We start from the raw sequence: 72,089 nt of genomic DNA on the forward strand, positions 1-72,089 counted from the left end.
TACTGAGAGAAACATTCTGTTTGCCAACCATACTTTTAATGCTCAATGGAACTCACTAGAATTTTAGCACTCTCTTTCTCTCTCTGAGACTACAACCATAAAATATGATTAGTGAATGTTAATCTCTGGAACACTTGTTGGCTTCTGCCATTATCAGACTATTTTTAAGAATATAAAAATTCAGAAGACCAAAATTATTTTGCTCATGCATATTTTGTTCATATGTTGGCACGTACATATAAGAAACTTGCATTCAAATCTTCCACATAAAATTCCTCATTGGTTCCCCTCTGCACTCCTGTTAAACATTTCTATTTATGCACTTCAGTTGGCATATACAATGCCTTCTAACTTCCATCAACTACTTTCTATGAATCTTAGTGCTTTCTTTTCCTGACCAGAAATTATTCCAACCTTTTGTAACAAAGAATTTTAATTTTAATAATATGTTGATTTATCTGTTTGTTGTTGTTCAGGATGGCAATTGTTGTACTTAAGAGTTGTAATTCCAAACTTTAGAAAGGGCAGACTATGACTTGGTAACACACTTGGAATACTGCGTCCAGTTTTGGATGCAGTATTTCCACGATGTAAAAAAGATGTTGAGATGCTCGATAGAGTACAGAGAAGAGCAACAAAGATGATTCAGGGACTGGAGGCTAAAACATATAAAGAACAGTTGCTGGAATTGGATATGTCTAATTTAATGAAAAAAGGATTAGGGGTAACATGATAGCAGTGTACAATATCTCAGAGGTTGCCACAAAGATGAGGGAGTCCAGCAATTCTCCAAAGCAACTGAGGGCAGGACAAGAAGCAATGGATAGAAACTAATCAAGGAGAGAAGCAACCTAGAACTAAGGAAAAATTTCCTGACAGGTAGAACAATTAATCAGTGGAACAATTTGCCTCTAGAGATTGGGAATGCTCCAACACTGCAAGTTTTTAAGAAGCAATTGGACAACCATTTGTCTGAAAAGATATAGGGTTTCCTGCTTGAGCAGAGGGTTGGACTAGAAGACCACCAAGGTCCCTTCCAACTGTGTTATTTTGTTATAACACTAATTTAAAACATCCTTAAATTCCACCCCAAAAGTGTTGTCAATTTGCTTAATTTTATTTTCTCAACATTTTCAAGCTGCAGAACTTTGGATTAATGCCATAAAGAAATGGGTAAAACTAGCATCAAAGTTTATTAAAAAAATAAAAGTTCCTTACACTCCTTAGTAACTAGAAAAAGATTACTTCTTACTCCTTTTGGAATCTATTACTGTACATGTGCTCTCTGGTAGCTCTAGATCAGACTGTAAATCTTACATTTGTTCTTTACCTTTGACAGCCAGCGCTAAGATGAAAACATCTTGGTTCCATGTGCTTAGAAAGGCATCTTTTTTGGATATTAAATGTTTGATTTATCATCCAGTGGCAAAATAGACTCATTACTGTTGGAGGCAGGGGTAGGCATGGAGGAATATTATCCATACCAGATTTCTGCCTTCATCTGGTTGAGAGCAAAAGAAACAGTTAAAGTTTTAAAACACACACACATACACAGAGAGAAAGAAATATATACTATTAACCTTTTTCTAACCCTATTTTTCACATGCTATGTAATTAAGAACAGTTTTCAATATGAAAAAAAAAACTCTTCAAAGACACTCAGTGGTGAATTTTCTTATCCTCTCAAAATAGATTTTTAAGAATTTTCCTACTAGGAAATTCTGTCTGATGCATAAAACAATGGAATTTTCTGCCTGAATAGAAATGTAATTCATCCAAAACTCAAGGCTCTGTTTCTATCCCACAGTTTGGTGTATGTGGTCCACAGCCATATGTATTTCATGGATTTCTAATGAGATGCCTCCCAAAATCAATAGTTCTAAAACTGTTTTTAATATAGCTGCAGCTAAGTGTTCTACTAGGAACATATGAAAAAAAAGGGGTTCTTTCTATCTGTTTTCCAGTACTGTGCACATGGATGAGCCAGGGATAAACTCAAAGTATTTTAAAATGCTTATATCAAAGACAACATTTTTGCTTTTAACCGAAGCACGCATGCAACCATGTAAAAATCAGTTTGTGACACTTTTTTTGTTCTCTTTCATATGGGTTAACCATTTGTTTTTTTGTATTGAGATTTTCAGTCTGAGCTGATCAAATGTAGGTTGTTGATATAACTGACCTCTTAGCCACGAGAAATTCAGGTTGCAGATATAAGTCCCTTAGTAATATTATTCACACTAGTATTAATAGTATTATAAAGTCTTATTAAAATACTTTCAAGCAACCTTCAAGCATCTGTCAAGGCAATTTACAGGATAAAAGAATGCAAACAGTTTAGAACCTAACTACAGTAGTCTATAGCTTCCTTTTACAATACACTTCTATAGAAGTGCACATCTGCAACTCTTTAAAACAGCCCTGTCTTTTCCTAGGATTGCAAAACAATTCTGGAAGGCAACTATGCAATTCCAGTAAAGGATCTACCATAATACACCCCAAAGCACCCTTTTTGGAATCATATTCAAAGTTCTGAATGTATTTTATTTACTTATCGCATTCATGACATTACTTTATCTCATTTTTAAACCATCCATCTCCAACACTTTTATGTTGTGGTTTATTCTTTTCCTTTTTACACATCCAGTGCACCTGTGTCACAACACACTGTACCACACCACACTACATACACTTTTCAAATGTTAGGTCCTCCTAATTGTTCTATCCCCCTACAATAAGTAACTTGGATAAAAAAGTTTTAATTAGTGCTAGCTGTACAAGAAACTTGAGAAGTATATACAGCGTGTATGAAACTATTATTATATTAATTCACCAAATGCTGAAATATTTTATAGAAAAAACAATATTGGACTGACTCCTCAGTGGAACTGCAACCTTTTGTAGCCACAATTATTTCAAGTGTTTTCAACACTGTTCCAAATACACAAATTGCCCCAAATAAAAAGCCTCTACAATTGAACCCAGTGTGTCATTTACATGCTCAGACCATACATCTTACCTACTTAAATTGACTAGTGCAATTTCTTTCTCTCTCTGAAATATTGAATATCCATGTTGATTATCCAGTGCTGGCTTTGTACTCTCTATCTTTGTTTCTGGAAGCCTTAAGTAAAAGCAACTGGCAAATTATTTCCTTATTCATTTATAGCGAGTGGCATAGTTAAAATCAATAATTAGAATGTTAAGTAAGAATAGAAACAGCAGATATGCTTCTGATCTATTTTCAGTACAGCATTGCAAAAATAATCCAAGTAACATTTTGACTCAGTATTCAATACAGGCTCCCTGTGTGTGAAGTTATTGGTGAAATTAATTATCCTGGTCCTAAGGGGAAAGAATTGGTCACTTGGCACCTGCTGAATAATCAGTTGCTGAATCATGTTACCTGTTGTCCTTTTGTCTATCTAAAGGCAATTTAGTGAGAAAATAACAAGGAAATAGGAGAGAAAGTGGGTAAGAATGTTCAATATTAAATCTGATTAGTATCAATTGCCCTACTATTGCTTTCTTCCAGAATCATTTTCAAATTTCCTGTCTAGCCTATGACTCTAGGATATCCTGGGGTCTGCCTTCTAAATTCTAGCTAGATCTGAGCCTGTTCAGCAAAAGGTAGGGAAGTAGGATAACCTAGATAAAGTGAGTCCATGTGTTTTTTTTACACCACAGCAACATACACTATCCACAGAATTAATAGTACAAGTATCAATCATAACTACATCCCTACATCCCTAAAATGGATGTGATAATCGCAAAAGAATTAGTAATGTGCACTTGGTAATAGGATAGCAATAGCACTTAGACTTATATACCGCTTCACAGTGCTTTACAGCCCTCTCTAACAGTTTACAGAGTTAGCATATTGCCCCCAACAATCTGAGTCCTCATTTTATCGACCTCAGAAGGGTGGAACCTTGATAAGAAGCATATTGTAGATTTTTTTTTGTAATTTTATTTTGACTAGTTTTACAAATAATTCAAGGTGGCAAGAATATCCAACACACTTTCCTGCTCTTATTTTGCCCGCAACAACAACCCTGTGATGTGGGTTGGACTGAGATAGAGTGACTAGCCAGACACTTTGAGTGGCAAACTAGTCACCCCGCTAGTTTTCATACCTAAGGCAGGATTTGAATTCATGGTCTCCCACTTTCTAGCCTAGTACCTTAACCACTAGACCAAACTGACACGTTTGTATCATCTATTCATCACTCAACTGTCTCTATGCTTGAGTTGCTGGAGCTTGCCTCAAATGCATTTTGGTTTAACATGTCACACTGAGCTGCAGCTTCCCTTTATCACAGCTTATTAAAAAGCTATAATACCCTGGTTCACAAAGAATTATGAACTATAAATCATAATTACAAACCACAGTGGCTGGGTTCATACAGTTTGCTAGGTGAATAGCAGACTAAAAAAAAATCACAAATTCCATGAAATAGTCAACTTCTATCTTAGTAAGATACATGCTTAACTTTATTCTTGCTGATCAGAGAGACAGTGATCTGTGTACTATAGTTCAAAAAAACTTATGCCATAACAAATGTCCTAGTTACACTTTATAAAGGGTTTAAGTGCACTAGGAGCTGGGGACCCATTAAATTGATCCACCATTACTGATTGATAGTGATTTTTTCCATTACCAGAACTTATAATTCTGTTAACCCTGGATAATATATCAAATTCAGAAATGATCTGGACAGTTGAAAGAATTTAAGTTTTCCTCTGCTGAATATATGATTTGTCTAAGGAATAGCAAAGGGTCCTGGTGTGATTGGGCATATGGCCAACATTAGTGACAGCAAAGAAACCATATATTGGTGAGATGATTGAGATAATCCCTTGTCCAGTTCTGATGAATGAATGAGTGGCTGATGGTCAATTGGTATTATCTGAGGATTTGTATTTGTTGCTTGAAGAGAGAAAGCCAGAACTGGCTTCATGGCACCAGCAATTCATCTTGTACGGAAGCCTGCAATTTCTAAATAATATCCTTGCATTTTAGATTATCTTTTTTTCAGAAATCCTTCCCATGATTCATTATACCTTTCCTGCAGACTCACATTCACATAATCTTTCTAACTGAACTCCCCTTCAATATTATACTTAGCAAATAGTCAGGAAGATTCAACAGATGTCCTTTCTATTGTTTTGATGGAGTTATTTTTCTTGCTCAAAGGCAAACCATGAGACAAGAGCATTATCTGTCTCACAAATAGAGATTTGTATCAGTCTCTGTAATTAATCAGATCCGGATGATTACCAGCTACCGGAGTAACAAAGATTGCTCTATGCTCTGTTGATATTATAAGAACAGAGTTTAAATGAGTGACTCTTCAAACTCAGCTGCATTTGTGTTCCATATTAATAATGAGCCCAATTGACTGAAAACAGAAGGGAAAAAAAACAATTAAGTGTCATTACAAGAGTGCAGTCAAAGACCCACTTAGAAAAATCTCTCAGAAGATATTAGATTTCATAGAGTTTATATCAGAATGAAGGAGCTGTAGTTCGGTGTGTCCCCCAGTCTCCAAGTAATTCTTTACATGTTTATTCAAAAAAAAAAAGACTACAGAGTTTAGTTGGCTTTCTATCAAGTGAGTGAATCCAGAATTGCAATTTCATTTAATAAAATATAATCTCTTTTGCTCAAAAAAAAGAAAAAAGAAGACAAAATAGAAAAAAGTTTGATATCTGTTAATTAGTAACACTGGTGTATACCATAAATCTACTTAGGTAAAAATTATGATCATTGCTTCAACAATTGCAATATAATGCATATTCAATTTCTTTCTTACTATTATGCTGAGTCAGGCAGTCAGGCACAGAGACACCCTCACAAACTCAACATGTGAATATTGCAAGCTTGATATGGGTTTGATTTAGCATGATCCAACATGGATCTGAGGAATGTCATCTACAATGCCATAGTAAAAATGTAATAGGCCTTTGATGTTCTCCCTAAAAAAACTCTTTCACAGCTGTCATAATTTAAAAAAAAACCCTTTCTCCATCATTACGAATGCAGAGCAAGCCTTAAAAATGTTATAGAGTGATAATTATCTTTACAAAATTATTTAATTATAATGTTAACCAAATTAAATATAAAGAATAGAAAGCCCATGTCTGAATTATTTAAAGAGAAACATCAAAATATACAGTAGTAGTAAATTGCATGCCCTACTTTATTGGAAAAGCTAACAGATAAGTTACTCTCAGCCTCAAGAAATACTTGTTACTTTTCTAAATCTCTGCAAGTCACACTTTATTTGCATAGAGAGCCTAGGCAATGTTCTTGAAGGACAAGAGCAAGAACTTCTACCAAGATGATAAAAAGAAGCACATCTAATCTGTTCATTGCCTTAGTGGTGACTCTTCCTCCTGTCTTCAAGGCTATCTATGCCTCTACATTATGACATGACTCCAACCAAACAAAATCCTAGGGCAATGTTTTCCAAATTTGGCAACTTTAAGATGTGTGGACTTCAACTCCCAACTAGCCATATCCTACCTAGGCAATACTTTTTTATTGCAGGGATGGCAATAGTCAGTAGTAAGAAGTCATTTGCAGTGTTGCTGCCATGTAAGTTCTGTTACTGCCATTTATTCTTTCCTGTTACTGCCATTTATTCTTTCCTGTTGTTAAGATGTATACAAGTCATAGCTATTCCAGTGACACAAGCATCTGAAGTGCAAACTTCCATATTCACAGGCTTCTTATTTTCTTCATGCACCAATTTTTGGTTAATGAGGTTTGTCCCATGTGGGGAGTTGTCAAGGAAGAAGAGCCAAGAGGATCGATTATATCTATCCCAAAGTGCTTGCCACAAAGTGCCAGAAGGCATAATGGAGACCTGGGATTGGTAGCACTGGACATAAGAGATGTTTCTAGTCAAGGACCTGTATTAATCAGAACAGCATTTGATTTTCAAAAGCTACTGAAGTGCTTCAGGCAAGAACTGTTCCTGTCCAGAACAGTACTGTATTTGTAAAAGCATATTGTTCAACTGTGTCCAAACAGAAACCCAACCAAAATGATTATAAATCTACATTAATTCCTTATGTTTTTCACAGCACAGGGAATTTAGAAAACCACACAGAAAAGTAAACTCATATTCCTTGTGTGATAGTTACTGTCAAATTCAGGTCAGATGTGGAAAACAAAAATATTTAACATCCTCCCAACTTCTGGTGACCTCTTTGTCCAACCCAGAACACTTTGTTAGAGAGCAGTGAATGTAGAACAATGTTTTCCGGAAGATAATGATAGCGAAGATAATAATTTACTGCAGCACAACATACCGTTTGTTGTGAATGATAGTTTCAGTAAACTGATGGGTAAAATATTTCTACAAGAAAAAGAACTAGGAAATGTTAACACTGATCCACAAAAATCAATCACCTTATCCACTACATTGAAAAAAAAAGAGAAGCACCATCAAAAAACAATTATCACATTGTTCTAGTGATTGAAAAACAAAATAAAATAAAAAAATATGAATACAGATCACAGATCTGACAAAGCTGACAAGCTTCCTTATTGTTTGTCACTTTTGAAGATTAAGATTCCTAGGGTACAATTAGGACTCAATGTCTGCGTGTCAACTGTAAAAGATGCAAATACTAAAAAAAGTATTTTGAAGACAAATGAAAAATATCTCTGCAATTTGGACAGAGCCTAATAGTTAATTATCAGTGATTATTTAGTCAAATATCTTGTTTGAGCTCCAATAGTACCCAACACTGCTGCAATTACCATATATACTAATGTCCTAATCAAGGAAGATGCAAAAATCAAACTAAAATTAATTAAATTAAATAGTTGAAAGAAACATAACTTGATCTCGACTTGTTGGTGGGCTTGTGGATGTATGAAAATTAAAGCTACTACCAAAGCATCATATCAACAGAATGCCCAATTAAAAAACAACATCAACAACTAAGATACTGAAAACAAAGTATTGGAAATAAGGCTTAGAAGGGAAAAAGAGAAGTAGTGTTTTATCTAATCACTTTCTTTTCAACAAATACATTGGAATATTTCACTGTCTTTCTTTATAATCTGTGAAGGGTTACATGACAGGTATACCTAAAATCTCTCTTTAAATTGAAGACATTTAAAGCTATACATAAATAATAGAGGTAAAGTTTTTATCCTTATTGATACATTAAAATATAATTAGTAATCAAAGCATACATCTTTAAAGTGATAAATAAATGAAAAGTGATATGATATCAGATTGTATTTACATATACTTACATATGTTATCTGTCTGTCTATCTATCTATCTATCTATCTATCTATCTATCTATCTATCTATCTATCTATCTATCTATCTATCTCACCTATCTGTCTCAAATACATCATATATATGTATATATTATATACATATTTTCAAATCAGAATTTTGGAAGAGACTATATAAGCTATTGAACATAACTACCTGATGTTATATCCATGCATATATAGGCATTTATTTAAATTTAAATTTAGTTATTTAAAATATGGCTTAGAGGACCCTATTATAAATTGCTGCTACATCTGTGCCATTCTCCTCTGTACTTGCAGCAGATGTGAAAAAAAGCAGTGCACAATATTCATCAAAGTGACAGGAGATACTGAATGATCTTCTCACATGGAAGAGTTCTATGCATATTCCTTAATATATACAGTATGCAAAGGTTTTTCTTCATAATTATATAATATGACATAATTATATACAGTAAATGTTCTGAAAGTTATAAGTAATTTGTGCATTCTTTAGGGTCCTTTTAGTACTCTTTGGGTGCATGAGGTGAGTCTTTTACATCTATGCTTTCTAAGGAAACAGCCATCAGAAGCATTTATATAAGGATAATAATATGCATCTGTTTTTCATCTTTTCTCTTAATTACATGTTAAGATCATGACAGTTTATGACATTTTTGATGAAGAAAAAGGTGCTTGTGTACCATAACATTCTGATCAACACCTGGACTACTGCAATGCATAATAAATTACACCCATAATAAAGTCTATGCATTAGCTGTCTGCAGGTTCCAGGCCTAATTTCCAAATCCCAGGTGATGAAGCCTGGGATACATCTTTGAAACACCATATCCCCAGGGGTTTCTTAGACCTTGATTTGGTTTACATTTTGATGAAGACCTAGATGTTCCCTTAGGCTTCCTGTCTGGAAGTTAGGTAACAGTATTATTGTACTAATAAAGGAGAATATTAGTAGCTCAGGGTTGACATGAGGGGTCCTTGGTGCTCCCTGAGCTTGCTTATTTTCTTGCCAATGTTTCCTTATTCAAACTAGGTAACATCATCAGTGCTAGTAAGGAGTGCTGTTTGCTGTCAGTTTAGTGGCTGTAGTTGAGTAATGAAACATCTGCAAGAAAAGAAGCAAACTCAGAGAGTACCAAGGACCCCTCAAGACTATTATTGTGATTTTAAAAAAAAATGTTTGGAGTTAAATTTGTCATAGTTGGCATTCTTTTATTATTTTACTATATTGCTTTGTTTTTGTTTGGTTTAATTCTATGTGCACTATCCAGACTCATAATGGTGAGCTGTGTGACATTACAAATGAACAAATGAATGAATTCTTTGTCACAGTTGCATCTGCACATCCAGATAAAAATTGAGACAAGATGGAAGCCTTTCTCTGAGGTAAATTCCACTTTATGGAATATTTTTGCCCATTCAAGGAATTGAAAACAATTCTATTTCAATGGGCTTGGGGCTCACCTAATTGTCTGCTTTAAAAGAGTTTTGTTTCTATTCTTCTTTACATTTTTATTGAGATGTGGATTCTTTTGTGTGTCTGTGTTTTATTGAATTTCACCCATAAAATAAAATGCAGTACTTTATAGTAGGTTTACCTACTATTATGGAAAACATAATTTCTCTAAATAATATTTTATAGGACAATGTGAATAATTGCACTGATGTTATGTAGAAGGATTTATTACCGTATTTGTCCATGGGCTTTCTTATACATTATTTTATTAATAATGCTATTTTTAAATGAAAACATTAACATGAAGGAAAATTACTTCATAGTTATAACTCGGAATGTTATTCTTTTTAATTAGTTCTCTATTATTGAAATGACCGGCACTCATGAACAAAGCAGACAAAGCCTTAAGGGCAGCATGATTTAGATTTACTACAACATTTCATTTTGCGTTGGTGATAGGCTGTAAAACATATATATATATATATATATATATATATATATATATATATATATATATATATATATATATATATATATATATATATATATATATATATATATATATATATATATATATATATATATATATATATATATATATATATATATATATATATATATATATATATATATATATATATATATATCCTTTTCAGCTTCACCTCCATGTATTTTCAGATATTTACTAAATCATCTTGCTCAGTTTGAGTTCAAGGAAATTCATTGTATTTAATTATCTGACACCAAACATCAACAAGTAATTATCCAATGGCCTATTCATCTCTTGAGCTTTCATTTGTCTTCTGTTATTGAGGAAACACAAGTTCATATTCTCAACTGCAAACATTCCAAGCTCTTATAGAAAATAGAGACTTGCAATAGGAATTTGAGAAAAAAATTGATTCTATATGCCTTCTTTTCAATTGACTGCAAAGGAAAACTTGTGATCTATTTATGTGTGTCAATTTTTTTCCCCTGTCACTCTGCAGGCCTTTTCAACAAACTATTGGAGACTGGTGGTATACAGATTTATTTGGGGTTTGGTTTCCTCAGCTGCCTTGGTGGCAAAGATTTATTTTAGTAACGCTTACAATTATAAATCATCACACTTATTTCCATTCTTCTCAGAGCTGTTAACACAAAGTTAAACTTGCCTTTCTATTTTGTTAAAAAATATATTTATGGACATGAATATCCTAAAAATCCAGTGGTCATTTTGATCTGAATACATATCTTATTGAAGTTTACTACTAAATAATAAACTAAAAGATGATAAAATTACATTTTATAACTTTTGATGTACAAGAGTCGGAGCTAAATCAGAATAATAATAATGAAATTACATATACTGAGCCTATTTTTCATACTTATTTTCAAAAGTATTTTGCTTCTTTTTCAGACCATTGCAAAAATAATGTTTGTAATATAATTTAGTCTTAACAGAGGAAATAAATATCCCCAGTTCAACACGCAATGGGTCATGGACAGGAAGTAAGAAAGATGTTGGTTAACAAAAATGATGTTTGCAGCACTAGATACAAACTTATAATGCTGCAAAGTATACACTATGATGTATAGTGTTTGTATGTGTTATTGTATGAAGTGTGCCTATACCGTAATACAAATTATGAATAAGTGTGAAAGGACCATAAAAATCAAAATTTTTATGAATAACTAGTATTATTATATGATCAAAGTTATTTCTTTCTTAGGTGAATTGCTCTGTAATCTATTGGATTCTTTTTCAGTTAAAGTAACTGAACATTTTCCCATTTTGCTTTTGTAAGGTGCACAAATGTGTTAAAGAACAACAGTTGAATCAGCTGCACACCAAGAACTGGTGGAAAAAAAGTTAACGCATCTATTTTGAGAATTTAATAATTCCTACAAGCAGAACAAGAAATTAAAATATTGCACCCCTAGGAAAAAGAGTTAATAATATTCCTGTAACAATACAGCTTCACCTGCCACCTCTCTTTAATAATACAGAAATAATACATGAAATTTCTTATTTCCAACTTTATGTCAGCTTTAGAATTTAGATGATTTCTTTTATTAATTCCCAATCTTGCAATTACCTAAAAGACTCCTTGAAAATATATGGGGGGGGGAAGCTACTTTAGTTTCAGAAGGAAAGACCCCAACATGCAATGCCTCTCCTCTAAAAATAGTTTTTGTCTCACAGCTCTCTATGGGTATGTTTTAAACTTCTAGTTCTTTGGCAGTAAACCAGGGACGTGCAGTCAGGGGAGGCAGGGGAGACAGAGCCTCACCGCTCTCATCATGAAAATAAAAAAAAAGGGAAAAGGGAAAAGGTGCTGAGGATCCTTCTGCACACGTGGGCCGAGAATGGGACCACATGTGCAGGAGGCTCCTCTAGCCTCAACCTCCCTCCTGCACACGTGGTCCCATTCCCAACCTTCCTGAGTCAACATGAAAGGGACCGCGGAGCTGAGCCGCGCACTCTGTGGTCCCCTTCATGTTGACTCAGGAGTCAGGAAGGAGGAGAATGGGACCACATCAGTGGTGGGTTCCTGCTGGATCGCACCGGATCGCGCGCGCTCCCTTTCAGCGCTCCACCTGGCTTGTGCGCTCCCTTTCAGCGCTCCACCTGGCTTGCGCGCTCCCTTTCAGCACTCCACCTGGCTCTCGCGCTCCCTTCCGGCGCTGAAACCGGAAGTACAGTCTTGCCCCGCCCCTGGCGAAGCAACGACGCCTGTCTGCGCTCCACCAGCTCGGCTGGGAACGGAGATGTTTCCTCAGCGGAGCGGAGCGCCTGAAAAGACTTTTCAGGTGCTCCGCTCCGCTGAGGAAACATCTCCGTTCCCAGCCGAGCTGGTGGAGCGCAGACAGGCGTCGTTGCTTCGCCAGGGCCGGGCAAAACTGTACTTCCGGTTTCAGCGCCGGAAGGGAGCGCGAGAGCCAGGTGGAGCGCTGAAAGGGAGCGCGCAAGCCAGGTGGAGCGCTGAAAGGGAGCGCACAAGCCAGGTGGAGCGCTGAAAGGGAGCGCGCAAGCCAGGTGGAGCGCTGAAAGGGAGCGCGCAAGCCAGGTGGAGCGCTGAAAGGGAGCGCGCGCGATCCGGTGCGATCCGGGAGGAACCCACCACTGGACCACATGTGCAGGAGGCTGAGGCAGCTTCAGCCTCCTCCACACATGGTCCCATTCCCCGCCTTCCTTAGTCAACATGAAGGGGACCGCGGCTTGCGCTAATGATGTCACCAGCCTCACCAGCCATAAACCTCACCGCACGTCACTGCAGTAAACCAAATACTCACAGTAAACCAGGTTGTGGTGGAGAGAGAATGGGATAGGATATCTGCCCCTTTAGAAAAGTAAGCCCCATCAACCTTTGTTCTTCTCCAATGTTCATTCAGCAATCATTCAGCCAGACTGTGGAATGATGCCTGAATAGTATTTTCTTTTTTTGCTTTCCTGTCTAACCTTTTTTCTCTTCCTGTTTTCTTTCATTTTAAATTGTAGGCAGGAGAGAGGGACTCTTTTTATTGATTTGTTAGCCTTTCCTGCTTAAAAGAGTGTAATGTTACAAAGAAATAATAAACAAATTAACCCTTTAATAGATAAAGTATTTTATGGAATATATAATGTTTTAAAAGGTCTATTAAATACTAATACATGCATATTTACATTGATTGGAAAATACATAAGTATATAAACTACAGTCTTGGCTAGGAAAAGAAACAAGTGTCACTACTTGGGCTCTTGGTCATTCATCACCCCTTTATCTCTAAGGCAAGGTTAACCTCAGAATAAATTTATTGGATAATTGGGATGCTCCCCGCTACAACAACCTTATTTGCTATTTCATCACTGAACTCAAAATTGTGTATGTCAAAATAAAACATTTCTCCTTATCCTGTGGACTTACGAAGTTCACTCTGCAAAACAAATTACACAAATGTTGTTTATTTCACCCTGACAGCTGCCAGACATCTGCTGTTTGCTAAAGATATCTTGGCAATTAGTCCTTTCCTCAACTCCTTGACCCCATTTGTTGTGTAGATGTGTGTGTATGTATGTATGTATGTATGTATGTATTTATGTGTGTGTGTGTGTGTGTGTATGTATGTATGTATGTATGTATGTATGTACGTACGTACGTATCATGTTTGAGCACATCCTTCCAGTGTTACCATTATTTCTATCATTATCTTATTTTGTGGTGTCTCTAAGTGTATAGCTCATGATCTCCATGAAAAGATGTGTCAATGGTTTGATCCAGATAGGATATTTCTATGTTCTCATGTAGCTAATATATTTAGATCTTGATGATTGGAATAAAATACTAAAATATTTTAATATTTCATTAGGACCTAAATCCACCAATGAAAGCCTTTCATTAAGATAAATATGCACAAGACAATTTACTCTTAAATATTCCCCACTATTTACTGACTTGTTGATGTGGTAATGGAGCTACTTCATTTCTCAACATCAGGTCTATGTTGCCTGTCAGCCTGGATATTCACTGACTCCACATTTCATCTCTTTCCAAATCTCAGTGTAAACATTTCCTTGCTCTTTTAATGTAATTGGTGTTAGAATATAGCTGTAGATATTCTAGGTCTTTGGGGAACATTTTGAAGATGTAGTCTGAAAGAACAAACATTGCATTGTTTTATGGATATTAAGGCTTTTACAAGAAATTTGAAAATATTGGGTTATAAATTAGCCATGGATATCTAAAAAGGAACAGAACCATTACAATTATTACAATGCAGTAATGTAGAAAATTATAGCAATTTTAAAGCTTCCAGGTGGTATGCTTTGGGGAGTTAAAACTTGCTGCTAACGAAAAGCAACATTATAAAATTAATAGAGTTACTTAAAATTGTACATATTGATACATATTATAAAATTATCTTCTCTGTTCTTTCTAGTCATAAACCAACATGTATATGTTTAAACTAATTTTATATACATTTATTCTTAAAGGAAATTAAAAAGGTCAATAAACTATTGAATTTAGTCAGTTATATATTCTATTCACGTCTAAATTACAAAGATCTACAAAAATTTAGTTCAAAAATCAATATTTTAATTGTGTTTTAATAGGTCACCGTAATGTGTCTCTACACATATTTTGTGTACATAGTTCTTGTGTGTATAACTAGTTATATGCAGAGCATTAAAATCAGGAAAATGGGTTAAAATGTAGGTCCACGACATCCTGTCCACGACATCAGTCCTTTGAAACTCTTTTCAGGCACACTGGTTTTGCTTGTTATTTTCAAAAATGTAGTGCATATTTATAGAGGGAAGGAGAGAAAAATTGTATAGTCAATTGTAATTCCATTTCTCGTCTTTTTGTATTCAGAGGTTTTTTGTTTCAAATCATTTTAGTATCACTTTCATATTTAGCTATTCCATTGTTAATTTTAACTGCAAATTATTTATAAATAGCACTGTACATAATACACATCCTTGGAACATCCTACATCATACCATTTTATATACCCTTCTCTGCTTTCTTGACATGGTTTCCTAAAATCCAGCTGGTGAGAAAAATCAGTACCAGTTTTCTGTTATTATAGCAATAGCAATAGCACTTATATACCACTTTACACTGCTTTATAGCCCTCTCTAAGCAATTTACAGAGTCAGCATATTGCCCCCAACAATTTGGATCCTCATTTTACTCACCTCAGAAGGATGGAAGGCTGAGGCAACCTTGAGCCTGGTGACATTTGAAGTGCCAAATTGCCAGCAGCCGGCAGTCAGCAGAAGTAGCCTGTAGTAACGCACTCTAACCAATGCACTACCATGGCTCATTATCCTTACTTACTCATGTAACAGTATTAAGGGTTACAGGTGATCCAGGCATGTTAATTCATTTAAGCTTTTGTGTTTCAGTGACCATAGATTGATGTTTTTATATTGTTTTATGTCGCTTTGTTTTCAATGGATTCATCTTGTTTTAGCTATTGTATCCTGCTCTCTGGTGTTTAGTAATAAGTAAGCATGAAGTTTCTTTCACATCCTATCAAGTTGGATGCAAAATAATTTTCGTCACCTAAATATTCAGTAGAATTGCCAATGAAATTGTCAGTGAAATTGCCTCCTTTTAAACTTGATTCCTTGCTGCGTAAGTAAAGGAGGATGGTGGAGATAGTGTATCAACACATGGATAAAACAATATCTACTCCAGAATGACTGATGCTATGAATGAATTATGCTGATTATATAACACAATGAAGTTTTTAATTCTTCTCTGCCAGTTTACACATAGATATATGTATTGTGAAAGAAGCTAAGAATAGGTTTTATTATGAACTTAGCTTTTCAAAATCTTCCTCAGTTTCACTCAGAATGTTATCATCATTATAATAGAATTACGTATGTGTGAATGATGCAGACCACATGTTGGACATAAAAACTAAAACAAAAAAACCCCAAGGAATTTTAAAGAAAAGTGTTCTTTTTTAATTCATTTATGACTAGAGGCTGTGAATAAAAAATCCATTTTATTATTAAAAAAATTAACCTGAAATTAATGAGCTACACATGTAATTCTTGTCTGTTTTGCATTTATAGCAGTACAAACTTGTCGTTTACAAGCTTTTTAGAGATAGGTTACATGCCAAGAAATATTCTTGGTAAAGTATAGTTCAAATCTGGCATGTTGAGTTCAAGAAAATAGAACTAGCCTGATGTTTTTGGTACTCATTTGCTAATATTATCATTTGACAGAAGTGAATGCTCTATTTTTGCAAATAATAGAATTTAATCCATATTGTCATGATGGTATATAATATTGTGACATTTATTCCATTATGAGGAAGCCATGGAAATTATGTGAATATCTGCCTTTTGTTCTATATCTTCTAAAATTGATTTTATTTACTGAATAATAACGTGCATAGCTTCTCACATTTCTATTAAATGCTGGAGGAGAACAGTGGAAGTAATTCCTTGTATGGAATTGGAAAGTAAGGACAAGCAGGGAGACTCACTGCTTTACTTTATATGTGAACTTGAGCAAAGAGATCTATAAATGTGGATCTATTTCTTTAGGATCAACTTGAAACTGGCATTGTTTCATATTTGATAAAATTACACCATTTTTGAATTACCAAAACATTTTTATTAGTTTTAGAAGAATAGTAGACAACAAATATAAGAAGTTATGATTTCTCACTGAACATAAAGTGATCTTCTAACAAAGTTGCTGTTGGATTCTAATCAAACTGACACAAATTTGGGACTATTTTTCTAGCCTAGAAAATGTCTTAGGCTACAAATGAGTTCAGTCTTATTGAGTCTCTGTGCAAGTGCAGTTTGTCAGCTTGATATTTTCAGAAAACTGTACCTCAAAATTTCCATTTTAATTTCATTTATATTTAAGACAAATTGTCCAGCCAGAAAAGGCTAGACAAGATTTCAAGAACTACACCACGATTGCTGTTGCCCACATATTTTTATAGGTAATAGTATAATGGAAAGTTGCTGACCATTTTCCAGAAAGTCCCTGAATAATAGAAAGTAACATTTTTGCATTGCATTTCTAATCAAGATTAGTTATTTTACTGATAAATACATACAGATTTGATCAGTTTAGAATTCTCTAATAAAAGAATCCAGATGTAATGTCTTACATCACCCTCCTGATAGAAACAACATTCAGAATATATTTTGACTATTGTGTCTAGGAATTTATCTTTGGTAGGCGGCAATTTGTTACACAACCAATCTGTAACCTTTTCTATACATTGCTAAAAACTATTGCTAACTATACTATTTGCAGTGTAACGTTTTAAGTTCAGAATAGTCAACAGATTCTACATCTTTTTTTCAAACTTCCCATAATGCTAGTGAGTTTGCAGAATTAGTAACCTGACACTTGTTTCTTCATTATAAATTTCTGCCAACTTGCTAACTTACAATGATATTGTTTGAGAAATTGATTCTTGATCATGTCTGCTAAGAGCTTGGATGAAATGGATCAGTCCAAATGTTTTACGAATTTGAAAGGTAGAAAAGGAAGGTATAGACTGCTTCCTCACTTCCTAATGTTGTGACGAAAAGACTTCTGGAGAAGATGGTGGATTGAAGACAGTTCCATGAAAAGTGGAGCCAATGTTTGCAGCCACAAGTAGGAAATCAACAAGCAGTTTGATTCCTTCTTCTCTGGACCAAGAGAGTACAAGATATCACTAGCTTCATGATACTCAGTCAGCGAGTTCTGACTGGAACAGCCTATAAGTCTGATAAAATAAGTAAATATAAATGAATCTGTTCACTATCTGAATCAAATATTTTGAGATCACAGTTTTACCATATTGGGGTTTTAATATAATATGGTTTAGCTTCACTCTTATTCCTCCAAAATTGACCATCCAGGATTTATTTTCTTGGCTGATAGGGATTACATTTACACCAGTTGAGACTATTTGCCTCACAAAAAATTAGCTTAACATTAATATTTTTTTAAAAAAAATATTTTTAGATATTTGTGACCAACCAGAAGTAAATGTCTTTAGACTACCCTATCTTTTAACAATTATAAAGTTATCAAATCCATAACTATAATCCAGAAATTTATAAACCTTCCCTTGATTGGTGAAGCTGTTCATTTCCTACACCTGTCTAGTCCTGTCTCTCCCTGTTTATCTTCAGTTTTTTGTATCTTACTAGAATACTTAAAATTAGCATTCCAACCCTTTGGTAAGGGAAAATGCAGATAGTCAAATCTTCTCTAAAGTAATTGTTGCTTGCTTATATTTCAAATAGTCACAGATTATATGAACAAGAAGATAGATTATAGCACAACCTGTCAGGAAAAACAGAGTTTTACACATTTAAACCTGTTGCATTTACTGTGAACTAATGTGTTTGCATGGAAACGATATGCTGTATGGCATTCCTGACTTCATTTCTCAATAATTCACTAATACCTTAAACTGATGCCAAAATGTGCAATTGTATTTTATATTTAAAATATAAAATATGCGCTTGTGACGTCCCGGCTAGACTACTGCAACGCTCTCTACATGGGGCTCCCCTTGAGATACACCCGAAGACTGCAGTTGGTTTAGAATGCGGCCGCGCGGGCAGTTTCGGGAGTCGTTAGATACTCCCACATAACACCTCTCCTGTGCGGGCTGCACTGGCTGCCTGTGGCTTTTCGGGTGCGTTTCAAGGTGTTGATTATCATCTTCAAAGCGCTCCATGGCACAGGACCTAGTTATTTGCGGGATCGTATCCTGCCTCACACATCCCTTCGGCTGATTCGCTCACACAGAGAGGGACTCCTCTGGATGCCGTCCACTAGGCTGTGCCAGCGGGCGACGCCCAGAGGAAGGGCCTTCTCTGATGGGCCCGACCCTCTGGAATGACCTTCCCCCTGATATTAGAACAACCATGGACCTCTGCTCCTTCCGCCAGAAGCTCAAAACCCACCTATTTCAGCTAGCCGGCCTGGCCTAACTTAAGCTTTCCCACCTCAGTTTGTATTTTTAAATTTTACGGTTTGGTTTTAAGGTTAGGTTTTTAATTTTTATAAACTTGTACAGGGGTCTGTTTAATCCGATTTTAATTATATTTATTATCGATTGTATGGTTTTAATTTTGTACCTGTACACCGCCCCGAGTCCCTTCGGGGAGAGGGGGCGGTCTAGAAGTCTAATAAACTAAACTAAACTAAACTAAACTGTTATGTTATATTTGAATGTAGAAAAATGCTTCCCCCAATTCTCAAGAAGTGCAGCTGTCTACAAGAGAACATGTCCACTTCAAAATAAGAAACAGATTCTGCATAGACATATGTTTCAAATAATTTGTGGATAGCGTGCATTCAGAAATAGTTTATACTGCACATCTGTAACAGTGCTACATTTTAGAAGACACATTTTTTCTTATTAAAGCTTAATGTTATTTATAATTTTGCTGAGGGGAAAAATCCTTGAATTTTTTTTCTACTTTGGTAAAATAATAAAACCTCTTTGTGCAATTCAATCCAGATTTTTGTCTGATCAATTTTCCTGGTTTTGTGATTTCTACACTTTCAAGATAGAACAAAAGAGTCAAGAGAAAGGTGCCAATGACAGAAGCAAACAATTTTTTGCTCTTAATTCAGCATAGCAGTTTCTATTTCAGTTGCTTTGGTAAATTCAGAAACTTTAATCAATTGGCAAAGAAACAGAGCTGAAAGGCTGAGTCATGAAATTAGAATATCACGAAATTTCATAAATCTAATTTGCACAACTTTGGATTACTCAGAACTTGCAATGTTATCAAGCATTATAGTATGGGTCACATCAAAGGTCCAGCTCAGTCTGACTGCATATAAGTGCAAAGCAAGTATTCTAGACCAAACTAACATTTCAGAGTTCAATCTTCCTACTGGGCTCTTCCATTTTTTGTAAACTACCACTGAGTTCATACTAAAATTGTGAAGTATATGTGTTGGGAAAGAAACAAAACTTAAGTCATATGTGTCACCCACAGAGTCTGGAATCCAAATGCTTCTGAATTGTAGTTCTCCTGTCACCTATCCTTGAGTTGGAAGAAAACTGTTTTAGCATGAAATTTTATTGCTAATAGATTTTATCTACCTTGAGAGTGCCCTTGTTATGTCAGAATAAGAAGAGCACTATTTAAAAACTTGTGTAGCGAAGGACAATTTCAGCTTGATTCCTTCATAGGCTTCATTTGGGCAGCTTGCCTGTTGAGAAAATGGATGATATGTAGCACATAATCATTCTTAAAGCACTGGTTTACTATTACCGCTTAATATCAGAAACATATATTCCCCAATAATCCTGTGGAAATCAGATTTGATTTAAAGATTCAAAGAGGTCATAATTCATTTTTGAATGGAACTTGAATGGGACTTGAGATCTGAAGGCAAACTGATTTCATCTGAGCCACTTTAAGATTCAATTTGGAAAATTTTCTCATAGCCTATAATAGGGAAACATCAAAATACCTGCATGTTTTGAATGTGCTTTGGAAGAAGGTTTTTTTTGGGGGGGGCAGTTGAAAATGAGATGAAAATAGTAGATGGTAGAGCCTTTAGATGACATTAAAACTGCCAAGATTCAGTTCACTATCTTCAAGGGTGTCAGTACAATAAATATTTTATTTATACCCACTGTACCGCTTTTAGAACATCTATAGCAAGAATGAGAAAATAACACAGTGGTTTAATCTAGGGGGGAAAATCAACAAGCAACTATAAAGTGCTTATTTAAAAATAAGCTTGACCACTGATTGGACTTTGCTGCTTCTTATCTCAAAGTTTGTTGGGATGCTAGGTTGAACAAAGCACAACACAGCTCTTCCTGGGAAGTCCTCCACCATCGCAATGCATGCTCACATTTTCAGTGTTCAGTGAACTGGTAGTAAAATTATGTGAAACCCATCTCTGGAGGGGGGGGATTCTGTGTGCACAAGACCCAAATCCTGAGAAAAAAAATGCACACAAAGCCAGTATTAAGAAGTCAGCAATAAACAGCAAAACCAACCTTTGCAAAAATATTGAAGAAACAGTGGATTACCTAGTTAGCTGCTGTAAGACGATCATACAATACAATACAATAGTAGAGTTGGAAGGGACCTTGGAGGTCTTCTAGTCCAACCCCCTGCCTAGGCAGGAAACCCTATACCGTTTCAGACAAATAGCTATCCAACATCTTCTTAAAGACTTCCAGTGTTGGGGCATTCACAACTTCTGGAGGCAAGCTGTTCCACTGATTAATTGTTCTCACTGTCAGGAAATTTCTCCTCAGTTCTAAGTTGCTTCTCTCCTTGATTAGTTTCCACCCATTGCTTCTTGTTCTACCCTCAGGTGCTTTGGAGAATAGTTTGACTCCCTCTTCTTTGTGGCAAACTCTGAGATATTGGAATAATGCTATCATGTCTCCCCTAGTCCTTCTTTCTCTTAAGCTAAACATACCCAGTTCCTGCAACCGTTCTTCATATGTTTTAGTCTCCAGTCCCCTAATCATCTTTGTTGCTCTTCTCTGCACTCTTTCTAGAGTCTCCACATCTTTTTTACATCGTGGCGACCAGAACTGAATGCAGTATTCCAAGTGTGGCCTTACCAAGGCATTATAAAGTGGTATTAACACTTCACGTGATCTTGATTCTATCCCTCTGTTGATGCAGCCTAGAACTGTGTTGGCTTTTTTGGCAGCTGCTGCACACTGCTGGCTCATATTTAAATGGTTGTCCACTAGGACTCCAAGATCCCTTTCACAGTTACTACTACTGAGTAAGCTATCACCTATACTGTACCTGTGCATTCCGTTTTTGTTGCCTAAATGTAGAACCTTACTCTTTTCACCATTGAATTTCATTTTATTAGATAGTGCCCAATGTTCAAGTTTGTCAAGATCCTTCTGTATCTTAAGCCTATCTTCTGGAGTGTTGGCTATTCCTGCCAGCTTGGTATCATCTGCAAATTTGATGAGTTCCCCATTTATTCCCTCATCCAAATCATTGATGAAGATGTTGAAGAGTACTGGGCCTAAAACAGAGCCTTGGGGTACTCCACTGCATACTTCCCTCCATGTAGATGCAGTTCCATTGAGAACTACACGTTGAGTGCGGTTGGTCAGCCAGTTACCAATCCATCTGGTGGTGATGCTGTCTAACCCACATTCTTCTACTTTATCTAGTAGTAGGTTATGGTCTACCTTATCAAAAGCCTTACTGAAGTCCAAGTAAACTATATCAACGGCATTCCTCTGGTCCACTAATTTTGTCACATTATCAAAGAATGCAATAAGATTAGTCTGGCATGATCTGTTTTTGACAAATCCATGTTGGCTTTTGGCTATTACTTTGTTTGCTTCTAGGTGTTCGCAAATTCGTTGCTTGATTATTTTTTCCAGAATCTTTCCTGGTATTGAGGTTAGGCTGATAGGTCTGTAGTTTCCTGGATCTAATTTTTTCCCTTTTTTGAAGATGGGAACCACATCAGCTCTTTTCCAGTCCTCTGGTAGTTCCCCGGTGTTCCAGGATCTCTGAAAGATATAATTCAGTGGTTCTGAGATCTCGTCTGCTAGTTCCTTCAGAACTCTGGGGTGTAATCCATCCGGTCCTGGTGATTTGAACTCATCTAGGGTAGACAGGTGCTCACTTACCATTTTCTTCCCTATTTCAATTTGTGTTCCTAATTTTGTGGTGCTGCTTTTGATAGGTTGGACTGTTTTATCCCTTTGTGTAAAGACAGATGCAAAACATGAGTTAAATAGTTCTGCTTTCTCCCTGTTGCTTGTCACCTTCTTGCCACTTTCTCCTAGCAATGGACCAATTGTTTCCTTAACTTTTTTCTTGTTTTTAACATGTTGGAAGAAGCTTTTTTTGTTAATTTTTACTTTTGTGGCAAGCCTTTCTTCATTGTGAGCCTTAGCTTTCCTCACTTCATCTTTACAGGCTCGGGCTATTTGCTGATATTCTGCCTTAGTTATGTCCCCCTCCTTCCACTTTTTATACTTACTTTTTTGTCTTTCAGTTTGTCAGATAGTTGTTTATGCAGCCATGCTGGTTTCTTTTGGGAGCTGTTGTTTTTCTTCTTCATTGGTATTGTGTTAGACTGGGCTTTTCTAATCTCATTTTTCAAAATTTCCCAAGCTTCTTGAGTTGTTTTCCCCTCGAGGATTCTCATCCATGGAATTTTTCCCAAGCTCTCTCTAAGTTTATTGAAATTAGCTTTCTTAAAGTCCAAGACTCTAGTTTGACTTTGTTCTACTACTTGTGTTTGGATAATGTTGAATTCCAATATTGCATGGTCACTTGCCCCCAGGGTTCCTATGACTTCAACACCTTCTATCATTTCCTCTCTGTTAGTGAGAATTAAGTCCAGTATGGCTGATCCCCTTGTTTCCTTCTCTACTTTTTGGAAAACAAAGTTGTCTGCTAGGTTTGTTAGGAACCTGTTGGATCTTCCACTTGGTGCAGAGTTTGTTTCCCAGTTGATGTCAGGGTAGTTAAAATCTCCCATTACTATTGTGGTGTGCTTCCTACATACCTTAGTTAGCTGACTAGCAAAGAGTTCATCTTCTTCCTCTGCTTGGTTGGGTGGCCTGTAGTATAGACTATGGCAATGTCATTTCCCCCACAACCTTTAATATTGACCCAAATGCATTCAAGATAGTTCTCATTATTGTTGTGCTCTATTTCTGTAGAGACATAGTTATTTCTTATATATAGTGCAACTCCACCTCCTCTTTTATTTGGTCTATTTCTTTTAAATAATTTAAATCCTTCTAGCTGTATGTTCCATTTGTCAGTTTCATCCCACCAAGTTTCTGTAATGGCAATAATATCATATCTGCCCTCTTTTACTTGAATTTCTAATTCTCCCTGTTTATTCCTCATGCTCTGTGCATTGGTATATAGACATTTGAGTCCATTTTGATTGACCTTGTGTTTACTGTCTACATAACCTGACAGTAAACACAAATACAAACTGACTACAAATGATGGCATGACATGGTAGAAACAAATAGTGCATCTGACTATTTACAAGAAATACTATTTGCCTACAAGCAAGAACTTATGGGACCATAAAATAGACAAGGTGATAAAAACCAAAGAAGCTAAATGGCTCTGGGACTTTAGAATTTAAACGCACAAGCACCTGCCATGTAACAACCTAAACTTAACAGTTGTTGATAAGAAAGACAAAAAAAATGTCTGGTTGGTGGATGTGGCAGTATCTGAAGACATCTGAATAGAAGAAAAAGAATTGGAGAAAATCACAAAGTACAACAACCCATAAATAGAAGTAGAATGATTGTAGGATCGTCTAGAACACCACTTGAACATCAACTGACAAAATCACATTAGTCAATTGTAAAAGTCAGCTTTATTTGGAACAATTCGCATCCTGTGACTATACTTTTTCAGAAACATCAAGCAACAACATCTGCCTATCCCAGGTTCTTGGGAATAACTTGATAGGTGAATAAAAATGTCAAATCTAGTCTAAATACCTGGGCTATGTGACAAACCATAATAATAATAATAAACAACAGTTCACTGGCTTAAGGTAATAATGCCACTTAACTCTCTCTTGCCCTCCAATGTTCTCCATATATGGACATAATGTCTACATTATCTGCAGTAATTCCACAAACAGCAGAAAAATAACCAAATAGGCAAAGCATTTTAAAAGGCTGTGAAATGCTTCAAAGGATATGAAGCTCTTCAAGCTCCCTGATTTGACTTGTTCCTTCAGAGAGAAAGTCACTGTTCTTACTTTTAATGATTCAAGTAAAGCTTCCTCCAAGGAGATCATCCAGAGCCCAATTCTGCACAGCTTATAAATGCTACTTTGTTCTTTCCTATGAACACAATCCCAAACAAAGATTATTTCCATTTTTCAATAAACACATTTTTTTTTCTTAATGAGAAAGAACAGGTGGTTTAGGGTTGAAGAGAGTATCTTCGGGAACCCAAGTGTCACACTGGGATACAGTTAGCTTTCAAGAATTAAATAAGAAGTTTCCTGCTTCACAACTGAACATCTCTAAAAACACATAACCCATCTGTTTTATTGAATATGCCAAATTCCTGGCAGAAAGAAAATGTAAAGGAGCAAATTTGTATTTTTGGAAATATATATTTTTTCTATCTGACGAAAAAAATGGATGTGAAAGTGTGATTCAGAAGTTTACTCCGCTCATGAAAACAAGCATCATGGTCACTGCCTGTGTTCTATCCATCATGTTCTAAATTGTCCAATCTTCCCTACCATCTCCACTTTGGAGGAAAATGCTGAACACGGCAGCCAATGTGCATGCTTTGCTACAATTCTCTGGAATAAGGAAATGCAAACATTGCCAGCTGGGAGGACTGCAAGGCTGAGAGTCAGGCACCAGAAATTTTGACTTGGCAAGCTCAAGGGTCTTTGTTTTTCAACCAACACAGACACACTTCCAGCTTAACTACATGCAAATATTGGCTGTTTATCTCTCCTAATATAACAAGGAGAAGAAGAGAAGAAAACATTTTAAATAGAAAGCCACCATTATTAATTATACTTTGTAGAATAAAATGGTTGTGTGTGTGCACATCGTACCAAAGCTGTCACTTAGAAATAACTGTCAAGACAAAATTGCCACAGAATAATTTTATTTCAAATTCACCAACATGATAATTGTCATCTAATTCAATTTGGATATTGCCTGTCCTCTTAAACATACCATTATAAACTTTTATTAAGATATAATTGAAGGTTAACTGTAATTTTCATCACTGCATGAACAAATTGTACTTTTGACAACAAAATTGTATTAGAAGTCGCAAAACTCTGACAATGGGATGTGTTAACATTGTAATGGATATAATAGGACTGCATTTCAAGAACCAGTCTGTGTATTAGAAATTATTACACAGATATCTGAAAAAAATTCTACAAGATTGTAGAGTTCTCCATTCTTTTTTTACTATCAGATCTTTCTTCTGATTAAGAAGTTCAGTTAAAGAATGGCAATACCTGATTCTATGACTTTTAGTCTATTCTCTGTCTTTGTAAAAGAAATGGGTTGGATTTATTTTCATACTAAGGTTCACTGGTTAGACAATAACTTTCCAATTTTAGTGATACAACCTTCAGCTGTTGCCCAAGAAAACTCTATCTCAAATTGCAGCTTAAAGTGCGGCTGGATATAAATTTACTATATTTTGTCCAGATGTATAATCCTGTTAAGAACCTCCATCCAACCCCAAAGGAGAGGTGCCAAAGAGGCAGCATAACCACAAACAGTACTCTTTATATTCACTAAGACTCACTTAACTTTATTTAACCTTCTTTGTATATTATTTAATTTAAACATATTAATTGAGGCATTACCTTGCTGAAAAGCAAAGTGTTGACCATTGGCATTAACTGTATTTTCCAAAAGTGACCTGATCACACATAAATCCAAGAAGGATTCTTAGAAAATAGAGAGTGTACTATTGTTTGAAAGTTGGTTTCCCTGTACCAAAAAAAAAAAAAAAAAAGAACAATAGAAAATGAAGTTATTAGAAAGCACTTAGGAGAGTAGCGGGTACAATAGAGACTAATGCTGTGAGGTGTTTCTTATTCAAAAACAAAAATAAGTCTTGGATTGAGCAGAAATGGACTCAAAGCACATGTCTGTAACTCTGTAAACCAAGGATGGCTTTTCCCAGATTCCTATTATGATTTCATGATCCTAGGAAAAGACATAACTGCTTTAAGGAGCTTCAGGATAGTGGCCACATCTACCATAATAGCTCTTTGGTATTTCATCAAGATGTCAAATGTTGCTACTGGTACCCTTCAAAAATAGAAATTCCTATTACAGTCCCCTGCTCTGAATGTTCACATCAGAGAAATTAATGGATCTTCATTTCTGAAAGCCTTGCCTGCAGATATCTTCCCAAACTTTTCAGTACCAAAAGGAAACTTTAATTTTCTATGACACTAAAAATAATGGAAAATCTGGCATCTAGGTTATAAAATTCATGCATTTGTTTACATTATTTTTTTACATTATATTGCATTTAAAAGGAAAGATGGCCAGAAAACTTTAGATTTATAACAATAAGTAACTGCAAAAGCATTCTAAAGCTACTAATACATAAATAAATACTATAAATAAGGATGCGATAAAGTTTAATGAAATTAGTAATGCATATTAAATTATTTGATGCTTGAAAATAGTTTCAGAAAAACTATATTGTTGTCATTTGTGAAGAAAGCAGCTGCTGCTATGTAGTCTTAAGAGGTTTCATAGTTTTTGCCCACTAAGATGACCTACTTCTTAAGAAGCACCCATTTTCTCATGACCACATCACAAGAAGCTTTTTTAAAACACTCCTAGAGCAACCTATAGTATAATACAAACCAAGGCATGATACAAACACACACACTTTCCCTTTCTACTGACACAGTGGTTTTCAAACTTTTTGGTCTCAGGACCTTTTTGCATTCTTAAAAACAATTGAGGATCACAACGACCTTTGATTTATGTGGGTTATGTCTATTAATATTTACTCTGGTGTGAATTAAAAGTGAAGAATTTTAAATTATTTCTTCATTTCTTTATTTGATTTCACAGACTCCCTGAAACAGTTTTACCACCTCCCAGGATCCCAGATGACATTCTGAGCCCCACTGTACTAGGAAACTGATCATAGATATCTACTGTAGATACTTAATAACTAATTTGTCATATTTAATTTAGCTTACTCCCTCCAAATTTTCCCCAAATGCTCATTGTGGAAAGCTATTTACATGTTCTTACAAATAGAGGTATTCCCGAAAGATTCTCCAACCAAGAGATAGCTAATTGTGAAAATTCACATATTATAGAGAACCACATTTTGGCTGTGGACACGATGCTAATAAAAAGCAGATTACCTGCTGTGAGAAGTTTTCCCATTCATTGCACCGTAAGCCAGCTGTATCAAACATTAATCATAGGTTTCTAGCTGAAAACTGAAAGTTATAAAACATACTTAATTACATTAATTGGAGGTTCTGGGCAGAGTAGCAGCATAATATAAGACATAGTTTATCCTGATTAGCTTCTGTTCAACATTATAAAGGGAAGAAACTTCTCAAGGCAGTACTGCTGTATTTGCAAACTTTTGAAACTTATTCTACGTTGTTTGGCAGTGGTTCTCAGACCAATTCCCCAACAAATAAGCCCTGTTTTAATATAAAACACCTCTATCAATCTTAGCTTGTTGAGAAGAGGAGTGTAATTGATAATCGTAAGAACGAGGTCTTGAAATAAGTTAATCAGAAACCTGTTTTGATTAAACGGTAACATGTGGCATTAATTACAAGTTTCATTTTAGCCATATTAATCTTAATTTTAATGCAATAACACCATCATACATTCTCTTGTTATTAATGGAAGTTTTATTAAACAAAAATGGGCAGACCACAAAGAGCTCTAGTTAATAGCACATGTTGTTGTCACTTATATTAGAGAAGCCAATTACTTTTTGATTATAAAATAGTATCATGGGAAAGATGAGTATATTGAAGTCTAAGCTTGTTTTTTTAAAAATAAATAAATAAATTTGGGCTTTTACCACTTACTACAAAACTTAATATTGAGACTAGAATGTTATATAAATGAACTATAGGGGGGGGGGGGAGAGCAACTAAAAAAAACCTTATAAGGATTGCAATTTACAAGCTTATTTAAATCCCACAGACCCTCCCAGGGGCACACAAAAATGTTCCTCATTTAAGTTATGGAATTTATGGAAATTTTCCTTTTATTGCTATTTTTCAGGCCTATTTTCTCTTTAAAGGTACAATTGGAAGATAGCTTAAGGGCGTATTTATCATGAAGCAGCTCTCACTAATACCTTTCTAACAAGCTAGTACATTTCTCCTAAGCACTTAACTGGAGTCTGCTTTTTTGCCTTTTTTGAACTTTTTGCTTCAAAATTTATCCTCTGGAACAACAAAATATAATTCTTCTCCAATTTTTGTGTTTCAAATGCTGATGATGGGTGCTAACATGTTTTCCTTAATCTTCCTTTCCCCGACTAAACAAATTAAGCTGTTTCATTGTTCTTCACAAACTTAGATTCTAGCCTTCTTACAATATTTACTGTTATTCTCAATATACACCTGATTGCCAGTGTCCTTTTTGCTCAGATTAATTTGTAATCCAGATTTTGAAGGTTCAGATTTTTATTGCATTTGGAACAATGGTTTCCAAATATAGAGACTGTACATAGCTGAATTTAGTAACATATCATTTAAACAAATAGCATTTTTCCTTTCATTCTGCCATTTTTCTTTAATTTTTAAACAGTGGTTAACAAATCAAGGAATATAAAGTTAAGAGACATATCAAAATATAGTTTCCATATAGGTCCCTCACTGATATTTATTTTGCAGAAAGGAGATCTCATTTTTATATTGTGAGCCTTCTATAGTTCTTTGCTTAAAATGGGTAACCATACAAATGTTCTAAATAAGTAATAATCTGTTCCCTGTAATAAGAGGCAAGCAAAACTTCCTTATATATCATTAAATAGAGAAAAATACACTTTAAATCACAATCCTCCAATGGCTGATCTCCTTTCATTCTAGAATATGAGATTCACATTAAGAAACAGATTCTGTAGACTTACCATAGTATGAATTCTACAATAAAGGCTCTCTCAATAAAAATTCTTTGATCTCATAAGCACAGCATTTGGGAACAGTTGCATTTGTTTAAGGGGTGACACAGTCCTTAGCTTACGTATTTACATTTATTGTAATGAAATATAATTGATAAAATAATGTAAGACAGTGGCCCCCAACCTTTTGGGCACATCAGTTACAGGTTCCATGGACAGCACTTTTTGTGCTGTTCAGGGGAAATATAGTTTTGTGCACTACCTGGATCTCACACATGCATGGATGGTCTTCATTTTCTTGTGGGGCCCGGTTCTTGGTGTGCCATGGACTGGGTGTTGACGACCACTGATGTAAGATATAATGACCAAGACAAGTTTACAATAATACAATAGCAGAGTTGGAAGGGACCTTGGAGGTCTTCTAGTCCAACCTCCTGCCTAGGCAGGAAACCCTATACCCGTGATGGCGAACCTATGGCACGCGTGCCACAGGTGGCACGTGAAGCCATTTCTGGGGGCACGCGAGGCATTGCCCTGTGTCAGCTCCAGCGCGCATGTGCGCGCTGGCCAGCTGATTTTCGCATTCATTTTGGGTGGTTTTTCAGCCTCCGGGGGCTTCAAAAAAGGCTCCTGAAATCTCCTGAGGCACAAAACGGACGTTGCGCGTCACCCCAGCACAGCTACGGCCCTCTTGGAGAAGTAAGTCACTGCGGAGAGCTTCAGCTTTGCACGGGCTGCGCTGGAGGAGCCCCCATCCTCCGGTTCCCTTTAGCCTTTCTGCTTTCCCAGATGCCAAACGTTCCCCTTTCAAAAGATAAGCACCCCCCCCCAGAAGAGCCAGCCAGCCATTCCCTCCAGAAGCCTAACACTGCAAGCTCTGCACCCTCGGCCCAAGCAGTTGGTGAGGAAGGTTGGGGGGGCGGGGGGGAGTGCCTCTTCTTCCTACCTCTTTGAAATAGACGAGCTCGGAGTACAAAGCCGTGCTTGGGGCTTTCTGAGAAGCCTTTCCTCTTATGATAAGGTGACCAACTTTTTTACAATGAAAAGGAGGACAAAACACGTTCTATTGTCCAAAATGCTAAGGTGACCAACTTTTTTACAATGAAAAGGAGGACAAATAAATTGGAAAAAATATATCTTAAATAAAAGAAATATTTTATTCATTGCAACAATAATACACTAAAATATGATATATGCATAATAAAAACATTTGCAACATTTTATATTGTAATTATGCTTACATGCCTGTTAATTATTATTTAAATGAGTACCTTTCCATTGAATTAATATTTTTGTCAATGTATCATCTTCTAACAATATATTGGAAATATCTGAACAAGAAATATCCTTCATATTGAATTTTACGGCAAGTGCTGCAGCTAGAGTATCAACATTCAATCTCGATTTCTCACTTGTCGAAAAATCATTGGCAATTGAAAAAAAACTCTTTCAACTGCTGCATTAGTTCCAGGGCAGCACAACGTAAATTGAACAAGTATAAATAAATGTTCACATGGAATATGTTCATTTTTGAAATGGCTGAAAATATCCACCCATCTTTTATCAATTTCAACATGTTGATTTTCCCATTGTATTAATTTTTCAGAATTTAAATATACATTCAGTCTTCTAATTTCTTCAAAGAGACAATTCTCATCTATTTTAATGTCTAGCATTTCTTTAGATAAAAATTCAACACAAGATTCAATATCTGTTCAATATACTTGTGATGAAGTAAAAAAACACCATTAAAAACTGTTTAATAAAATACGTCACATAACGCGCAACAGATTAGCCTTCAAATATCGAAAAGGAGGACATGTAGGAGGACACTTTTCGAGGGAGGACAGAACTTACAAAAGAAGGACTGTCCTCCCTAAAGGAGGACGGTTGGTCACCTTACTTATGAGACACTTTTGCTCTTCAGCTGATCTCATCTCCTATTTTTGATCTTCCGTACTCCTTTTGGTTTGCTCTGTTCTGTTTGTCCCCCCCCCCTTCTTTGGATCAATCAGCAAATGATAAGGTAAGCTGCCTTTTGGAGTCCCTTGGATGCAGGCTCGGCAAGTGGTTGATCTGGTTAAAAACAAGCCTGGCTAAGGTGGCTGGTGATCCGGTTGTTCTCTAAATTGTCAGTTAAAAAAACTTTAAAAATTAAAAAGAGCATGAGAGAGTAAAGATTAGCTAGGCTGGCTAAAACTGAAAGATAAATGTCTCTCTGTGTGTGTGATTTGTGGCTGCGATGTTCTCTCCAAACGTTCTGGGTATTGTTACAGGTAGGTGAGATTTTGCCATTTGCTAACTTTTGAGATCGCTCTCTCCCTCCCTCGCCCCTCCCCCACCTTTATCTCCTGCTTGCAAGTCTCCTGTTTGCAAGTTTGGCAGAGTGGGGGGAGGGGGAGCATTGTTTCCATTTGTTTTGACCTGGAGTCAATTCCCCAGGTTTCACTTTAGAACTCTTGGGAAGCTTCGTTGCAAACAACCAAACTTTCGGTGGATTTTTGTAGAATGGAGCACGGCTGGGATCCTGCTTTTTATAAGTGATCTTGCCCTGGGATTTTTTTTTTCTTTTTGTTGGGGGCTGGCTAAAACTGAAAGATAAATGCAAGGGTGTGTGTGTGTGCGTGTGTGTTTCCATTCATTTTGATCTGGAATCAATTTCGCAGGTTTCACTTTAGAAATCTTGGGAAGCTTCATTGGAAAGCTGGGGTCCTGCTTTTTATAAGGGATCTTGCCCTGGGTTTTTGTTTCCTTTTTCTTTTTGCTGGGGGCTGCATGCAGGCCTCTTGGAACTACAGCTTCTCCCTCCTCAGCATTGGAAACTTGTGAGTTTCGGATAGAAATAGCCACCATATTCAACTGGCCTCTTTCAGGACATTTCCAATTGGGGCCATCTCCAAGACATCTTAATTATTTCCCCCCAAAAGCAGAGGGGCTCAAGCCTTCCGAGGTAGTGGTTCCCCCCCCCCCGAAACACCTAACTCTCCTTCTGGAACCTTGGTCTTAGAACAAACTAAAGAGAGATCTGGTTTACCTTGAAAGGCCTGTCCTGGCTTCAACCCTCCCAAAGTCACATGTGCATGTGCAGGGGGCAAGGTGTGGGGGGGATTAAATTGTGGGGTGGGCACGCGAGCGTGCGCGATAGCACACATGCTCGTGCTTTTGGCACCTGAGGCAAAAAAGGTTCGCCATCACTGCCCTATACCATTTCAGACAAATGGCTAGCCAACATCTTCTTAAAGACTTCCAGTGTTGGGGCATTCACAACTTCTGGAGGCAAGCTGTTCCACTGATTAATTGTTCTAACTGTCAGGAAATTTCTTCTCAGTTCTAAGTTGCTTCTGTCCTTGATTAGTTTCCACCCATTGCTTCTTGTTCTACCCTCAGGTGCCTTGGAGAATAGTTTGACTCCCTCTTCTTTGTGGCAACCCCTGAGAAATTGGAACACTGCTATCATGTCTCCCCTAGTCCTTCTTTTCACTAAACTAGACATACCCAGTTCCTACAACTGTTCTTCATATGTTTTTGTCTCCAGTCCCCTAATCATCTTTGTTGCTCTTCTCTGGACACTTTCTAGAGTCTCCACATTTTTTCTATATCGTAGTGACCAAAACTGAATGCAGTATTCCAAGTGTGGCCTTACCAAGGCATGATAAAGTGGTATTGACACTTCACATGATCTTGATTCTGTCCCTCTGTTTATGTAGCCTAGAACTGTGTTGGCTTTTTTGACAGCTGCTGCACAATGCTGGCTCATATTTAAATGGTTGTCCACTAGGACTCCAAGATCCCTCTCACAGTTATTACTATTGAGCATTTACACCTGTGCCTGTGCATTTTGTTTTTCTTGCCTAAATGTAAAACCTTACTCTTTTCCCCATTGAATTTCATTTTATAAGATAGTGCCCAATGTTCAAGTTTGTCAAGACCCTTATGTATCTTAAGCCTGTCTTCTGGAGTGTTGGCTATTCCTGCCAACTTGGTGTCATCTGCAAATTTGATGATTTCCTCATTTATTCCCTCATCCAAATCATTGATGAAAATGTTGAAGAGTACTGGGGCCAAAACAGATCCTTGGGGTACTCCACTGCATACCTCCCTCCAAAAAGATGCAGTTCCATTGAGGACTACACATTGAGTGTGGTTGGTCAGGCAGTTACGAATCCATCTGGTGGTGATGCTGTCTAACCCACATTCTTCTACTTTATCTAGTAGTAGGTTCTGGTCTACCTTATCAAATGCCTTACTGAAGTCCAAGTAAACTATATTGATGGCATTCCTCTGGTCCACTAATGTCACTTTGTCAAAGAATGCAATAAGATTAGTCTGGCATTATCTGTTTTTGACAACCCATGTTGGCTTTTGGCTATTTCTTTGTTTGCTTCTAGGTGTTTGCTAATTCATTGCTTGATTATCTTTTCCAGAATCTTTCCTGGTATTGAGGTCAGGCTGATAGTTTCCTGGATCTATTTTTTTTTCCTTTTTTGAAGATGGGAACTACATCAGCTCTTCTTTTCCAGTCCTCTGGCAGTTCCCCGGTGCTGCAGGATCTCTGAAATATATACTTCAGTGGTTCTGAGATCTCATCTGCCAGTTCCTTCAGAACCCTATGGTGTAATCTGTCCAGTCCTGGTGATTTGTACTCATCTAGGGTAGACAGGTGCTCACATACCATTTTCTTCCCTATTTCAATTTGTGTTCCTAATCTGATTTTTGTGGTGCTGTTTTTGATAGGTTGGACTGTTCTATCCCTTAGTGTAAAGACAGATGCAAAAAATGAGGTAAATAGTTCTGCTTTCTCCCTGTTGCTTGTCACCTTCTTGCCACTTTCTCCCAGTAATGGACCAATTGTTTCCTTAACCTTTTTCTTGTTTTTAACATGTTGGAAGAAGCTTTTTTTGTTATTTTTATACTTATCTTTTTTATCTTTCAGTTTGTCAGAGAGTTCTTTATGCAGCCATGCTGATTTTTTTGGGGAGCTGTTATTTTTCTTCTTCATTGGTATTGTTCTAGATTGGGCTTTTGTAATTTCATTTTTCAAAATTTCCCAAGCTTCTTGACTTGTTTTCCCCTTGAGGATTCTCATCCATGGAATTCTTCCCAAGCTTTCTCCAAGTTTATTGAAATTAGCTCTCTTTAAGTCCAAGACTCTAGTTTGACTTTGTTCTACTACTTGTGTTTGCATAATGTTGAATTCCAATATTGCATGGTCACTTGCCCCCAGGGTTGCCACCTTCTATCATTTCCACTCTGTTAGTGAGAATTAAGTCCAATATGGTTGATCCCCTTGTTCCCTTCTCTACTTTTTGGGAAACAAAGTTGTCTGCTAGGTTTGTTAGGAACCTGTTCGATCTTTCACTTGGTGCAGAGTTTGTTTCCCAGTTGATGTCAAGGTAGTTAAAATACCCCATTACTATTGTGGTGTGCTTCCTACATAGCTTAGTAAGCTGACTAGCAAAAAGTTCATCTATTTCCTCTGCTTGATTGGGTGGCCTATAGTATAGACCTATAGCAATGTCATTTCCCCACCCCAACCTTTAATATTGATCCAAATGCATTCAAGATAATTCTCTTTATTGTTGTGTTCTATTTCTGTAGAGATATAGTTATTCCTTATATATAGTGCAATTCCACCTCCTCTTTTATTTGGTCTATTTCTTTTAAATAATTTAAATCCTTCTAGCTGTATGTTCCATTTGTGGGTTTTATCCTACCAAGTTTCTGTAATGGCAACAATATCATATCTGCTCTCATTTTGTTGAATTTCTAATTCACCCTGTTTATTCCTCATACACTTTGCATTGGTGTATAGACATTTGAGTCCATTTTGATTGACCCTGTGTTTACTGTGTACATAACCTGTGTTATGCCTGACTGCCCCCATTTTCTTGCCACCTGTATGATTCATGCACATGGTATGGCACTCACTATTAAATGCTTGGTTTTGCTTGACAGCAGGAGTGATAATCTTACCCGCACAAACATCTATGTTACGTTCACTTATAATCCTATGAGTTTTAGATTGCTGGGGACATAAATGTTCTGTATCAATTAATTCCCTGTTCCTGCTGTTCAGTTTAAATGTTTATCCAGAAAATTTGTGAATTTAATGCAAAGTAACTCAGTCCCTTTCTTGGATAGGTGCAAAACATCTCTTTTGTACAGTTTTTCATTGGACCAGCTGCAGACATCATGACTAATAAAACTAAAGCCTTCCCTTTTACACCACTCCTTTAGCCACACATTAAACTATGCTACATGCTAGCCCTTCCCTCTTTGTCCCTTATATACTGGTAAAACCTCTGAAGTTTGATGCAATAGTTAAGGCACTAGGCTAGAAACCAGGAAACTATGAGTTCTAGTCCCATTTAAGACACAAAGGCAACTTGGTGATTTTGGGTCAGTCACTTTCTCTCACCCTATGAGACAATGAGGGAGGAGGCAATCAATTGTTCATAAGCATGTTAGGAATGAGTCTAATCCCATCCCTGTGTATATTTTTATGGATGTATAAGGGTTGGAGTGAGATTCAGGCTATTGTCTTTCTTAACTATCTTCTTTATTCCCTTATGAGGTACAAGAAAAATAAAAGGAAAATCGGTTGCAATGGATTGTTGCATAGTTTCTGCTAAAAAAAAAGAATAATCAGTAAATTCTAATTTCTTGCAATGGAAAGAGTAGGATCACTTTCTATATTCACATTTCAAACACAGTGAAATAGAAAAGGAAAGGTTTAGGGAACTGCTGAGAAAAGTTGAAAGAATAAAATATGGTTTTGCTAAGGTAAACCCATCGTGAAGGCTGATTTAAATAGAGTCCATGCATTGGAACAGCATAGGCAAAGCCCAACCTAATTGAATCAGATTTGAAGATTTGGTCTAAGTACAAAAATTGAATTAAACTGCACTACCCCAAAAGGAACACATTCTATCAGATGGGAAGTAAAAAAAAAAAAGGACTTCAGGATCCCCGCCTTCCCCCAAAAAATGTTTCCTTTTTTTTATGATAGACTTTCCCATTTCCACTTATTTTCAGAAGTTTGGGTTTGGTCTGGTACTGAAAAAACAAACTTTCTATCAGTTGTCTACTTTAAACAAGAGTGCCCCCTTGCTTCCAGTGTATTTTGTTTTCATGTTTTGTTTTATTTAAAAAAAAAGAATTGTGGGCCACTTGACATCTTTTCTATTTTTTAGCAGATAATTGGATCCCATTTAGAAATTATCCTCTTGTTTTGTTATAGATTTTTCCACCTTGAATATTATCTAAGCCATTTTTCTGAGCTGCCCACCTGTATGCCTGTTACAAGCTGTGTTTAAGTAGTGCCATCACAAGCTTATTTCAGTATGACACTTAATTTTTTGCCTTTGATCGCCTTTCATTCATCTGGTACAGTTTCTCTCTTTGCCTTCCTTTCTCTTTTACTGCAGTCCATTTGCAATTCGTTCTGAAAGATTTGTGGAAGGCTATTGTCCCACACCATCTAAATCTACACTAATTGCCTTAAATATCTTTCTGATGGCTTCCTATTGCAGCAGCCTATAAAACAAGAACTGTTCTATTTCACACTGCCCACCAATATTTCTTTCTATGTCTGCCACATCTTAATTACTTGCACACTCTTAGGCTTACAGACTGTCCATCACTGTTCATTATAAATGTAACTCTCAATAATTATTTCCTGAGTATGTTCTACATTTACAAATTTCAGCATAAAAAGGATCGTTCCCCCTGAAGCAAAACTGGACATAGTCATAGCAAATGTTATAATAGTTAATAAATATTATCTTGCTCTTTATTTATTCCCCTGAGAAAGAGCTCAGCTGGGGAGGGGGATAGATTTTAGATATGGTTACATGATTCCAGTCTAAAGCGCCTTCCTCCAGGGGAAAAGCTTTTCCACTTAATGTACTGGATTTGGATCTTATGCAAAAATATTTCTACTTAAACTATACACAATTTAAATCTGTCTGTCTGCCAGTATGTCTGTCTCTCTCTCTCTCTCCCTTCCCCTCCCTTCCCTCCCTCTCACATACACACACATGTGCATGTGCGCACAGACATTAAACATATTGTAGCTTAGAGGTTATAGCACCACCTTTGACCGGAGTTTGAATCTGGATTGGGATTTACCTTACCAGAAGGGGTTCAACTGCTTACCTTAAAGTATGAGAGTGAAATGAATTAGTGAGAGTCTTACTGTCTTAAATGTCTCCCAGATTAATTAGTTATGTACACATCATATGTTGAGGAATCAGGATAATCTAACAATAAGAGGTTACTGGAACATGCATGGACCAGATAAGAGAATATAAAATTGATGGAATGCTACTACACCAGCAAACCTAATGAGAGGAGATATATGAGGGAACTATAGATAGACCAAAGACCCTACATTCATGCTAACTGAGATACAACTTGTTACCCAATCAATGTAGCGAAGAGAAAGCTGTTCTCACAACTTTGAGATGGACCAACTTCACATTAAATCCCAGATTCAAGAAAAATCAGAAGAAGCAATGGATGTGCTGCCAGCCAACACCTGAAGCTGCATTACAAAGCAGCTTGCTCCATTACAGAGCAGAGCAGCTCATATGAGGCATACCATCATGGATAAACTTGTTTATTGGTCTATTGCTTTTAAGTGCCATGTCATCCTATGAATCTTATTGCTAATTTGATATTGTGAAGGATGTTGATATGGCATGTATCACAAAGACATGGCTGGCACCAGAGGAAATGATTCTTTTCTCAGAAATGTGCCTGTCCAGGTATCAGATGTGGCACCATTCTGGTGGAGAGGATAATGAAGAATAATGGCGGTATAAATGTTGTTATCCAGTGGTGCAACTATACAAATGCCCAGCGGTGAGACTCTTTTTTTAAGGTGGGCTCTAGGGACCAGTTAGGGCTGCTGCTAAGTCTCCTTGCTGTATTTCCCTGCCTGAGCTCCTAGACTTCAGTGGGGGCTATGTGGTGTAATATCCCAGGCTTATGTTACTAAGGAACTTCAACTTGCTGTCAGTCCTGCAGCCATTTTCTCTTTTGGGTCTTTGGCCTGCCATATTTCCTACTATTCTGCTATGCATTTTTTATTGTGGGAAAATGAGAGGGGGGATTGTAAGGAGTCACATACTATGTAGCCACAACAAAATTCTTTCTATAAAGCCAAGGTCATCCTTTGCCTCTGCACCTCTGCGCCTGACTGGAATTGGATGAGTGGAACTGCCAACATGGCAGTGGGAGATTGGACCATGTGATGTGGGGACTTGTGGATGAGGGGTCAAGATCTTGGATTTTCAACTAGGTGGGGAAAACTGGGAAGCTTTCAGATTTTTTTCCCAGGTGTGCCAACATGGCTCTCTTAATAAATTGGAACTTGAAGCAATACTTTGCCTTGGACTCTGATTTACTTTTCAATGCTATTTGGAACCCTGACACTTGACATCCTTGTTAGTTGAGTCAGAAAATAGCTCAGAAGTTTACAGAAATTATTATTTCCTTGGGCCTGTCACAAGATCTTAGGACTTCCAGATGGCCAATCAATAGGCATCATGGTGGTAGACAAGGACCAGAAATCAGCAGTGATGATAGATGCAGCAGTACCAAGTGACAGCAGCTTTATAAAGAAGTATGAGAAGCTAGAAAAGTATCACATTGAGATAGGAATTAAAGAGAATGTGGAAGGTAAATGCCAAAATTATCTTAATGGTAATAAAAGCACTCAGGACTGTGACTCCTAAGCTGGGGGAATAGCTCCAAACAGATCCCTGGAACAACATCAGAGTTCTCTTTCCAGAAAAGTGCAGTGCTAAGCATAACTAAGATATTGCACAGAACCGTTAAACTGACTTAGCTTTTCCATCTCAGGTTAATAGCTAGCTTTCTTCTACTCATGATTTTTATCAAGCCCACTTTTGGGCAAAGATGATGGTTACCTAATAGAGTTTGAAAATGCAAAGGAGGCAGAAGATAATGAAGGAAATAGGGATGTTACAAAACAGATTCTTGCATTCGGAGGAGATAAAGATAACAAAGAAACTGTCAAGTCCTGGCAAGCTAAAGAAACAAGAATATTTTGCACTTGTGGAAACATATTTATTGCTGTTGGGTAATGTAACACCACCTTAAATGCCTACAAAAGTATTTCTCCCATATAACACATAGTGTAATTAAGGCAAAATTATTAAGTGTCTTTCTCACACTTCCTCCCTTCCTTGAACTCAAAATTTCTTTCTGTAATGGTCTTGCTGGCTCTGCTGTGTTCTCAAGTATTTCATTATACAAGGAGGATCACCTGATCTCATCCTTGTTCAGGCTCGATTTTATGAAGCTTAAAGGAATCAAGTGTTCAGTGAGGTCCTTTTTGATGCTATTTTGTAAAGTAGCGCTGCTTCCTTATCAGTATATTCTACTATCAATAAATTTCTGCTTATTGCATTAAGGATAGTTTGGTGACTCCCACGTTAACTGAGGAAAGGCATCCCCTAAGGCCAAAGCAGAGACCTGAAGAACTTCATTTAACTCCCTTTAACTCTCTTCTACTTATGCAGATTGTGTTTCTTGATACTTTTTACGCAGCAAGGGAAAAAGGATTGTCACCCCAATCCCCTCTGCAAAATTGGAGTTATAAAATAATGAGTTTATACCTGGAACTGAAAATACATTGCCCTTATGAGTTGGCATCTAGGTGAAACCTAACAATCTCTTAAATAAGTTTAAAATTTAAATAAAAGGCCCCAAATTATATAGCCAAATCTTGCTAAGTTTGTGAAAGGTAGGCACTATTTTATTTAAACAAAGTGTAAAAGATGTGTGTGTGTGTGTTGTATTTGTGCTGATAAATAAATAAAGGGAGACTAGTATAGATCTATTTCAAGCTATTTAGCTCTCATCAGCTAGCCATACCCTTACTGAGATTTGAACCTGGGCTGTATTACATATTAGGCAGATGTATTAGCCACTAAGCCACAGGCTCTCCTCCTTATCAGCTGAGCCAGGGAAATAGGTATGTATTTGTGTTACAACGCCTGGTATGCCCAAATATATATAAGTTGCTTATTTTATGAATACAAAGTTTTAATTAACCTTCTACATTTATCACTTCATAATAGGGTTGGGAAAACTTTGTTTTAATTATTGTGTTTGAAGTCTACAATTTTTATCCTACCAAGAGTAAGGGATGCTGGAAAGCGGCATATCTCTACCTTATCAATATGAATCTAGGGAAGCTTCATTTTGAATCCATTCTTAAATACAATTGGGTTCTGATATGAATGTTTGTGCATGTAGCAGGAAAATGAGAGAGGAAGGGAGATTTCCAGTTCTCAATAATATATTAATCTAAGCATATAATTATAAGAAAGCATCAAACCAATGTTTCTCATCCTTGGTAATTTTCAGAAGTGTGGACTTCACCTTCCTAGGATTTTCCCTGGAGGCTGAGAAATTCGGGAGATTGAAGTCCACACATCTGAAAGTTACCAGAGTTGAGAAACACTGTATTATACAGTGTAATGTCTTGTGTTAATGTTTTGCAATAAACAACTATAAGAATCTGTTAACTGAGAGAATTCAAAGTCACTGTCAGAACAAATTCCCATCTTCAAGGCTCTAAATACAATATTCAGATAAATCAACCTCTTTCAATCTCAGGCCCTTCATATATTTTGAACAATTTAATTGGGACGGGCAGGCGTTATAATCCAAAGATCTCCACTTTCTTTCTAAAATCTAAATTCAGCATTTGAACTACGCTTGAATTCAAATAAAAGCTGAATATATATCCCTATTTAAAGTGTGTGGCAAGCAAACATACTGTACCAATTTATCATTGAAGGGCAATTCCACCAATAGCATAGGTGCTGGTATCAAGCTAATCATTTCAAACATATAGTATCATACAGTATCGTAAAAATAAAATACATAGCTCATTTGCTCCTATAGTTCTTGAATTTTTTTATGTTAATCCTGAAGAGTTTGGGAGAAATGCAAATAGTAACACTAGGTCTGAGAATACCTTCATTTGCAAAGTAAATGGTTTTTCTTTTCTGGTTAATCAAGCCATGTAAAGGGAAGGATGGGAAAGAATTGATACAAATGAAGTAAATGGCTGAAGATATTTAGACTGGCTTTCAAAAATTATTCTGAAGAAAAGTACAGACATTCATGAAAACTGGAATCTGTCTAAAACAGGAACAATTAAGTAATATCATAGGAGGATACCATACCAGGTCAAGATATATATATATAAGCCAGTTTTTCTCAACCTTGGACACTTTATGGTGGTGGACTTCAACTCCCAGAATTCTTCCCATAATTCCTCATCCATCTTAAAGTAGTTGAGGTTGAGAAATACTAATGTGAACCAATTTCTAACATTAAACAGCATTGCTTATCTCATAATCAAATTCCAATAGCAAATCTCATTGGCTGGCCAACATAAAGAAAATGTATTATGTTTCAAAAACTCATATTGCAGGTTCGGGGACTGACATTAACAAGTCAGTCTGTAGAAAGGCAATCCACTAAGTACCTAAGACTTGGGATCAGTGCTCCAATTGATTTATTAGGTGTATAGTTCACTTTTTAGAAGTTATTTAAGGCCTTAGCTACAATATTGTTCCCAGAAGGCAATATTTTCAAAAATAATGTTGCAGTGCTGGAAATGCACTTTTTAAATATTTTCTTTCTGGTAAAGTTATGACAACATCATGGGCGACTACATCAGGAGAAACAGATCTACAAGGATGTGCCTGTAAAAAAGATGATATTTATTACTCTACCTACACATTATGAAAGCTCTTTTCTGTAGCACCATAAAACAAGGAATCTCTAAGTTTCACTGACAGATGAAAAGCTCAAATATTATGATCATTTCATTTTAATGCTACTTACAATATGGCAATTAACCATTGGCAGTTTCATGTTAAGTGGGTGTTTAAAATGTGACAAATCAAAATAATAGAAAAAGAAAATGTATCATCTTAAGGAAAGGTAGTGCCATTTCTCCATCTCAAGAGGTTGCAGATTTAGCTACATATGTTCAGATAGCCCAATCGAAAATGAAATCATAGAAAGGCAAATATATTATACTAATCATAAATTCCACAGATTTTCCCAAAGCATTGTTTCAAATAAGGGGAAGGAGTTGTATTAAATAGTCTCTGCTCTTCTTGTATCATTCTCACAGCAAATACAAAATGCATTGCACAAAATGATCTTCTCCAATGAAAATCGATCCAATGACCAATTCACTTTCTCTTTCATAGTTAAAAAGATTGTTGCCTGTTTAAGAATATTTCATAATCAATTTATCCTCCCCCCTTCTCTCTCTCTCTCTCTCTCTCTCTCTCTCTCTCTCTCTCTCACACACACACACACACACACCTGGATATATGATATGATTGATATAATTTATCAAATTAGTACAGCATAATGGTACCAAAAATATAACTTCTTACTCTATATTGGAATCTGATGTGTATAGCATATCCAATTGCTTTCTCTTCCAACAATTTATCCATGGTTTGTTATGAAAATGTTTATTTATTTTTTCTTTCATTCAATCATGTCTCAGATGTTGCCTGGACAAGTTTCTGCAGTTTTTTTGGCAAGGTTTTCAAAAGTGGTTTGCCATTGCCTTTTTCCTAGGGCTGAAAAAGAGCGAGTAGCCCAAGGTTACCCAACTGGCTTTATGCCTAAGGTGACACTAGAACCCATGGTCTCCAGTCTGATGCCTTAACCCCGTGAAGGCAAACCTATGGCACATGTGCCAGAAGTGCACACAGAACCATCTCTCCGGGCATGAGAGCCATTGCCTGTTGCTCTTCTGGGTTCCAGGGAATGCACGAGAGCTTGCCAGCTGGTCTTTATGCACGTGGGAGCACCGGAAACTGGAAGAACCGCTGGCTGGTGTGCATACTCACACCAGGAAGATGATCCTCTGGTTTCTGGCATGTGCATATGCACCAGACAGCTGCTCTTTGTGCACGCATGCATGCCAGTAACCAGAAGACCATGTGGCCAGTGCACATACAGGTGCTGGAAACCAGAAGATCATCTTCACGGCATGCACATGCACATTGGGTGGCTGCTCTTCCAGCTTCTGGCATGTGCGCACACGTGCTCCCATTTTCACACTCAGGGCCAAAAAGGTTCACTAACACTGCCTTAATCATTACACAAACTGGCCACAAAATGTTTATAACACATTTCAAAATTATCTTGTCTCTTTTTTGGGAGATTTAGCCTTCAATCCTTATATACTAATATCACAATGCAAATTAAACCATAAATTGCTTCTACAAATTATTAATTAATATTCTCAAAATGCTATTATATTTTGCTTTAACTATAATATCTGATTGATTTAACAGGATATGAGTAATGGGCACATTAATATTAACAATCCACGACTTTGTATTTTCCTCATCACAATTTGATTAGTGGTTAGTAATTATGACTGGTCTGTACTTATATAGAAGTAATAGAAAGACAATTCTGTGCAGTTATGTAACATATAGTGCTATGACTTGGTTTTATTCCTCTACCCTCATCAGCCATGTTTCCTTGGATGCATTTATTAGTTTTGCATGGAATTACCTTCCAAAATTCCTGTGTAATGATTAATCTGCTACTTCCTTCAAATACTTCCCCAAAGCTACCTTTTTTCTCATGAGAATCTTTAAGGTCTTACCCATCTAATTTAACATAATAAGTTAAATTAAATTAATTATATTTGTTATGGTTGCTGACTCCAGAAAATGTTGGGTGGATTACACAACAACAACACAACAATAATAATAATAACAACTCCGCCGTTGCCGGTCCCAAGCCCGGATGAGAAAGGAGGAGGGTAAAAACACGCCAACCCATACAATATGGTGAAAGAAATGACTAAAAATTCTATACAGCATCGGTCGTCACGCGGGTTAGCAAGGGCCGCAGCGGATGTTGAGGTCCCTGGCATCCGTCGACAAGTGGGCTACAAGTGGACCAGCCAACAAAACGACAAAAATATAGTGCAGATGAAAATCGTGCCATAATGGCCTGTTATTACAACTCAGAGCCAAAAAAAAGAGGCTACTTAAAGTGAATGTATGATTTATGGAAACAACATTATCCAGATTTAAATGTTAGTGAAAAACAACTAGCAGATCAAAGGTGATTTATTATTATTTAGAATAAAGTGTTTAGCAAAGTTGAACTTGAGGAAATTCAGGCAAATTGCAAAACAAACAAAAAAACATCACAAGAGGAATTAACTGATACTCAAGACACAACTAAAGAAATAGTAATATAACTCCCAGAGGAAACTGTTGGAGAGGAAATAACAACACTACCACCAGAACCAGTTACAATTGAACCAACTGATGAACCAACTCAAAAACAAAAGGAACTGAAGAACAAGATCATGGAGCATTTTCTGTCTAGTGAGGAAAGGCAACGTTTACCATCATTAAAAACTGTCCCTAAGAAAATTTTGGGTCCTATCATGAAAATGGTTAATGCAGTGCTTTCAACAATTGAATCGGGATCCATCTTGGAAACAAATCAGTTAATGTACAATGCAGCTGTAATAGACACTAATGAACTAGGCATTAAAATCAAAGCACCTAAGTACACAATGGAAAAAGCATCAAAGCCAAAGTGGAAAATCTGATTAGAACAAAAAGTCAAAAAATTAAGGGCAGATGCTAGCAACTTAAAGAACATGCATGAGCAAAGGCTTAAAACAGCAAAATCATAGATCAGCTGATCAGAAGATATAGATTGGATACAAGAAACATCAATGAAGCTACAGAGATTGAAAAGCAGCAGATAACAGCAACAGCTACAAAAATTGAGAGATATGAGGCACGAATCATCCAATATAAACAAAATCAACAATTTCGATCAGACCAACAGCGTTTTTATCGAAGTCTTAATGTGAATGGTGACACCAAAAGTGAAAAACCAGAAAAGCAGGCCACAGCTGAATTCTGGAAAGGTTTGGGGGAGAATGCAAAGGAGTATAATAAGGAAGCAAAGTGGATACAGGACTTTGAGAAAAGCATTGGTAACAAACAAATGCAAGTATTGGAAATAACAACTGAGATGGTCAAAAATGAGTAAAAAAAGTAAAGAATTGGACATCACCTGGAAATGATCAATTACATGGTTTCTGGCTCAAATATTTGACCAGTTTACATGCAATATTTGCCAGGCAACTGAATGAAATTTTACAAAATGGTCAAATTGATGAATGGTTGACAACTGGAAAAACATATTTGATTCAGAAAGATGCAACTAAAGGAACAATATCTGAAAACTACAGACCATTATCATGCTTGCCAACAACCTTCAAATTACTCACAGGCATTATTGCAGATAATATTATGGATTATTTGGAAACAAACAACATCTTGCCAGTAGAGCAAAAAGGCAATAAAAAAAGGAGCGGGGTACAAAAGATCAGCTCCTGATTGATAAAATAATATTAGAAAAATGTAAGAAAAGAAAAACGAACTTGAATAGATCTGGATTGATTATAAAAAGGCATTCGACTCATTGCCACATAGTTGGATCATAAAATGCTTAGAAACAACTGGCATTAGCAAAAATATTATATCCTTCACTGAAAGAGCGATGAAACAATGGAGAACTGAGTTGGCAGTAGGGAATGAGAACTACGGAATGGTCAATATCAAGCGAGGAATTTTCCAGGGTGATCACTTTTACCTCTTCTCTTTATCATGGCGATGATCCTGCTATCAGTAATCTTTAAAAAAATGAAATTAGGCTACCAAACAGCCAAAGAAGCTGAAATAAATTTCGCATTTATTATATATGGATAATTTGAAAGTCTATGGTAAGTCAGAAATAGAAATCCAATCACTGACAAACACAGTCTGAGTATTCAGCACTGATATTTCAATGCAGTTTGGCATGGAAAAATGTGCCACTGTATCCATAAAAATGGGCAAAATCACTACATGTGAGGGAATTGAAATGCCCAATGGCCAACTAATTAAATGCAATGGCCAACTAATTAAATGAAGCCTACAAATACTTAGGCATTTTGCAGTTGGATAACATCAAACATGGAGAAGTAAAAACTATTGTCAGGAGAGAGTACACCAACAGAGTTAGGAAAATTTTGAAATCTAAATTAAATGGTGGAAATACAATCAAGGTCATAAATACCTGGGCAATACCAGTTATAAGATACACAGCTGGTATAGTTAACTGGACACAAGCTGATTTGGACATTTTGGACCAAAAAAACAGGAAACTAATGACAATGCACTACAGTTTACAGCCACGCGGTGACACTGATAGACTATACTTGCCCCAAAAATCAGGTGGCAGAGGATTATTACAAGTGAAGCAAATAGTTGAAGAAGAAAAACGTGCACTGGCTGATTATTTAAAAGAAAGTCAAGAACATCTATTAATCAAAGTAAAGAACAAAAATCTACTGAAGGCCCAACAGATGAATCAAGAATACAGAAAAGATGTGATAAAATCAAGAATGGAGAGTTGGCTGAAGAAAGTATTGCATGGTCAATTTCTGGAAAATATAAAAGATAAAGTGGACAGTGAAAAAACTTGGTTATGGTTAACAGCAGGTACATTAAAGAAAGAAACAGAGTCACTAATCCTGGCTGCGCAAGAACAAGCTATCCGCACAAATGCCATTAAGACCAAAATCGAAAAATCCTCTGATGATGCCAAATGTAGACTCTGCAAAGAAGCTGATGAAACTGTTGACCACATACTCAGCTGCTGTAAAAAAATCGTGCAGACTGACTATAAAATGCGGCACAATTCAGTGGCACAAATGATCCACTGGAATTTGTACAAAAATTATAACATTAAAACAGCAACAAACTGGTGGGAACATAAGCCTGAAAAAGTCGTCGAGGGTCAGATGGTCAAGATCTTGTGGGATTTTCGCATACAAACGGATAAAATACTGGCGCACAATACACCAGACATCACACTGGTTGAGAAAAAGAAGGTTACAATCATAGACATCGCAATACCAGGTGATAGCAGGGTTGAGGAGAAGGAACATGAAAAAGTCGCGAAATACCAGGACTTAAAAATTGAAATCCAACGATTATGGCACAAACCAGCAGTGGTAATTCCAGTGGTAATCGGCACACTGGGTGCTATTCCAAAAGCACTGGAATTACATTTAAAACAGTTAAAACTTGACAAAATCACCATCAGTCAAATGCAAAAAGCTGCACTGCTTGGATCTGCACGTATATTATGAAAATACGTTACGACGTCCTAGGCCCCTGGGTGGGGCCCGACTAGTAATCAATGCCAAATCCAGCGAATCAACTGGCCGCTGTGATACAATCGTATAATAATAATAATAATAATAATAATAATAATAATAATAATAATAATAATAATAATAATAATAATAATAATAATAATAATAATAATAATAATAATGGTTTTAAAAAATATGCTAATTAAAATTCACATAAACAGGCAATTCAGACTAAAATAGCTGCAACTATAAACATTACAAAAATGTGACAGGGGCCTTTTACCAATATATGACCACCACAATTTACATCAGGCTGTAAAGTGAACATTTCTAGTGTCTAGAATGTTGGCACTGCAATTCAAAAGTTTCTGTGCAATAATCCTTCTCTAGCCTTAATTCATTTTCTCTGCTAAGTAGAAAGATGAATGAAGTACAGACAAAGATAAGAAGCTTAAAAAATGAAAGACAATTACGTCAGTAAACAAAATGAGATGAATCCACAATGAAAGGTCATCTGAAGCCTAACAAAGTCTGTCAAAGCAGCTACATTCTCATGAAACACAAACTAGCCAGCCATAATTTTCTTTCAGTGTATTACGGAAACCCAATCCATTTAATTGGTTAGTGGTCCTGGTTATTGTGGAAATCCCAAAAATCGGATTGGAGAAATGATATTTCAGTTGATAAGCATTCTTAGAAGCATACCCAATGCTTCTAAGCACTCTCTTATTAATGTTGCCTTCCCTTTTTCTATGAGCTCTGCTCAACTGAATTAAAAACCATAAATTCCTCATGGTAATGTCAACTAAAGAGCTATCTCCTTCCATCACCATATTAGCATAGTTGTCAGCTTTGTCAAGACAGCATTGATATCAACTAAGATGTGAGTGGAAATAATTCCTACTCGTACAAGTAACAAGAAAAAATGAAGGATCTGCTGAACACATAGAGTTGTCATTCTGTCTCATCTACTTTTTTCAGAGTCTTGTTTTGACAAAGAACTAAAGGCTTATGATGCTAAAAGGTATGTAAATCCAGTGACTTATGCATTCAGTGACTACATCAGCCTACAGTACATTCAGGTTATTGAATCTGGCTATAATATGTCAACTATAGTGTACACTGGCCATGGGCCCTCCTTAAGAGAGATGGGCAGTCTAGAAACATGAAATATAAATAAATATATGGGCATGTAATGTATCCCACAAAACTGAAAAGGTTCTCACCCCTTTTTTTAACCTGCTAGTGCACACTCAACTTTTGCAACCTTTCTGTTCAGCCTGATTAGGCTGAGGAGAGGTGAGACCCATTTTGCTAAAGCTGCCAGGAGGACAAGTTGGGTAGGCAGATTTAACTACATTATTTGTTTGCTTATGAAATGTATAAACCACTGCAGTCACAGCTGACTGTAAGCAATGGAGAAACAGCTACACAAGATAGTGAAAGAATAATCAAATAGAATACAACAAGAATTTTATGTCTCCAGTCATATTCAAATCCAGAAAATATTTGGGTGACTATGATTTGTACTAGTTAAAGTTTCTGGGCAGACATATTGAAGGGCACTTCAATATGAAGCAGCTTCAATTGAAGCTGATCCAAGAATATTCTCACTCTTTTGTCCTGTCATAACTTTTTCTGCCCTTTCCTCTTATGCATGGGTGTTAAACTCAATCGTGTCACATGATGTATCATGACATATTGTGACTGTCAGCATTCCAAATATCATCCAAAATTAAATCAGAGTCCAAGGCAAAGTATTCCTCAAAGTTCCAATTTATCAAGAGAGACATGTTGGCACATCTGTGAAAACCTGAATCTGAAGCTTCCCGGGTTTTCCCACCCATTTGAAAGTTCATGATCTTGTCCCCATACCCACAAGTCCATCACATGATCCAATCTTCCACTGCCATGCTGGCAGTTCTACCTATCCAGTTCCAGTCAGGCTCAGAGGTGTAGAGAACAAAAGATGACCTTGGCTTTCTAGAAAGGATTTTTATTTTGACAACAACACATTCTACAGCTTACTATTTCCACTCCCATTTCCCCACTAATGAAACAGTATAGGAAAAAAATATTGAGTATGGCAGGCCAAAGATCCTAAAAGGAACTGGCTGTAGGGCTGACAGGCAGCCTCTTCTCAGAAGAAAAATGTTTCCTAAAAAGAGAAAAATATAGGGGTTAACATAACAGAATTAACCACCTCTTCCCCCCATTTTGTATTAGATGATTTATTCTCCTTTGGACTTGCTTGCCTGGTGATCCCTACTGGCTGTGCTTTCCCACAGACACCATTTCTTTGTACAGAACAATAACTATCTCTGAGCTTCATGATGGGTCCACAGAAGTTACCGCCTGGAAAGGCCTCATAGGCCCCGACATCTTCTACGTCCAGCCCTATTGCTCACCAGTCACAACTGGGAGCTTTTTACAACCTAAAGCCCCTGAAGAGAGTGCAAAGGATTTGTTCATTCATCAGATGCTTCAATCCATCTTAAAGGGACAGGACAATATGAAAAAAACAACTGCAGGACTTAAATGAACAGCTCAGAGAGACGAAACAACAAACCATACAGAATGAACAGAGGATAGGTGTACTGGAGGAGGGTGCTGTTGGGATGAGAGACGAACTGAAGACAATCCAAAGGGGGAACATAGAATTTGAGAATCATGTGATAAAAATGGAATTTGAAAGGATGTCTTTTTTCCTTAGGTTTCAAAACTTGCCAGAAGTTGAGACTGAAGATGTCAAGGAGATTATGACCACAATATTAGCAGAATATATTAATAGAGATAAACAACAGCTTTGGTGGGATATTGACCTGATCTATAGGATTAATTCAGCCTATGCAAGAACACACAATGTTCCAAGGGAAGTTCATGTTAAATTTCTTAGAAAAACCACAAGAGATGAGGTTCTAGGAGCTCAAAGGGGAGGACCATTAAAATATAAGGATAAAGAAATAACCATTCTTAAACAGATCCCAAAGAAAGTAAGAGATAAGAGAAGGAAGGCATGTTGATTTTCTGGGAGGGCAGTAGAATTAGAATCAACACAGTTGTGGAAGCAGAGGCTTTCACTAAAAAACACAGTGCTCTCTTAGGTGACATGGGGGATGTTACACAAGAAACAAAGGAGGGAGGGGCTGAGGCTCTGCCAGTGGACGGGGGGGGGAGGATGCGACAACTAGAAGACTCAGATCACAAAAGTGATTTGAAACATTATTGCAAATGTTGTTACAATGTACCTTTATGGAAGTGATATAAAACAAAATGATTGAAACATATTGATGATTTTGTGTTAAACTCAAAACTGCTAATACCTATGTAAATGTTGATAATTTTCTATTTTTTTGTAAAAGTTGTGAGACCTGGGGGGGCTTCTCCCCTCCCCCACACGATGTAGCTGTCAAAATGTTCTATAACCTTTTAATCCCTTTTCCCTGTAAAGCTTTTAAAATCAATAAAATTTGGACAATAAAAAAAAACAATCTACAATGAAATTCTGGGTCAATTTCCCCTAAACCTCTGGGTAGACTGAGTTGAACTATAACTAGGTTAATTATCTTCACTATTCACTAGAAATTTTGGGCCATATTTCTTTCTAGGCATTCTTAATATTATGTATTTGGTAGATATGAAATTTTTGTGCCCCGCATGAAATGGGGGTTGGAGCGAGAGGTGTTTATCAGCTTGCTTCTTGTAAGCTTTTGCTGCATGTGCTAGAGCTTTCTTCATATTTTTCCATCCTTTCTTTAGCTTGTCCATCCATTCATTCAGAGAGGAGGAGGGAGGTTCTCTATGCAGCTCAGGCATGGGAACAAATTCCATGTCACTGGTAATCTGGAAAGGAGTTAATCCAGTGCTGCTGTGGACTGCATTATTGTACACCACTTCGGTGAAAGGTAGCAAGTCCAACCAGTTGTCTTGCTGATAGTCCACATAACACAGGATGCATTGTTCCACTATCACATTGGCCCTCTCTGCTGCGCCGTTCATGCTGGGATGAAACTCTGAACTGAGTCCTTGTGTGGACCAATGTATCCCAAGAACTCTCTCCAGAACTTGGCAGTGGACTGAACTCCATGGTCTGAAATGATCCTCTTGGGCAACCCGTGTAGGTGATAAATGTGTTTCACAAACATTTTCGCTAATTTCTTTATGGACTGCAACCCTGAGCAAGCGATGAAATGTGCCTGCTTGGAAAACAAATCAATAACTGTCCAGATTACTCTATTCTGCTGTCTGGGAGCTTGACAATGAATTCCATTGTGATCTCTTCCCAGGGTTGGCTAGGGCTGGTGACTCGTTGTAGTAGTCCAGGGGACTTCCCTGGTCATGTTTTCATTGTTGCGCAAGTAGCATAGCTTTTACGTCCGATTTCATCTTTGACCACCAAAATTGATGCCTGGCGAGGTGGAGCATTTTTAGGAATCCAAAGTGGCTTCTAGTTTCACTTCATGGCTTCGTTGTAGAACTTCCAGCCTCAACCCCACAGGGATGTACAGTTTGGACCCCTTACAGGCTAAGCCATTGTTCATCATTAGGATGTCCTTGTTATTGTTGAACCACGGGTCTGCTAGGAGCGCCGATTTTATCACTGTCGTCAGTTTATCCTGGCTTCGGGTGGTGACTTGGGCTGCCTTTTGGTGGGAGGAAGAAATGATGTGGTGAACAATTTCTTCCTTCTTACTGTTGTACAGTGGTTTCTCAACAAAGCATCCGTCAACAAGTTCTTCCTTTCAGGGATGTATTGGAAACAAGTTCAAATTGGAACCTTTGGAAGTATTGTTCCCAGCGAACTTCTTTGGAGGATTGTCTTCAATGGGTTTTGAGAACTTGGAGATTTTTATGATCCGTCCAGGCTTTGAATGGTATATCTCCCCCCCCCCCTTTCCAGGAGATGTCTCCATATGATAAGGCACCTCCTGGTCACCAATGCTTCTTTCTCGCAAATGGCCCACATCCTTTCAGTAGTGGTGAGTTTTTTTAGAAATGTAAGCGCACGGCAAGAGGTGGCCTTCTTTATTCTTCTGCAGTAGTACTGCAGCTATTGCTACATCACTGGCATCCATCTGGATTATGAATGGTTATTCTGGGTCAGGGTGTTGCAGTATGGGCAAAGAGCCGTTTTAATTTCTCAATGGCTTTTTGACAGTCCTTTGTCCATTTTAGGGGTTGGTTTGCTTTTGGCTTTGTTGGGGAAGGCCCCATTTTTAATAGCTCAGTCAATGGGAGGGCAATTTCTGCAAAAGCTGGAATGAACTGCCTGTAGAAATTGGCAAATCCAAGGAAGCTTTGTAATTGTCTGTGAGTACTTGGAAGTTTCCAGTGTAACACAGCTTTCACTTTTCCTGGATCCATTTCTATCCCCTCGTTGGAGATGTAATAACCCAGGTAATCTAGTGTGGTCTTGTGGAACTCACACTTCAACAACTTTGCATATAGCTTGGCGGCTAGAAGTTTTTTCAGGACTTGCCATACCAGCTTCAAGTGTTCTTCCAGGGTTTCAGAGAAGATCAAGATGTCATCGAGATAAATGAGCACTCTGCGCTACAGGTGCTCATGTAGCACCTCCTTTATGCATCTACAAGTCCATCACACGGTCCAATCTTCCACTGCCACGCTGGCAGTTCCACCCATCCAGTTCTGGTCAGGTTCAGAGGTGTAGAGAACAAAAGATGACCTTGGCTTTCTAGAAAGGAATTTTATTTTGACAACAACGCATTCTACTCATTACTATTCCCCCTCTCATTTCCCCACTAATGAAACAGCATAGTAAAATTGTCAGGGTGTGAATTTCGCCCTGGAAATTAATGTAGGGATTTTGGCAAACCTTGAAGTATACTTTTGAAGTAAGCAAAAATAATCCCGAGGCATAATCTAAGAAAAAAAACATTTTAATTGGAAAGAAAGTAAAAATACAAACTTACTAAGCTAATTGATTACATCTTGGCAGAGCCCCTGTCTGCCTTGGCATACAAAAAAAGGAAGAAAGGAAAGAAGATATGTGATGTAATGACATGCGCAGGAAATCATTGCTGATAAGAAACAGTTCATTCTGCCGTATAATTCAGAATGTAGGCACAGCTGGCAAACCAAATAAATGCAGTGACAAAAATAATAGAGAGTGCAGCAGGCCAAAGATCCTAAAAGGAACTGGCTCAGGCCTGACAGTGACATTTTTTGCCTTTGCAGAGCTGGGGTGTGCATGGCCTGTGCATGATACATCCAGCCGACAGGCCACCAGTTTGACACCCCTGCTCTCACATAAGCTTAATTAGCCTCTTGGGTTTGCCATCATCACAACCTTGTAAAGCTATGAAACTGCTAGCAGGATACCCATAGAACTTTTTTGCTGATTAGCCATATAAATTTCAATTCCAGAGCAACACTCGTTTGGTTATCACTGAAGAATGGCAGAGGGTGAAATGTTTATGTCTCTGATTTTTATCTTAAATAAAAATCCAATTAGCCTTTGCAAACGTTCACCACTATTCTGAGACAATTTTGCATTAATAGTGGTCTGTTTCAAAAATAAACCAACTTAGATCACATTACTCAGGTATACAGTTTATAAAGGTTAAGCATAGCTTCACTTGAAATGATATGATTTGAAGGTGACTTGGTTAATTAAAGCCAAAACATCAAATGAAGAAATATTTTTTTTATTTTCTACATCAGTACAGATTTTTTGTTCGCTTGAGTGTTCTCTGGCTAGTCAATGGTCTTTGGGTCATTGACACCATTTACAGTGAAGATAGAACATGCCTGTTTTTTACAGCCTTTCATTGCATTACTTATGAATTACATCTCACCATTCTTTCCTGCAATTCTTGTTCAACGAACTGAGGCTCCCTATATATCAATCCCTCACTAGTAAATATATCCAGATAACATCTTTCATCAAGATAATTGTATTGCATACACCCCGAGACAGTGAATACTTTCCTGTTAATGAAATGGATGGACATCTACAAAAATGCATTTATTGTTTTACATCCATTCCTGCCTGACTTCTTTACTGAACAATCCAAACCAGATTTTATTTGTCGCTGGCTTCCTCCATGAATATTTCAATTTCATAGAGTTACTGGTAGAATGATCCATGACTAGCTGCTATTACCATTTTATCTCCAGAGAATAACTCCAGAATTTCATCATTTCAGCATCAGCTGTGCTTTTTGTAATGTTGCCTGAATGTTTGCTGTGACATCCACTGTAACGGATGTGTCACCATGTGTTTTTCAGGCATCAGTGGTGGTGTTGGAAACATCACCCTGAGCAAAGCCAGTTCTGCCAATTTCTTTCTCGTTGCACAGCCCTTTTCCTTATTTTTTTATTGCAAATCTAATAACCTTGTGGAAGCTTTCTTAAATTATTCAATAAATATCATATAGCATTTCTAAACTCTTGAGCTCATTTTGAAGAAAATCAAAAGGAAGCCATAACTTAGTCCAAAGACTGGAAAAACTGAGCATATAGGTGCTGTTTATCCAAAAAGCTTTGTTGACCATCCATCTTTTTTTAAAAAATACATCATTTTATAGTTAATGAATGTGTATATTCCTTCCTTCCTATTTTCTAAATGTAGTTAAACATCCCTGAAAAAGGTTTGTTTAATTATGTCTTACCTATCATTTTGTTCAGCTTGGAATAAAATCAGTGCTAGATGCAATATGCATTTCTATTTTAAGTTGGCCAGGTATCTACAATCTTATTATGCTATACTTGTCAAGCTTTCCCTAGAGTTGTACTCTTTCTCTCCACTGAAGCACTTGCTTACATGAACCCAACTGAGTTCATCAGAGTCTCTGTTGTCAGTGGCAGTTCTGCAACTTAATAATTTATTTCTTCAGGAACACTTTTTCTCATTCCATCACATTATCCTTGAAATAAAAGGAAGCGATTGAACATAAAGGAAGGGTGAAAGGAAAAATGACCTCCAGCTATGCTTTTCTAGGTGAAATTATTAAGAAAAAGATCTTTTTTAAAAATCAAAACTGGTATCTACACAATGGAATAAAAAAGCAAAAATGGAGTAATACTACAAGAAACATTTTCTTAATGATGGTCATGAGAAAAGGGTCTGGACAGGTGTTTTCCCTTTAATAGTAATTGTTCTCGCCACCACTGACTAAGGAGACAGCATTTATTAACTGCGCTAAAAACCATCAAGTCACTGCTGAGATTTTGAAAACAGAATCCCTTAACAATGAGTTATTACCATGTATTTTTTTGATTAGGCCACTTCGAGATTGTCATTTATCACAATATGTTATTCAAGTTTCAGACACAGAAATAAAGCAGTGTGAACTATAAAGATACATTTGTAGATATCCGATCCCCTTTTATTTTATCAAACCTAGGAAGGGTTTCCTTCTGTCCAATTACTATCTGAAGGAATCAGCTTCTTTAAGGGACATTTTCATGAGAAGAATGTACTATATGCAGACAGCTATTATCTTATCTATTGTACCAAAATAGTTATACAATTGGTTTTTAATAGAATTTGTCCTAAAACAAATTAGATAAACTTAGGTTTGTATTCTTAGATATGCTTAATGCTTCAAATAAGGATATACTTCCTGCCTCACAGCCTTGCTCTAGATATGGTACAATGCAATTTGTTGTTATTGTTTACTTGCTAAGTCATGTCTGACACTTTGTGACCAGTGGGGGGATTAAAAAAAAATTACTATCAGTTCTGTGTGCATGGCTTGGTAGGTGTGGCATGGCTTGGTGGGCATGGCGGGGGAGGATACTGTAAAATCTCATTTCCTCCTCACTCTAGGGGAAGCTTCCTGCAAAATCCCATTTCCTCCTGATCAGCTGGACTTGGGAGGCAGAGAATAGATGAGGGTGGGCCAGTCAGAGGTAGTATTTACCGGTTCTCTGAACTATTCACAATTTCTGCTACCGGTTCTCCAGAACTGGTCAGAACCTGCCGAATACCATCTCTGTTTGTGACCCCATGGACCATAGCATACCAGACTCCCCTGTCTTCCACTATCTCCCAGAATTTGCTCAAATTCATGTTCATTGCATCTATGACACTGTATAATCATCTCATCCTTCTCCTATTGCCTTAAATCTTTCCCAACATTGGGGTCTTTTCCAGTGAGGCCTGTCTTCTCATTATGTGGCCAAAGTATTTGAGGTTCAGATTCAGGGTTCAATACAATACAATACACATATTTATAGAAGTAGTGATTCCAGCACAGTACTTGTCTGATGGCATTTTCCAATAGTTCGTTAAGTGCAAGAAAAAAAACTGACTTTGCATTCAAAAAGCTTCTACTCCCAGCAACTGCTCAGATTTCTTTTTCTTTTAGCAAAGCCCAGAGAAATGCATACAAAACAAAGGTGATAACAGCTTATTTTGTTCTCCTTTTCTGTTGAGTAGATTTTACTTAAGCAATTCAGGGCAGAGTACTAATTGAATGACATTCTTTGTATTATCCTATCAAGGAACTGAAGGCAACACCATCTAGTTCATGATAATTTCTGCCTATTCATTTCAGTTTGACAGAAAGGAAGATGTTTTAGAGGGATTGTGGAATTTAAATGGTGAAAATACCATAACAGGGTTTATAAATTAAATCAATAATCTTGAAGCATTTGTGAATAATTTCATGGCAGGACAATTGGAGTAGAAGAAATGTAAATTGTGGGCTTAGACCATGTCTGTGAGTTATTAAGCATGGCTATTGATGATCAAAAAGTGGGTAATATAGGTAGCCCAGGGAAAGGTCTAGACCAGGGGTGTCCAAACTTGGGAACTTTTAGACTTGTGGACTTCAACTCCTAGAATTCCCCAGCCAGCCATGCTGGCTGGGGAATTCTGGGAGTTGAAGTCCACAAGTCTTAAAGTTGCCAAGTTTGGACACCCCTGGTCTAGAACAATTGAGTGAAGAATCTGACTGAATAGCTGCACCCAATAGGCAATTAATGGTCAATCACCAGAGACCATGGGAATATGCCAGTTAGCAAAAGTAACTGTTAGTCACTTTTCAGTTAGAGAAGGTTAGAGAATGAGATAATGGACATTGATGCTGCTGGGGACCAACAAGGATCGACCTGGAAAGTGAAATAGATGCGTTATGAAAGGCAAGGCAGAAACTGATATACATTTTGGAGTGGATAAACAAGATGGTTAATAGACCCTTCAGGGGGAAATGGAAAGGCAAAGTGAGCAATGGGTTCAAGGCCAGACTCCAGAATAGAAAAGAAGAGTGTGAAATGTGAAGACTATTGGGACCTGGGAACGGAGCATCCTGTCTTGGCTATTACAAACACACAATGGAACAAACAATGTCAGGAATTATTTTGCCTGCTACTTTCTTACCTAGCTCAGCATTCTACAGAAAGACTATCATTTTGGAAAAGAGGGTAGAAAGGTGGATAGCAATTCAGTATGGTCTTTTGCTGCAGTTGGTTCAGGCTTTGAATGAATGTGCAGGTCTGTCATATATTGATGAAACCCAGCTGATGTTGAGCTTGGGTTCTGTATCAGCCACAATAGGTTACATGGAAATAATTGTCTGAAATAATGTGCTATGGGAATCATTAAATGTAAATGCATGTTTTGGCCAAGCTAGGGATCTTGCCATCATGCTGCAGAGTTTACTACACACCAGGCTTATTTCCTGACCTTATGGAGTTTATTGCAAAGCTGATAACTTCCCAGAGTTGCTGGTTGTTGGAGAGGATACACAATAAATCAATATAAATAAAGGTAGTTGGTTTTGAGGGATTTCAACCACCATACCTTGGAAAAGGGTTTTTGGAGAGTTCAAAAGTTCAAGGCCACCATGACAACCACAGGTTTGTTCTGCATACATGTGGACCTGATGCATAGAGGCAATTACTGTATGCTTTTGAGATGTTTTCCACCCCCAACAGTGGATCTGTGATCTGAAATTGGAAGACATTGCATAACCAATTGTATTGTATACATGATGTACAATTACAATAAAGTCTGTACTATACTATAAGGCAAATAGCTTTCTCTTTTTACATTAATTATGATATGTGAGATATGCTCTGTCACCAGGGTTTGGGTTTGGAATAATTTATTTTCTTGTGGACTTGTTATGCTGCAAACTTCCATGAGTCTGCTGGGTTTGGCATTCTATATCTAGGGGCAAATAAATAAATGAACACACCAACAATAAATAAATCAGTGGTGCAGCTAGTTAATTGTAGATCCTGGACCCTAATGATCTTAATCCCTTCTGTTCAGAGAGGAGTGTTGTGTGGTTTATATTTAAAGTAACCACAATTAACATTTCTATTCCTTGCCATTTCATGTTTTAGAATAGCTTCTATTTATACACTAGTGCAAAGCAAAAGAAATCTGATCCTTGTTAAACAAAAAAGGAAAACAAATATGCTCTGAGCATATGTGATTTTAACTTTAATATTCCCTTAAATTATGACATCATGGTACATTTTTGTTGCTCTGATGTTGAATTTGCCTATCTGTAATGAATATTCAGTTGTATAATATGATAAGGGGATCTATAAGTATAATTCCTTTTATTGTAATTAAAGTAGAACTAACTACTCATGTTCCAGCTATATCAACTTGTTTAACAAATTAATGTATTAATTACATTTATATCCTGCCTTTTCTCCAGGAAATCAAGACAGTTAAAGTTAACCCTGTGAACTTCCATGGCTAGGAATATTCTTGGATCGTAGACTTCCCAGCTCTACTTCAGTTCTGTAATGATTACATAATAAAGCCATCCTCTTATAATTTAGCATCAGCATTTTGGAGGCCACTTCCAAGCATTAAAGAAGTATACAGAATGTATACATACTGTATAGGTATGAGCATACTGTATAGGTATGTGGTACATATTATGAGCATCACTCTTAGTTTCAGACATAGTGAAGAGATTTAAACTCATGCTAATATTGAAATAAGATTCATATCATGTGCCAATAATTGATGCACTTGTATCAAATGTTGGGCGGAGCTTACATTATAATAGTATCACCTCCATATCATCACTTTGACACAATTTTGGTTTGCTGTGGATGCCTGATAAGCTTCTATCTAGGGAATGAGGAATATGACTTTTTGTTCAGTAGCCTACATAGACATTTCCTTTTTAAAGTCTACAAGATATTCTTCAGAAAGTGAGTCTCCAGGGCTATGCTAACATTAAAAAAAGACTTCAGCAAAACTGAAGAAACATGTCATATTTTGCCCACAAGTAATATGTGCTGTCATTTTTATTTGTTTTTATATACACACAGTGCATAAAGCACAATAGAACTTGAAACAAAGGTGATTGCCAAATACTGTTTAATGACATTTAACTGAATGGTATAAACATAATTCCATAATCTTCCCAAAGCTGAAACAAATCCTTCATTCTCCCCCCCCCCTTTTTGAACATTTCAGAAAATGTTGCACCATCATTTGCTTTTCTATCAACATGTCGTTATGGTTTGGCCATAAGACGAAAGCAGAAATATTTCAGGATATGCTTATTTTCTGTATTACCAACCTCACCAATTATATACCACAGGAAAATGCTAAAAATAAAAATCTGCATGTATTATCTTCTCCTGATATCTGATCCTTTGTGGTATAAAATACCATTTTCTTTTCAAATGCAGTATTGTGGGACGTCAAAGTCCCTATATTAATCATTGATTTTAGAAGCTCCAATTTTTATATTAACATGCTAATAGTATTTCATGTAGAACTATTTATTATAGCACATTTTTGTTATTGGTTTTTTGGTTAAAATAAGCATAGAAATGGAAAACGTTTGAAAGGCAAAACATTTAATATCTCCAATTACTCGTCAGTATTTTTGCCTTGGAAAATGAATTGGTTTTAACTAGTTATAAGAAGTACAATTATTAACACTGACTGCTATATGCATCTATTAATGCTTCATATGTAGTTCTCACATAATCAAAACTAAAAAGCAGCTGAAGTGGAGATGGGGTAGATATTAAGCATTATTAATGTAGAAGTATTATCTATAATAACTATAGCTCCAACTAAAGACAATATATGTAACTCAGAGTTGAATTGTGGAGTCCTTTGTGCTCTCTGAGCTTGGTTGTTTGCTTACAGATGTTTCATTATCCAACTAGGTAACACCATACAGCTGGGTAGCTTTATCAGGACTAATGATGTTACCTAGTTAAGTAATGAAATGTATGCAAGCATATAACCAAGTTCAAACAGTACTAAAGATTCCATAACTATAGATATTATATCAATAAGAACATTACAAGCATTATGAAAGATCCTGGTAAAACGCACACAGAATCTTTACAATCTGTTTCTTGCTTACAAAGACACAAAGGAAAACTCAGGTCAATATGCTTTGATGTGCATTTGTTGCATTAAGATATATGTTTTTTGTGTTATATGTCATATAATTTAAAAGGAAATGTTTACCCTTTCAAGAATTCCAACTTGCCTTTTAATAGGTTTCTTGGTTTCTTATAAACTTGTCAATATGTTCTAAATTTGTCACAGTTTTTAAGAATAAGACCTGAAATCTGACTCTTTGAAGATTTCCAGCATCTTAAGGATTTTCACCAAATCATAAAATAGTTTGCGAGAATATTTACATAGTAAGAATTACTTATAGTATAGAGTAAATAATTAGTATTGTACTATTTTCATTTAGATCTCTGCGTTCAGTTTTTACCTGGCAAATATATTCCTTATATACCCCTTTGAATATCCCTGAGAAAGAATAAGGATAAATATTTTCATTATTAGTTGCATTATTTCTCAACATACATAACAAAACTAATATCTAAGCTTCATGCACACACAGAGTAATCTTTCCAGTTATAAAATGTGTTTGTGTGTGTAAGAGAGAGAAAGAGAGAGAGGGGGAAAAGAAAACAACTGGAAGAAATATAATTTTTATTAGAGATTTGTTACACAACTAAACACAAGTTTAAATATATACTTGGATAAAAAGAAATTAAGAAAAAGAGAATATAAAGTGAAGTGCATAAGAAAAGAAAAAGAAAGAAGATATTTAAAGAAGCAACTTCTCATCTTCCTTACAGCAGTTGCAAACGTACTTGTTGTCATTCTTCTCCCATCAAGATTACATCATCTAATTTGCTTCTTCCCATATTCAGCTCTTTTCAATCAGCAAATCCAGGAATCATCAAGTCATTTTTATTCTTCTTCATAGTCCATAAAGGGTTTCCAATCTTTTAAAAAGTACTTAAAAACTTGAAAAGATTTCTGAATGAGCCTCATCGAGCAACCAAACATCATTTCTAGGAGCTGATCCACAGCATTAGAATGACAGTTCAGGATAGTAGTAAAAGCATTGAAGACAGAAAACAGGAGATCATGAATTCTAGTCCCACCTAAGGCACAAAGCCAGGTGGGTGATCTTGGGTCAGTCACTCTCTTTCAGTATACCACTTCTGAAAAAGCTTGCCAAGAAAACTGCAGGACAATTAATAGCAGTCAAAAACTGACTTAAAGGTATTATAAAATACAAAATAAAATAAAAATAAAAAGGTTATAGTTGTAGAAGGTGTAATTCTACAATGGGCTGTTCTTGTGGCCCTGACTCTTAGAGATAGCGTCAAGATTTTCTTCTTATCTCAAACAGCTGGGAAATATATCCAGATTATATCCCTTTTCAATGAGAAAGAGCTGGTTTTACTAAAACCTCTTTTTACAGATTAATCAATGTAACTGTGCAACTATCCCTATAATGTAGGTTGAGTCCCATGGTAGATTTCATTCTTCAAAACTTTAATAGGGTGATGCAAATCCATTAAACTACGCCTTCACAATTATTTTGCTCTGTCAGTATGACAGAGCTCTTCATTGTAAGTGCCAGCACATCAGGATGCATTTTTAGTCACATAGTATCAAGATGATAATAGATGCTGTCCAGAAGAAAGGTCAGCTGTTCATACCCCATTGCTAAATGTCATTTAGTAATACATAATATAATATGGAATATTCTCTTTCCCTGCCTGTGTTAATTTATTTTACAAATGCAGACAAGGAAAGATGACCAAGACTGTTTAGAAAAACTGAAGCAAAAGAGAAAGTTTGCCTAATAGAAACATTCAATATTTGAAATAAAACTAAAGATACAAAATGAAGTTGACAATTTCTTTGGCTAAATGCCTTTTTAAAGCACTTTATCAGGCATCCAACCAAATGACTTTTCTGCAAAATTACATGCTCTGAATTGTTTAGCTCTAGAAATATATGGATGAGGGAGTGAGGAAAGGAGGGAGGGAAGGTGGGAGGGAGGGAGGGAGGAAGAAAGGGTTTATACTGGATGTATATCAATACATGGCATTTCTTTACATCATTGGAAATTCATACAGGTAATCCTCTACTTATGATCACAACTGAGGGCAAAATTTAGGCTGCTAAGCCAGGCAGTTCTTAAGTGAATTTCGTTCCATTTTATGACTTGCCGTGAGGGACATTAAACAAATAACTGCAGTTAAGTGAATCATATGGTTGTTAAGTCAATATGGATTCCCATTTACTTTGCTTGTCAGAAACCAGCTGCAAAGTTTATAAATACGTGTCAATTGCCAAAATTGTGAAATATATTCATAGAATATAGGTGATTAATATAATTATTATATATAACCTATATAATATTCGGGTCTTTTCCCGTGTAAGATTGAGATTGTCTTTGCAACGTTTCGGCAGGATCTCACCTGCCATCTTCAAGCGTGGGCTTAAAATGGGAACGGAGCTGCCGTCTTAATATATAATACTTAATATAATAAAATTCAACTGTTTATAAGATATTTATGGAGATAAAGCCAATAGATTTGGCTAAATTGACTCTAATTAATGACTTTGAAAATAAATAGAGGCTGTGACTTGTTTTCAATAAGAACATATCAGTCTACCTTTCACTAGTTTTATGAAGTACAGATAGTTGTCCTTTTCTTTATGTCTGTATAATCACATTAGATTCTAAAAGGGAACAAAACTCTCATGTAGTGGATAGAATATAAAACAATTTCTAACTTTAAGCTTTTACCACTCTCCCCCCCCCCCCACCCCATTCCTGAACTTTTTCTAAGGAAATCTGACCTTACTTTTCTAGATAAGGAATTCCCATGAAACCATTAAACATTTTAAAGCTTCCATTCTTTGGTCAAGGCAAATATGTTCCTTTTCTCAGAAAGTAAAGTTTTGAACAAGGTGGATTCCCCCATTGTATGTTTTGCTTGACACCTATTACTGTGAATTAAAAAATAGTGAAAGAAATCCAACTAGTATAGATGGCTTTCAGATGGCATTCAGACCTTTAATGAATCGATCAGAATGAGTTGAACAAACCTTTCAATTGCACAGACTTGCTGATAACAATGAATTCTTTGCAGTTCATCCCTGGGGTATGACAAAGTCTCTAAGTAACAAAAATTAAAGTGCTTGAATACACTGCAGATACAATAAACCCTCTTGGACTGAGTTTTGAAGTGAGCCAGATTAGATGGTTGATGCTTATCTAAAACTAATGTAATTCAATTCTGCTTTTCAAATTGGTATCAATTATAGAAGAAGTTGGCCAAGCTTTGTTGTATCTCAGTGACACTTTCTTAAATGAAAACAAAATAAGTTCACAAGACACATTCCCAGAATCCATCACACCCAGAGCAAAAATCAAACAAACAAACAATTATACTCCTGTGACATTATGAAGGGAGTCAGTTCCCAAGTACCAAAAATTAAATTTATGATGTGGAAATCCATAATTGTTGTTGTTCTAATAAGGCTTTAGAATTGTATGCTATGTCTGCTGCACTTTAAAAGGACATAAAGATCTGCATGAAATGAATAAGAAAATGAGATGCAAACAATGGAAAATAAGATTGTGATGTAATTGCTGCACCTTCACAGTGATTTGTATGAGACCAAAGAAAAATTAATTCTTGCTTCTAACAGTTATAACAACTGTCACAAATAGGAATTTGGCTTTTTGCTATTTAACTGGCCTGCATTCATTATTTTATTAGACATCAAAACCAAAGAACTCCTTGAATAGAAAAGAAGATAACCTTTATAGTAAATTTTTTTTTACTGTGAGCACACTGGCACATATTAAAAATGAAATTATGTTGCCTGCTCTCAAAAGAAAGTGTATATCTATCTATACACATACAAAAACATATATACACCTGATAGATATAGATATAGATCTGTGCAGGGTGGTGATGGGATTGTGCATTTAAGTAGCGGTTGGTGTGTGTTTTTTTCTGGTAGATGGTGTGTCCTAATCAACAAAAAACCTAATGGCTCCCTAGGACACACCATCTACCAGAAAAAAACACACACCAACCGCTACTTAAATGCACAATCCCATCACCACCCTGCACAGATCAACTCTGTAGCCAAGACCGTCATCTCCAGAACCAAATGCCTAGCCGACAAAGACCACCTGGAAACTGAATTACACAAACTCACAAATGTATTAATCTCCAATGGATTCCAAAGAAAAACAATCACCAACCTAATCCAAAAGGAGACTCCCCAAAAAAACCAAGACACAGAACAGGACAATGGCATCGCCCTCCTCCCTTATATCAAAGGCACCACAGACAAAATCAGCAAAATTCTCCACAAGCACAATATCAGGACAGCCTTCACCACTGACCAAAAAATAGCCAACATCTTAAGAAATCCACAGGAAAAGATTCCTACTAGACCAAACCAACCGGGACCTACTCACTCTTCACCTCAAACTCACCAAAAAAATCCACCCAGCACTCTGGGACAAATTCAAACAACTAGCCACCTGGAGAGCAGAAAAAGAAACCTTCTATAAGACAGAAAAACACTCCAACAAACTCTACAGACTAGAAAAACGACAGAAGCCTAACCCCCCTCCTCAGCAACTCATGAAACAAACAGTACACAACATATCAGACAGAACCCTCACCACAGCTGAAACCAACATTCTTTCCAGAGGATTCAACTTTGCAGTTGCCCCTAAACGCATCCCAACTGAAGACATCATATGCGGAGTTGAAGCTACACTCATCAAAATCAACCCAGATGAAGCCAATAAAATCAGACTTGCAGTCAGCAACGTCCTTTGCTCCAGCAATCCACCCAGAAGCAACTTACAGCAACAAGAAGAAAAAGCACTCTCCAACCTCAGGAAAGAAAAACAACATAATCATTCTCCCAGCAGACAAAGGAAATGCCACAGTGGTGATGAACACATCTGACTACCAAGCCAAACTATCCAACCTACTCCAAGACCCTGCATACAAACCTATAAACACAGACCCCACCACCTACCTGGAAAAAACCACCAAATCCAAAATAAAAGCCTCTGCCATCAGTGAAGAGATCCAGCAAATAATCATCCCCAGAGAGAAATCTTCCAGATGCCCCAAACTCTATGGGCTCCCCAAGATACACAAAGAAGGAACACCACTCAGACCCATAGTCAGCTCCATAGGCTCACCTCTACAGAATCTCGCCAAATTCCTCGCCAAACAACTCCAACCCTATGCAGAAACCATCACCTCAAACGTACAAAACTCACTCCACTTCATAGAAACAATAAAGAAACAAAACATACAACCCAGCGACCTACTTGTGAGTTTCGATGTCATATCGCTCTTCACCCAAGTGCCTATAAAAGAAGCCTTGACAGCCATCCAGAAAAAACACAACCGCCCCCAAACACATCCTGGACCTGACCAACCACTGCCTAACCAACACATACTTCATCCATAATGGACAAAGATACAAACAGATAGAAGGAGCACCCATGGGATCACCCCTCTCACCTGTCATTGCAAACTTATACATGGAACATTTTGAAACCAACGCCTTAGACAAATCTGAACACAAACCCAAACTCTGGCTTAGATATGTTGATGACACTTTCGTGATTTGGCCACACGGAAAAGAAAAACTGGACAACTTCCTCACACATCTCAACAGCCTACACCCCAAAATACAATTCAGCATGGAAATAGAAGCAAACAACCAACTTCCCTTTCTGGATGTCCTAATCTACAAAAAACCTAATGGCTCCCTAGGACACACCATCTACCAGAAAAAAACACAAACCAACCGCTACTTAAATGCACAATCCCATCACCACCCTTCGCAGATCAACTCTGTAGCCAAGACCCTCATCTCCAGAACCAAATGCCTAGCCGACAAAGACCACCTGGAAACTGAATTACACAAACTCACAAATGTATTAATCTCCAATGGATTCCAAAGAAAAACAATCACCAACCTAATCCAAAAAGAGACTCCCCCAAAAAAACCAAGACACAGAACAGGACAATGGCATCACCCTCCTCCCTTATATCAAAGGCACCACAGACAAAATCAGCAAAATTCTCCACAAGCACAATATCAGGACAGCCTTCACCACTGACCAAAAAATAGACAACATCTTAAGAAACCCCAAAGACAAAATCCTGCTGGAAAACCAAGGAGTCTACAAAATACCATGCAAAATCTGCCCAGCAATATACATAGGACAAACAAACAGAAGGATAAATGCACGCATCACAGAACACAAGAACGCAGTAAGAAAAAAAGAAAAAACTTCCTCCCTTTTCCAGCACCTTAAAGCTACAGGACATGAAATCAACTTTGAAGGAGCCAGGTTAATCTCCAAAACAGAACACCTCCACAAGAGAATAATCATGGAAGCCATCGAAATAGAGAAACACCCCCACAACATGAACAAACGTGATGATACCTCCCGCCTACCAAACATCTGGAAACCAGCCCTAGCCAACAAACGAACACCACCCACCACCCAAGCCGTTAAAATACAAAACAACAATGCACAAACAGCCTGCACCAATCAGCACCAATCTACCAAAAATGATACAACCACACAACCAATCATTCCACTTACTGAAACAAAGCCAGCACCCCACCCCCTCCCACCAAGACTTACAGAAAGACGGCAGCTCCGATCACATTTTAAGCCCACAGCTTGAAGATGGCAGGTGAGATCCTGCCGAAACGTTGCAAAGACAATCTCAACCTTACTAATAATAATAATAATAATAATATTACACGGGAAAAGACCCGAATACAACAAAACCAGCATATATATATATATATATATATATATATATATATATATATATATATATATATATATATATATATATATATATATATATATATATATATATATATATATATATATATATATATATATATACACACACATATACACACACATATACACACATATACACACATATACATACATACATACATACATACATACATACATACATACATACATATTCCACCAGTGTCATTGTTGAAGAGAGGGTGGTAGCATGAGAAGTAGAAGCAGGCCTAGGATATGAGATATTTTGGTTCATGTTCCTCAAAGCTCTGTAGCTGACTCTCATCCATTTATTTTATTTCAGTTAAATTCCCTTTAGTGACAAGAGTACAGAGAACCATTTTGGTATCTAAAACCACAGTTCAGCATTAATGGTACTGTTGTAATTGTTAGTTTCTGACTGACTTAGAGAAGTCATATCAATGTTGACAAATTTAAGAGTTAGAGTTGGTACTATGCCAAATATTTTGCATTATTTTTTTTTTTGGTGCGGTGAGAGTTCTCTACAATTGCCCATGAGGAAAGAAATGTATTTTCAAAATTCACCATGCTGAAACAAACTAAGTATCCTTTAATAAATGTCTTCCCTCATTGATTGATTAGCCACTCCAACTGAATCCTGACTGCATTAAGTGAATCTGATTAACTTAAACATGGCAGAGTCAGGGTATGACTCATAACCTTGCATAGATTTTGAAAATATTGGTGTAGGAATCACTACATTTTTTTTTAATTTTCCTGTTTGCATTATCAATTATTATTTTTATTTCAGAGTGCAAGAAGACTTTTGCTTCCATTTATCTTTTAGTATTAGTTCTCTGTTCAGTAATTACAATGTATATTAGTTCTTTACCTCAGAACGAAATGGAGGTGAGCCTCGTATATTTCAGTGTCATGCATCATTTCTGTTGGATCTGGGCAACGAGAGACAGACTGCGGACACGAAGTGACTTAACAGCTCTTTATTAGTAGTAGTAGTGATCCAGCTTTCTCTGTGGTCGGAGGGTTCCCCTTTTATAGGGATCGGGTACACCCCTCGAACAATCAGAACGATACATGTTTCCCGCTGTAGCAGCGGACCAGAGGGGAGACTTGCCACGATATATGCTAATATCTAACACCCCTCCCCTCCTAGACGGAACGTTGCGGTAGGTAACATAGTCTTTTAGGTATGTTGGGGGTTGCCTTACTCGGGAGGAACGTCGTGGCTCTGGTTGGACAGAAATGGTTTCCGGATCGGATGCTTTTCCCGTTCCACGTTCGGGAGGTTTCGTGCCCTCGTTGCTAGGGCGTTCCGAAGTCTGCTCGGTTTCGTTGCCTGGGGTTTGCTCTGCTTCGTGCGTGTTTTCTTGTTCCGAGCTTGGTTCGCAGGTGTCGTAGTTTTCTATGATGGGGCTCTCGCGTGGCTGACTTTCTGTAGGCAGGAAAATCTCGTCTTCGTTTTGAAGGTCTGAGTGTGCTAGGCGACCCCGAAGTTGATCGATGTGCCTTTTCCAATTCCGCCCATCTTCCAGTTCCAGCAGATACGATCGTGGACCCGTGATGCCAATGACCTTTGCCGGCATCCACAATGTTCCCCCTGCATAGTTGTGGGCGTATACTGAATCCCCTATGCTAAAAGACCGAATTTTGCTTGTGGAGTCTGGGGGAGCTGTGGCAGAGTAATTTGGGTGAAGACGGTCCAGGTGAGACCGTAGACGGCGGCCCATGAGTAGTTCAGCGGGGCTCCTACCCGTCGTTGCACTTGGGGTGATATGCTGAATTAAAAGGTAATGATCAATGCGTGTTTGCCAATCACCTGGACCCATCCTAGCGAGGGCCTCTTTTGCGAATCGCACCATTCTCTCCGCCTGTCCATTTGATGCCGGATGGAATGGCGCGACGAGGGCGTGCCGAATTCCCTGACCTGCTAGATATGTCTCAAATTGCATGGCCGTGAACTGGGGCCCGTTATCGGAGACCAGGAGGTCGGGCAGGCCATGGGTGGCGAAAAGTCGCCGTAGAACCTTAATGACTGCCTCTGCCGTGGATGAAGTCATTAGGACTACATCTAGCCATTTTGAGTATGCATCCACAACTATAAGGAAAGTCTGACCTTGGAATGGCCCTGCGAAGTTGATGTGTATTCGCAACCAGGGTGCTTTAGGTTTCTCCCATTCTGTGGCGGGCACTTCCGGGGGTGCTGGTCTCAATTCCTGGCATGGGTCGCAAGTGCCCACCCACTCCTCTATTTCTTTGTCCATGTTTGGCCACCAAACGTAACTTCTTGCTAACGCCTTCATCCTAACAATCCCCGGATGACCCACATGTAAAGCATCTAATACATTCCTACGTAAAACATACGGAATAACAACTCGATCCCCCCACAATAAACAACCTTGCAACACTGAGAGTTCGTCCAATTTTGACCAAAACACTTTGAATTCCGGGCCCACGTTTCCCTTCGGCCACCCCCTCCAAACCCAAGTTTGAACTTGCTTTATTAAATTGTCTTTAGAGGAGAACCTTGCAACGTCGTATGAAGAAACCGGTCCAGAGTCCAAACAGTCAATGAGCAATACCGGTACTTCTGGAGTGGGGTCTGGCAGAATGTCAGGTAATGGGCAATGGCTGAGTGCGTCTGCGTGTCCGAGAGTGGAGCCCGGTCGATGAATCAATTTGTATGAGTACGCAGCCAGGAAAACAGTCCACCTGGTCATGCGTGGAGAAAGGGAGACCGGAGTGGGGCGGTTTCCCGCCAAAAGTCCCAACAACGGTTTGTGATCTGTAATTAGCTCAAAATCGCGGCCGTAGAGGTATTCGTGGAAACGTTTTACTCCAGCTACAGCAGCCAGCACTTCCCTGTCTATTTGGCTGTAATTCCTTTCGGCCGATGAAAGAGTTCTGGAGTAGAAGGCGATGGGCGCTTCTTTTCCGTCGGGCATCCTGTGGCTGAGGACTGCTCCAACTCCGAAGGGTGATGCGTCGCAGGTCAATACCAGCGGTAGGGTCTGGCTGTATTGGACAAGCAGTGAGTCAGTGGTGAGCAGGCGCTTTACCCCGGCGAAAGCTGCAGCTTCGGATCGTCCCCATTTCCATGGTGCGTTCCTCTGGAGTAGACGGTGTAGTGGCTCAGCAACGGTCGCCTTCTGCCTCAGGAAAACGCTGTAGAAGTTAAGTAGTCCGAGGAAGGCCTGCAACTCGGTCTGATTTCGTGGTGTGGGGGCGTCCTGGATCGCCTTAATTTTCTTTGAAGTGGGGTGTATTCCCTGACCATCGATTCTATAACCCAGGAATTCTACACTAGGCACGTTAATTTGGCATTTTTCCTCTTTGAGGCGGAGACCCTTTTCTCTGATTCTGGCCAAAACAGTTCTGACTCTTTTATTTAATTGCTCCTCGTTTGCAGCGGACACCAAGATGTCGTCAAAATAGGGGACGACTCCCGGTATCCCTTGCAAAAGTCGTTCCATGACGCTCTGGAACAATCCTGGGGCAATACTCACACCGAATTGTAGCCGGTTGCATTTGAATGCTCCTCTATGCGTCACTATAGTTTGGGCCTCCGCTGTGGCGCTATCAACTGGCAGTTGCTGGTAAGCTTGTGCCATGTCTAACTTAGCAAATACCTTTCCTGCCCCCAACGAGTGCAATAAGTGCTGTACTACAGGCACAGGATATGAGCTCTGTTGTAGCGCGACATTAATTGTGCATTTATAGTCCGCGCAGATGCGGACTGACCCGTCTGGTTTGACTGGGGTCACGATGGGTGTTTCCCAGCGCGCGTGATCCACTGGCTCAAGGATTCCTTGCTCCACTAACTTATCTATTTCCTTATCTATTTTTGGGCGGAGTGCAAAAGGCACTCGTCTCGGTTT

This window comes from Natrix helvetica (genome assembly GCF_964273705.1).
Source record: "Natrix helvetica genome assembly, chromosome: 2".
NCBI lineage: Eukaryota > Metazoa > Chordata > Lepidosauria > Squamata > Natricidae > Natrix > Natrix helvetica.